General features: G+C 32.7%; 24 non-coding genes across 24 annotated transcripts; 14 read left to right on the forward strand and 10 right to left on the reverse strand.

Annotated features, from left to right (window-relative positions):
* The first annotated feature begins 12,368 nt into the window (after window positions 1-12,368).
* On the forward strand, window positions 12,369-12,487 carry LOC136072891 (5S ribosomal RNA). Its single transcript, XR_010636047.1, has one exon. It is a non-coding gene; the product is annotated as a 5S ribosomal RNA (ribosomal RNA).
* A 1,311-nt stretch (window positions 12,488-13,798) lies between these two features.
* Window positions 13,799-13,917, forward strand: LOC136075648 (5S ribosomal RNA). The gene has a single exon (XR_010636085.1). It is a non-coding gene; the product is annotated as a 5S ribosomal RNA (ribosomal RNA).
* A 1,309-nt stretch (window positions 13,918-15,226) lies between these two features.
* Window positions 15,227-15,345, forward strand: LOC136075658 (5S ribosomal RNA). The gene has a single exon (XR_010636096.1). It is a non-coding gene; the product is annotated as a 5S ribosomal RNA (ribosomal RNA).
* A 1,311-nt stretch (window positions 15,346-16,656) lies between these two features.
* On the forward strand, window positions 16,657-16,775 carry LOC136075665 (5S ribosomal RNA). Its single transcript, XR_010636103.1, has one exon. It is a non-coding gene; the product is annotated as a 5S ribosomal RNA (ribosomal RNA).
* Window positions 16,776-18,085: 1,310 nt separating this feature from the next.
* On the forward strand, window positions 18,086-18,208 carry LOC136075619 (5S ribosomal RNA). The gene has a single exon (XR_010636069.1). It is a non-coding gene; the product is annotated as a 5S ribosomal RNA (ribosomal RNA).
* A 1,310-nt stretch (window positions 18,209-19,518) lies between these two features.
* LOC136075677 (5S ribosomal RNA) lies at window positions 19,519-19,637 on the forward strand. Its single transcript, XR_010636114.1, has one exon. It is a non-coding gene; the product is annotated as a 5S ribosomal RNA (ribosomal RNA).
* A 1,302-nt stretch (window positions 19,638-20,939) lies between these two features.
* LOC136075604 (5S ribosomal RNA) lies at window positions 20,940-21,058 on the forward strand. Its single transcript, XR_010636053.1, has one exon. It is a non-coding gene; the product is annotated as a 5S ribosomal RNA (ribosomal RNA).
* A 1,309-nt stretch (window positions 21,059-22,367) lies between these two features.
* On the forward strand, window positions 22,368-22,486 carry LOC136075613 (5S ribosomal RNA). Its single transcript, XR_010636062.1, has one exon. It is a non-coding gene; the product is annotated as a 5S ribosomal RNA (ribosomal RNA).
* Window positions 22,487-23,795: 1,309 nt separating this feature from the next.
* LOC136075622 (5S ribosomal RNA) lies at window positions 23,796-23,914 on the forward strand. The gene has a single exon (XR_010636072.1). It is a non-coding gene; the product is annotated as a 5S ribosomal RNA (ribosomal RNA).
* A 1,305-nt stretch (window positions 23,915-25,219) lies between these two features.
* On the forward strand, window positions 25,220-25,338 carry LOC136075629 (5S ribosomal RNA). Its single transcript, XR_010636073.1, has one exon. It is a non-coding gene; the product is annotated as a 5S ribosomal RNA (ribosomal RNA).
* A 1,310-nt stretch (window positions 25,339-26,648) lies between these two features.
* Window positions 26,649-26,767, forward strand: LOC136075634 (5S ribosomal RNA). Its single transcript, XR_010636076.1, has one exon. It is a non-coding gene; the product is annotated as a 5S ribosomal RNA (ribosomal RNA).
* A 1,304-nt stretch (window positions 26,768-28,071) lies between these two features.
* Window positions 28,072-28,191, forward strand: LOC136075611 (5S ribosomal RNA). The gene has a single exon (XR_010636060.1). It is a non-coding gene; the product is annotated as a 5S ribosomal RNA (ribosomal RNA).
* A 1,313-nt stretch (window positions 28,192-29,504) lies between these two features.
* On the forward strand, window positions 29,505-29,623 carry LOC136075643 (5S ribosomal RNA). The gene has a single exon (XR_010636080.1). It is a non-coding gene; the product is annotated as a 5S ribosomal RNA (ribosomal RNA).
* Window positions 29,624-30,570: 947 nt separating this feature from the next.
* On the reverse strand, window positions 30,571-30,689 carry LOC136075644 (5S ribosomal RNA). The gene has a single exon (XR_010636081.1). It is a non-coding gene; the product is annotated as a 5S ribosomal RNA (ribosomal RNA).
* Window positions 30,690-32,004: 1,315 nt separating this feature from the next.
* LOC136075645 (5S ribosomal RNA) lies at window positions 32,005-32,123 on the reverse strand. The gene has a single exon (XR_010636082.1). It is a non-coding gene; the product is annotated as a 5S ribosomal RNA (ribosomal RNA).
* A 1,312-nt stretch (window positions 32,124-33,435) lies between these two features.
* LOC136075646 (5S ribosomal RNA) lies at window positions 33,436-33,554 on the reverse strand. The gene has a single exon (XR_010636083.1). It is a non-coding gene; the product is annotated as a 5S ribosomal RNA (ribosomal RNA).
* A 1,315-nt stretch (window positions 33,555-34,869) lies between these two features.
* On the reverse strand, window positions 34,870-34,988 carry LOC136075647 (5S ribosomal RNA). The gene has a single exon (XR_010636084.1). It is a non-coding gene; the product is annotated as a 5S ribosomal RNA (ribosomal RNA).
* A 1,297-nt stretch (window positions 34,989-36,285) lies between these two features.
* On the reverse strand, window positions 36,286-36,404 carry LOC136075649 (5S ribosomal RNA). The gene has a single exon (XR_010636086.1). It is a non-coding gene; the product is annotated as a 5S ribosomal RNA (ribosomal RNA).
* A 1,312-nt stretch (window positions 36,405-37,716) lies between these two features.
* Window positions 37,717-37,835, reverse strand: LOC136075650 (5S ribosomal RNA). The gene has a single exon (XR_010636087.1). It is a non-coding gene; the product is annotated as a 5S ribosomal RNA (ribosomal RNA).
* A 1,315-nt stretch (window positions 37,836-39,150) lies between these two features.
* LOC136075651 (5S ribosomal RNA) lies at window positions 39,151-39,269 on the reverse strand. Its single transcript, XR_010636088.1, has one exon. It is a non-coding gene; the product is annotated as a 5S ribosomal RNA (ribosomal RNA).
* A 1,315-nt stretch (window positions 39,270-40,584) lies between these two features.
* On the reverse strand, window positions 40,585-40,703 carry LOC136075652 (5S ribosomal RNA). The gene has a single exon (XR_010636089.1). It is a non-coding gene; the product is annotated as a 5S ribosomal RNA (ribosomal RNA).
* Window positions 40,704-42,021: 1,318 nt separating this feature from the next.
* On the reverse strand, window positions 42,022-42,140 carry LOC136075653 (5S ribosomal RNA). The gene has a single exon (XR_010636090.1). It is a non-coding gene; the product is annotated as a 5S ribosomal RNA (ribosomal RNA).
* A 1,312-nt stretch (window positions 42,141-43,452) lies between these two features.
* On the reverse strand, window positions 43,453-43,571 carry LOC136075654 (5S ribosomal RNA). Its single transcript, XR_010636091.1, has one exon. It is a non-coding gene; the product is annotated as a 5S ribosomal RNA (ribosomal RNA).
* A 26,760-nt stretch (window positions 43,572-70,331) lies between these two features.
* On the forward strand, window positions 70,332-70,450 carry LOC124810646 (5S ribosomal RNA). The gene has a single exon (XR_010636092.1). It is a non-coding gene; the product is annotated as a 5S ribosomal RNA (ribosomal RNA).
* Window positions 70,451-72,089: the final 1,639 nt, after the last annotated feature.

Below are 72,089 nucleotides of genomic sequence, written 5' to 3' on the forward strand. Positions count from 1 at the left end.
ATGAACCAAGGTAGAATAACAGATTTGTTTTATGTGATAAAATACAGTTTTTGTGATAAAATACAATCAAGACCTAAGAATAGACTTCTGTAAACTCTGTAAATTCAAATATAAAATCTGTATCACCCAACAAATGGGTGAATTCTTACGAATGTAAATGCCCAGGCCAAGCCTGTTTCAAGACATAAGAGTAGGCATTGGTGTTAGACTGTTGGTGTTAAACCTTTTTACAATGGTTTCTAACAGTAATAAACAGTCGTCTGTTTGTTACAGATTATACTGTTTGTTATTATTGGCTGATGGATAAAGAGAGAGGGCTTGAACAATTTGATCAAAAATAGCATCAAAAAGAGTGCAGTCTTGAGATAAATGAGAACAATATAGAACAAAGAAAAAGGCGATGGAGTGAAGTAGTGCTAAACAAAAGCACATAAAATAATTCTGTAACTCTGTAAATTCTGTAAACTTTGTAACTTCTGTAAACTCTGTAACTTCTGTAAACTCTGTAAATTCAAATATAAAATCTGTATCACCCAACAAATGGGTGAATTCTTACGAATGTAAATGCCTAGGCCAAGCCTGTGATTATTGGAGTCTTTACGAATTAAAGGAAGATAACTATCAACACTAAGATCACAAGATGAGACAACTGAACTCAAATTAGTCTCACAAAGAGCAAGTCTGGTGAACTTTGCAAGAGATAAAATTCAACAGAAGAAAAGTTACTTCGAAGACCACGAATATTAGTGAACTAGCAGTAAGTAACCCGTAATACGGGTTTGTAATAATTAAATAACAATTTAACTTGATATATTATCTGAAAAATATAAAATACAAATTTATCTATATATAGGGCTGCCATTGTCCCGGTTTTCTGCTAAAGAACGCTATGAAAGTTTTATTACTTTAACGTTGTGCTCTTCTCCGTAAATATCGGGACAATGGCATTTTGCATTTAGACAATGATAAATCTATATAATATAATCCTTTTGGTTTTGCTCGCTTTTATTGGTCTTGGCATTTAGTAAAGACTACGTAACCTAAGATATTATGTTCTTTTTAATAACAGCAAGCATCATAGAAGGAAAGCCAAGTACAACTTACCTATATCTAAAAAATAAAAAGTTCATTTCGAACTACAAAAGCATCATTCTACACATTTATTATAGTATTTTAGAATACGTAAGCTTATTAATAAAGGGGAGCATTATTTTACATATTATTGTGTTCCTGAATTAGTGATAATTAGTCATAATCAATTATGGTACCAAAAACTACATAAGAGCTTAGTAATAACAGAGTGTTCTAATAATACTCTCCCTTATTAATAAACTTTCGTTAAACAGAGAGGAGACAGACTGTGTTTCAAAGGCACTGTGTTAAAAAAGAGTTACAATAAATTATTATACTATTAACTGAAGTTATTGTTTTTAATGACAATGGCAAAAAATATATATATTAGTGCAAAATAGCTATAGCACATTTGACCATTAAAAAAGACTTTTTAATGTTACCTCAATTTAATGTTACCTTAGAATCCTGATTTTTTCATAACTGTGAATAATGATTAACACAGTAAATTTCATATCATATAAGTTTACTAAGTTAAAACCATATTTCAATAGCAAACTAATAAAGCAATGACAACTAAAAATAAAAAATCATTTCTATTTAGGTAATTATAATCAGTTATATGAAAGTTTAATAAAATTTGATTCGTAAAAAAATGATGTGACTTGTAATAGAACTAAAATATATTCAACATATCTGATAATAACCTAATTAATTACAGTCATAAAAACTAAGTTATTATAATAATCTTTACCTTATCTGAAAGTAATGAAAAAAAAAAAGTTGAGTATAATAAAAAGTAGATATAGGAATTTCAAATAATTGAATTTCAATTAAAATATAAATATTAGCACTTGCCTGATGGATCCAAGAAATTATATTTGGTAACTTTTTAGAAAAAAACAAAAACAAAAAAAAAAGCTTAACAAATTCTAGTATTTATATTTGGATACTGATTATAGTAAGATTCATATTTAGTCTTAGTTCTAAAATATCTTGATCTGGCCTAAGATTACCTACACAATGAAAAACTTGACCACATATTTTTTAACATGGCAACCTATTCATAGGTTAAACCACATTATTAGTAAATAAAGCAAAATAAAGATAGACATATTAAATTCTAATATATATTTAAAAAATTGATATTGGAATAATCCTAATTCTTAATATATATAAAGGGCAATGTGTGTTTGTGTGTGTGTTTGTTTGTTTGTTCTCTATAGAAATCCAAACCGTCGGTATATATAAAGGGCAATGTGTGTTTGTGTGTGTGTTTGTTTGTTTGTTCTCTATAGAAATCCAAACCGTCGGACCGATCTCGATGAAATTTGGCATAGGGGTAGTCCTCATGGGGGAGAAGGTTCTTAGCTGGGTTTTGACCCCGTACCCCGACCGTCGGGGTCAGGGGGTTTTTGTGTACAGACCGGGGTCATTTTTGTGTACAAGTTTAGCCAGTTTAAGCCAGGTAAGCCAGTTTAAATATTGGTCCGGGCAACGCCGGGTAACTCCAGCTAGTGATATATATAACTTCCTGTAAATCTTGTAAAGCTTGCAGAAATAGAAAATGGAAGCAAAACTACCTTACTATTATTGCAACATAAAAAATGTGCTTTGTAAAGAAATTTTTATAGCACACCACAGATCTGGTGCATTTTTCCTAAATAATTATAATCAATAATAGTATCACTTCTTGCTATACAATACATTCTTTTTGTCTAGCAGCATTTTGCACATTTTATAAAGTTATTTTCTACTATTTTAAGTAAACATAAGAATAAATTAAACAACTTTGATAAACCGCCATTGTTAAAAAATATATATACATAAATATCAAAATATTAATAGTCTAAACTTGTAAACATGATCTACAAAGCGGTAAACATATCGAGAGATAATAATGTTCAAGTAAAAATCAACAAAAACCTGCAATAATAACAAAGATATTACTTAATAATAAAAACAAAAACATAATAACCTGGAATCCTAATAACAAAGATATTACTTAATAATAAAAACAAAAACATAATGTTGAATCTTACTTGGTTTCTTATCTATAAAACAAATTTATTTAACTATTTAAAAGGAAAAAAAACAAAAAAATCAAAATGTAATGTAAAACAATATATTAAAAGAAAGTCAAATGCAATTACTTTAGAATATATAATATAGATCTCTACGATATATGATATAGACCTCTACAATTTAACTCATTAGTTTAATCACTGCTTTACCATTATATAATAAACACAAACTAAAATAATTTATTATTATCTAAAATAACAATTTTTAAAATAAAAACCTGTAACAATTTAATTTAGGATTTATCGAAGTCCATATTTTTTTGGCAATATCAGTATAATTGTATTTAAAGTAATAAAAAAGATGAAACCATTTAAGAACATATATAAAAATCTAAACATATATTCAGATACCTTAATAAGAAGCATAACACAACATTCTTTTGCTAACTTCCAACATTTTTACTTTCTACTACTTTTTTTTATTTTCTATTTTACTATTTTCTATACCTTTTTTTTTTTATCTGAAAGAAAATATAAATATAGATACAGAGAAATATAAAATAAACTAAAATACACGCAAATTTATGTAAATACACTTACATGTCCCCAAATAACAGTCTTATTTTTTTTTAAAGAAAAGGAAACAGGCTATAAAAATTAGAAAAATACAAACAACCAACAACAAACAAACAGTTATTTATAATTTTATAGTTAAGTTAAACAATAAACATCATCAATTCCTCTTGAAACTAAAAATTTGTTAGCTCTAATTAAGCTTGAAAGCGTGGAATACGTCCAGAAAAGCCTAGAGCTAAAAAGCCTAGTGCAGAAAAGCCTAAAGCTACTTTAAAAACGACATTACTGCTAATTTATTTTTAGATTTGTTAGTGAAAACATATGAAACCCAAAATTTTCTTTATAACATATATAGCAAATTTTATAAATAAACCTCTACAATTTCCTTGTACAACAACTTGATTATGATTATTAACAACTCTGTAAACATGAATTTTCTAATAATCTAAATCTTAATAAATTATAAACAATTAAACTTAAATAAAAATGTATGAAAATGATAAATGCTATATTAAATATAGAAAAACAAACATATAATAACACAATTATATCCTAAACCACAACTCATTATGCAAGAGAAATTATTATACATTTATTGAAAGAAACATTTTTTTCAAAGAGCAAAGGTTTTAACAATACTATAGATATATTTTATTTATAACTAAATGTTGTCATGGCTTTTATCCCAATTATTAAAAGCATGTGAAAGCATGAAACTACCAATAAATATCTTTTAATGCTGGACCCCACCTAAGAATTATAGTAATCTATATTTTCAATATTAATTTCTATAACACAAAGCTTTAAATTTAAAAGAACAATTTAAAAAAAGATTACATTAAATTAATTTGTAGTATATTTGTAACAACAGAACCATAACTAATATCGAACAATAGGCCTAACTATGCTCACTAATAATAATTATTTTCAGAATAGTTATATTGTAGGCTAGACAACACTTAGACTTAAAGCAGTTACACCGCTTGACTGGTAAGGTTGACGAATCTTGATCTAGATCTATATCTCAAATATATTGTGTTTTTTAGTTATACTAACTATAAAACGCAATATTTTTTTTAATGTTAAATAACATATAAAAACACCTCATTTAACAATCATGTACACATTAGATAAAGTACATTTCATACTATTATAAAAACACATTATAAAAACACATTTATAAAACAGCATTATAACACCTATGCATTATAACCCTTATGAAAACACATTTATAAAACATTTATATAACCTATGTCACCATATATAACGTATGTCACATACACGTATTTATCAAAAACTTTTAACTTTGAGCATAATGTAAACATATATGCAAACCTTTAACAACTATAAAACGACATTTATTAGCATCAACTATTTTTAATGTAACAAAGAATGCAGACTACAATTCACAACATTGTAATGAAAAAGATAAAACCAAGTAAGAACAAAATTAAAAATTTCTAACAAATACATATTCAGATACCTTAAAATGAAGCATAACACAACATTCTTTTGACAAATTCCAGAAGAACTTTCCTTTAATTTTTCTATTCCTCATTATTTTTCCTTAGAATATAAAATATACATATAGATATAAAATATAAAACAAATTGAAATAAACGCAAACTTATGTATATAAACTTCCATGACCACAAGCAACAGTCTTACTTTATTTAACTTTTCATATTAAATGCATAAATAAAATTTTATTCTCATTATTTTTTCTACAAAAAATAATCTTAATCTATAAATAAGAAAATGAACTGAACTTACCAAAAAAGCCATCAGCTCCTCTTAATTGCTCTAGAAAATAAAACAATACTTGCTTATAATGTTCCAAAAAGACTAACGACAAAACTGAAACAGTTAACTAAAAAAAGAAACATTGTACTAAAAAAACTATTTTACCAGTCATTTTAGTTCTAAATTCTTCTAAAAAATGAAAACAGGCTACATAGTGTATTTTACAAAATACAGAACCGTAATTAACAAAACGAACATTAGGCGTAACTATGCTCACTATTCATTAGCGTATTAATATTTAGATGATAGGTTTAGAGAAGGTCATGACGATGGTTTTTTGTGTTTTATAGTTTTTGGTACTTTATTCATTTTTAAATCTACTCAAAGTATAGATAGCACTTAGTACACTGTTTACTAGCCCTACTAGTAACTGTTTAATTGCCTCATTACTATTAATAAACCTTAAGTCGTATCGAAGGATTCCAAATGTGAGCTCGAGAACCTGACTACCAGCCGGTCTCAGAACCATAAAACTGAGTTAGGAGAACCATAAACCCTCATTAGGAGATGATAGAATGACTTTCCTAGTCATAAAAACAAAGACACAAGCAAAACCCATGCATTGAGTCAAGGAGATCCACCATCCTAACCTGGAATCAATGTATCAAAAATATATTTGCGTCAACCTAATAGATGAAGAAGGGGGTGCGAGGCTGGTCAACAGATAGAATCTGTTTACCTTACAAAGGGTTAAAACAATTCAACAGATTTGAATATTGCTAGTAATAACTATCATGGTTACTTTTAAAACTGATATAATTATGTTTGATGGGAAAGTAATGAGTTCATTGACTGATACAAATTCAGTTTAGTCTTGTATTGTTTCTGGTTGTAAGCCCAATGAATGACATTTGATTCAGTTTAAAAAAGTAATTGAGCTTTTAAGCGTTTATTTCAAATTTGCACTGTTGTATAAGAGTATGTTGTATAATACAGTATGTTGTATAATACATTTAGGTTATAAAATGGAAATCCAGAGCTCATTGAAGCCAGAGCTAAAAAATACTAGATTACAGTACCCTGCCGGCATACAACGTTGTATACGTGAAATATTTAAATTTTTATTTAAGAAGGAGACTACTATAACTGTGGTTATAACCCTCTCTCAACTCTTTTACTCCAAAACGAAACAAGTTGAGCGCGGTACCACTAGGAGTGTGGTGGGGATTGAGCTCGGATCTTCTTGCTTAGGCAAGCACCTTACCACTGTACTACAACCGCATTTAGTATAAAAATATTTTGATTGATTGAATTTGAATGGGGGAGGGGAGATGGCAGTTATTTAGTAAGTTAGAAGTTTTGTGGCGACTCGTACGGACTCGTACGAGTCGCCACAAAACTAAAGAATTACGATGGTAAGGCAAGGCAACTGTCAAAAACGGTCGCAATGTTTGCAATTGTGTAAAATTTATATGTAATGTAAATTGTGTAAAATTGATATATAATGTAAGAAATATAATAAAATAATGTAAGAAAATTTTGAAAAGTTTCCTAATAATTCCAAGCCGTAAATGAAACTAGAAACAAATAAGACTTCTTTATAAAACAAAACTGATTTGCATTGAAAAAAGCTTGAACAAAACTAAACAAAACTGTTTTTAATTGAAAAAAGCTTGAAAAAGCTTTTTTCAATAAAAAACAGTTTTGGCTTTTTTTGATAATCTTGCGTAGTGAAGGTATTAGCAAAGAAGTCTAGTTGCCAATAGGTCAACAAGGTCGGTTATCCGACTGACCCTTCGTTAGCTTATGTAGCAACCTAACTCAATGTTTTTACCTCAATCTTCAAGATTTGTCATACATCTTCGATGTACATTTAAACTTAAACTTTAATTATCTGTTCATTCGCATGACGCGAACAATCCACAATCCACTTCAGTTTTTATCAGTTAAATTTTTTTATGTTTTTGCACGTTTTGTTACGAATTTGCTAAATATAATTACATTTTTTTTTCTATTAATACATTTTCATATCTGTATTCAGAATTCAAAAAAATGTATGAAAATGAAAGGTTTGTTGATATTTTGTGTTTGATAACCATGTACCTAATATATTTTTTATTTACAAAATGACAAGAGATTATTAGATCATTTGTATCAAAGTTCTACACATTGGTAAACTACAAAGGTTTTTTGTAGGTAGAATTAATTCATTCAAATATATCTTAGTAATAAACCTAGGTTACTAGGTTATTAGATTTTGGTATTTTTTCTACTTTTTACCTACTACCTTTTGCGCAACAATTCTATTAACTCTCTTAAATGGGTTTTTCAATGGGACAAAGATAGGGTATTTGGCTAAGCCGTAGTCTAATTATAGTCTTGAAGTAAGTGAGTATGTCCTCTCACCTCTCAAATATTGCAACATAAGTAGGGTTGATGCGGACGTAGAGGTGGGTTTTACTTGCTTGTTTGAGAATGATACCCAGAAGGATTGAGCAATTAAAAAGCAATTAAAACTAGAATGAGCATTAAAACATTCGAAACGTGACACATCAGAGAATTAAATCCTTGTAAGGGTTAATACTAATAACGCGGCTAATACCAGACAAGAATTTAGTATTTACAACATAATTTATTTTTGACGTTGATATACTTTTAAACTGTTATACTCTGCGCGCACTTACCTTATTTAAAATGTGTTTATTGTCAATGTTTGTTATAGTGCTGTTGTTGTGTTTTATCTATAATAAGTTGAGTAATTATGATATTAACTGTAAATATGATATTAACTGGTTTATCTCGTTACCACAACGATGGCAATCATAATTGCTATTTTATTGCTATTCTATTGCTTATTATTTTATTTTTTTTGTTTTAAAATTTAAACAACTTATCGTTTTCCTAACATAGCCGGAATTCTTATTTTTTTTACCTTATCCATTTATTAATGCAAATTCGTACGCAAACTTTTACGCAAACACGTGAATAAGTTCTGTTTCTTTTTTGTAAGTGAAACGATCTGGGTTGAAAGAGTAAAACTACCTACTCTTCCCATGTATCAAAATTATTATGGGTCTTAAGCGTTCAAAATTAAACAAACTAATTTAAGACTAAAAGAACTGTAAAGATTAGTTAAAACAAAATAAAAGTTAAACAAAAAAAAAACAAATATTTTGACTTAGCCATATAAAGTAAATTAAATGTGAAACGAATAAACCACGTTAATTAAATTTAATTATAATATAATAATATAATAAAATATAAAACAAACAGCTGCGCCACACCATATAAACATAATTATAAACATAAATAAAATATAAACATAATAATAATAATAACATAAATATAAACATAAATATAAATAAAAGCTAAAACGAATAATTTCAATAAACCGTATATAATTAAAATAAATATGAACTAAAAACAAAACGAATAACATCACTAAACCGTATAACTGGAGAAAAATAAATTTAATATGAAACGAATATCTATAATATATCGTATTAATTTAAACTTTACTTAAATTAAATGCTAAAAGAATAACTCAATGATATATTAAAAATAACTAGCAAAAATCGGCCATTACGGGGGGCAAATTTAAAAAATAGTAAATCACGGTTGTTTGGATCAAATAATATTCAATATTTAATATTCAAAATTTATAAATCATGGTTAATTCTTGTGCTGCAGCTAGTTGCACAAATAGAGCAATGAAAAACGACAACAGAGCATTTTATAAATTTTCAATTAATAATAGGGAACTCTGTAAAAGGTGGATTGTTGCTATAAAACGTGAAACATTTATTCCTACTGAGCACAGCCGCATATGTAGTGATCACTTTTTACCTTCAGATTACAGTATACTTGATTTTAATAACAAGGCAAAATTAAAACCTTTTTCTGTGCCATCTGTTATTATTGATTCAAAACCAAAAGTCAAAAGAAAGTTTAGTTCTATATCTATATATAGTTCTATATCGCCACAAAAAAATAAAAAGAAACTCATTAAAAAAAGAGACTCATTAGAAAAATTTCAGAAAAAGGCAGTCACCATCACATCGATTTCCATTCCGATATAAGTGATAACAATAACGTTGCTGCTAATACGAACTTTATATTAATAGTGTTATTTTAAAAACAACAGAGAGTATTGATTGCCAGGTGGATATATATAGTAGCTTTAATATTATCGAAAGTAGTAACAAAATTATTAATGATGATACTATTATTTCTAAAAGTACATTATCGACAAATGCAAGTCCAACTAAAGCAAAATTAAAGGTAAAAATTAAAATTTTTAAACAAAAGTTGCGACGAAAAGAAGAAAAAAATTCATTAAAGGCTATGCTAAAAAATCTAAGCAAAAAAAAATTGTTTCTGAAGATGCTGCTAATATTCTTTGTAAAAACTTTAGTGGATTGACTTTTGATATTATAAAAAATCAGTTTAAAAACAATACCTCACTTCCAAAAGGGCATAGGTATACTGATGAAATTAAAAAATTTGCAATAACTCTGCATTTTTACTCACCTAAAGCATACAATTTTCTACTGACTCCATTTACCTGCTTCAAGCTCTCTAGCCAACTGGACTTCCTCTGTAGATTGTGAACCTGTTTTTTTTGAAGATGTTTAAATTATATTAATATAAAAGCAGAGACTGTCATTAATTATAAAGATTGTGCATTAATTATAGATTATAGAACTATAAGATTATAGAACTATAAGATTGTGCATTAATTATGGCATTCAAAACATCAATTCTAAACGATAAAGACAGGTCAATTCATTGGATTTACAGATTATGGAAAAGATATTATTGCAATTGAAATAGATACACCAGCTACATAAGCATTGGTATTTATGCTGGTAGGATTACGAGGTCATTGGAAAACACCTATTGGCTATATACTATATAAAAAAGCATTAACAGTTCTGATAAAAAAATTAATGTACGTAGCATTACATTTGATGGTGTAAATGTTAACTTTAATTCTGTTGCATCACTAGGATGTACATTTGGGAAAAGGCAAGAAAAAATTAATGTAAGATTTACTTTTGAAGGCTATAATCACTACTTGTATGTAATCCTTGACCCAAGTCATATGCCAAAATTAGCTAGAAATGCATTATGTGATTTAGAGGTACTTAAGGATTGTGATGGAAAATACACTAAGTTATATAAGCTTTATATGAAATACAGCAAGAAGAAGGATTAAAATATGCAAATAAAATCTCAGTAAAACATATTTATTTCCAGCGTCACAAAGTGAATGTTAAGCTGCACAAACACTTAGTAGTTCGGTTGCAATATGTATTCAATACTGTTAAGGTTTTTTTTCTTATTCAAAATAGGATTTTCTCCTTCTTCAAAATAGAATGTTTATAAGTTGACTTTCAACAGAAGGGTTTTTTAAAATAGACGTTTGTAAACGATTTGAGAAATCTTCAAAATCTTTTAAATGCGTCAACTAAATCATTTATTCAATTTTCTTTTTTAAATTTTTCTTTTCTTTTTTGAAGAGATAAGAATGTTAAGAATTTTCAAATTTGTTATGTTAGAAAAAAAAATTTTACTAAAATTAAAAATCAAAATCAAAAAATTTTTAATTATTTGATTTTATGTAAAATGAAATTTTTCTTGTAGGGGAGTGTGGGGAGAAGTGGGAAACGTAAGTTTTTTGTAAGAGTAATAGCGATTAATTATTTATTAAATAGAAACTAATAAAATCATAAAATGTTGAACCTGAAAATGTTCGAGAAATCGACATGAAAATGTTAGTTCATCAATCGAAATAAAGCAATGGGAATGGGAAGAAGCGGGGCAAAAATATTTCTTTTTTCTGTCCCGCTTCACCCCAGTGTAAACACCTTTATATGGTACATTTCAAGTTTAGTTTTATTTACTTCTAGCGCACGCAGGGAAATAAAGCAATTTCTGCTTTGAGAGAAATAGAGGAAGAAATTAAATTAAATATCAATTTAAATTAAAAACAGTATTTAGGCATAACTTCTAATCCTAATAAGAATGTCCCACCTATCCCGCGTCCCACTTCTATCCTACATAAAAACATATCGTTTATTTAAGTAACAAATATTATTTTAAAATAGTGCTTTTATATAACTTATGACTAAATGACTTATGCTGCTATTATTAGTGAAGAAAATAATTTTTACTGGCATATTTTAATTAAGTAAACCTACTTCAACAACTTTAACTGCAACAAGCATAAATGATTCAAATATGACCACATAACACGGCCGGCATTTAGCACCATTAGTGTCAAAACAATTGCTTATGGTTGAGAATGTACCTTCGTTTTACTATATAATATCTTTTAAAAAAAGTTAGTGACAAATTCCATTAATTTTAAAATTTGAGTTTAGGCATATTAAAGTCTCTAAACTGTGTAGATATTCTAGTTGCAAATAACATGTTCATAAACTGTGAACATAGCACTTCAATATTAAATGGAACCATAGCTCTTGAATTAACTAAACATAAATTGAATATATTAAAGACCAAAAAAATACATAATAACGATTTTACTTCAATATCTTTATTCATTCTTTAAATAACACAGAAAACAAAAAACCCGTATTTAATATATAATTATTCAAATGTTTTAATTATAAACATTTACTTTCTCAAATGATTTTATTTAGAAACATAAACTTTTAACGAAATAACCATACTCGAAAATATATATTATAATTACCTATAACTAAGTAATAAAACTAGAGTAAAATTCAAAACTACAAAAATTTTTCAATATATTAAATATATATTTCAATATAACAAAAACAAAACTAAATGAATCATTTATTTAAAACCCCCAATCAAAACAAAACTAACATTACATGGTCTCTCCTACATTATTAGTGACTTAGTGACTTGGTGAACGCAAGTGAACTCCAAGTTGGCTTTAAAAGCATTGCGAAGTCACAAGCTTTCGCCTACGACCATACCACGGTGAACACACCCGTTCTCGTCCGATCACGGAAGTTAAGCACCGTCGGGCCAGGGTAGTACTTGGATGGGGGACCGCCTGGGAACTCCTGGTGCCGTAGGCTTTTTCTTACTTTTCTCACTTTCAATACCTAAATACATCTTTGCTCCTTGTCGATTAGACACCTCTAAACATTGTCTCGGCCTAAAAGACGTCAAAATTGAAGTATTTTCATTTATTGCTTGAAGCTTCAATATTGTGCAAATATTCAGCTCTCTATATTTCATATATCCGGCAGTCAAGTGAACCTCATCCACGTTATTCCACAAAAATATCTAAAGTACAAAACAGTGCTACTCGAAAATTCAATAACTACACGAATCTCTCCTTCGAAGAAGTGCTTGCAAATCGACCAATATTCGATAACATAACTCACTTATACGCTACAAACGTAAAACCTTCGAGCCAACTTCTGAACGCTTTCTAAACATTCAAGTTTAGATAGTACTTAAAGTCTTGAATATGTTTCGAAAAACTCCATCACCATTCTTAACATATGTGAAAAAACGCTGAAATATTCTTTTATGCCAAGTAGATTGTCATTCAAGTATACAATAGGTTCTATAAGTAAGAACTGTATCTGTAACAGGTTCTAGTTGACTTGGAAAAAGAAAAACTTTCTTGTTTTAGTGTTGTGTTTATGCGAGAAAATGACAAGTTCTCATTGCTTCGTTTGTACAAGCAGCAGCAGCAGCAGCAGCAGCAGCAGCAGCAGCAGCAGCAGTAAAGCCTCGTTTAAAAAAATCAACAACAAGCAAGTAAATGTATTTTTATTAGATAAAGCCTTTATTTACACTGTTTGTCAAATATCAAATATACAGGTACCATTTGCATACAAATTACAACATTAAAAAAACGTGTACATTTAAAAATTTAATCCGTAAAAATAATCTTTAAAACTCTGTTTAAAAACTCAAAAATCGTTCTATGAAAACATGAATCTGCAAAAGAAAAGTCGTTTGCACTGGCACGTGAATGACGAATTGCAAGTACAGTGGAAGGTTGCTTTTGTTTGTTTTAGTTTACCCACTCCCGAAACCCCGAAAATTCGAAATTTTGCGTCAAAATTTTTTGATGCCTACCTTATTACACAGGGACTAAAAAGTTTCAGTATGTGTTTTTTTCCGTAGTGTCCTCGTTCTTAAAATGAGGGGGTTGTTCAACTGCCCATTTTTGTAATTGTGGCTCTAAAATTTGAAACGCAACTTATCTAGCACGAAATCCTTTACGTTTTTCATTACAGATGCCACAAAACGAATCGAAACTGTTCGATCAAGTTGATAGGTCTCTCCTACATTATTAGTGACTTAGTGACTTGGTGAACGCAAGTGAACTCCAAGTTGGCTTTAAAAGCATTGCGAAGTCACAAGCTTTCGCCTACGACCATACCACGGTGAACACACCCGTTCTCGTCCGATCACGGAAGTTAAGCACCGTCGGGCCAGGGTAGTACTTGGATGGGGGACCGCCTGGGAACTCCTGGTGCCGTAGGCTTTTTCTTACTTTTCTCACTTTCAATACCTAAATACATCTTTGCTCCTTGTCGATTAGACACCTCTAAACATTGTCTCGGCCTAAAAGACGTCAAAATTGAAGTATTTTCATTTATTGCTTGAAGCTTCAATATTGTGCAAATATTCAGCTCTCTATATTTCATATATCCGGCAGTCAAGTGAACCTCATCCACGTTATTCCACAAAATCTCTAAAGTACAAAACAGTGCTACTCGAAAATTCAATAACTACACGAATCTCACCTTCGAAGAAGTGCTTGCAAATCGAGACCAATATTCGATAACATAACTCACTTATACGCTACAAACGTAAAACCTCGAGCCAACTTCTGAACGCTTTCTAAACATTCAAGTTTAGATAGTCTTTAAAGTCTTGAATATGTTAAAAACTTCATCACCATTCTTAACATATGTGAAAAAACGCTGAAATATTCTTTTATGCCAAGTAGATTGTCATTCAAGTATACAATAGGTTCTATAAGTAAGAACTGTATCTGTAACAGGTTCTAGTTGACTTGGAAAAAGAAAAACTTTCTTGTTTTAGTGTTGTGTTTATGCGAGAAAATGACAAGTTCTCATTGCTTCGTTTGTACAAGCAGCAGCAGCAGCAGCAGCAGCAGCAGCAGCAGCAGCAGCAGTAAAGCCTCGTTTAAAAAGAAATCAACAACAAGCAAGTAAATGTATTTTTCTCAGATAAAGCCTTTATTTACACTGTTTGTCAAATATCAAATATACAGGTACCATTTGCATACAAATTACAACATTAAAAAAACGTGTACATTTAAAAATTTAATCCGTAAAAATAATCTTTAAAACTCTGTTTAAAAACTCAAAAATCGTTCTATGAAAACATGAATCTGCAAAAGAAAAGTCGTTTGCACTGGCACGTCAATAAGACGTGCAAGTACAGTGGAAGGTTGCTTTTGTTTGTTTTAGTTTACCCACTCCCGAAACCCCGAAAATTCGAAATTTTGCGTCAAAATTTTTTGATGCCTACCTTATTACACAGGGACTAAAAAGTTTCAGTATGTGTTTTTTTCCGTAGTGTCCTCGTTCTTAAAATGAGGGGGTTGTTCAACTGCCCATTTTTGTAATTGTGGCTCTAAAATTTGAAACGCAACTTATCTAGCACGAAATCCTTTACGTTTTTCATTACAGATGCCACAAAACGAATCGAAACTGTTCGATCAAGTTGATAGGTCTCTCCTACATTATTAGTGACTTAGTGACTTGGTGAACGCAAGTGAACTCCAAGTTGGCTTTAAAAGCATTGCGAAGTCACAAGCTTTCGCCTACGACCATACCACGGTGAACACACCCGTTCTCGTCCGATCACGGAAGTTAAGCACCGTCGGGCCAGGGTAGTACTTGGATGGGGGACCGCCTGGGAACTCCTGGTGCCGTAGGCTTTTTTACTTATTTTTCTCACTTTCAATACCTAAATACATCTTTGCTCCTTGTCGATTAGACACCTCTAAACATTGTCTCGGCCTAAAAGACGTCAAAATTGAAGTATTTTCATTTATTGCTTGAAGCTTCAATATTGTGCAAATATTCAGCTCTCTATATTTCATATATCCGGCAGTCAAGTGAACCTCATCCACGTTATTCCACAAAATCTCTAAAGTACAAAACAGTGCTACTCGAAAATTCAATAACTACACGAATCTCACCTTCGAAGAAGTGCTTGCAAATCGACCAATATTCGATAACATAACTCACTTATACGCTACAAACGTAAAACCTTGGAGCAGAGCTGAACGCTTTCTAAACATTCAAGTTTAGATAGTCTTTAAAGTCTTGAATATGTTTAAAAACTCCATCACCATTCTTAACATATGTGAAAAAACGCTGAAATATTCTTTTATGCCAAGTAGATTGTCATTCAAGTATACAATAGGTTCTATAAGTTAAGAACTGTATCTGTAACAGGTTCTAGTTGACTTGGAAAAAGAAAAACTTTCTTGTTTTAGTGTTGTGTTTATGCGAGAAAATGACAAGTTCTCATTGCTTCGTTTGTACAAGCAGCAGCAGCAGCAGCAGCAGCAGCAGCAGCAGCAGCAGCAGTAAAGCCTCGTTTAAAAAGAAATCAACAACAAGCAAGTAAATGTATTTTTATTAGATAAAGCCTTTATTTACACTGTTTGTCAAATATCAAATATACAGGTACCATTTGCATACAAATTACAACATTAAAAAAACGTGTACATTTAAAAATTTAATCCGTAAAAATAATCTTTAAAACTCTGTTTAAAAACTATCAAAAATCGTTCTATGAAAACATGAATCTGCAAAAGAAAAGTCGTTTGCACTGGCACGTCAATAAGACGTGCAAGTACAGTGGAAGGTTGCTTTTGTTTGTTTTAGTTTACCCACTCCCGAAACCCGAAAATTCGAAATTTTGCGTCAAAATTTTTTGATGCCTACCTTATTACACAGGGACTAAAAAGTTTCAGTATGTGTTTTTTTCCGTAGTGTCCTCGTTCTTAAAATGAGGGGGTTGTTCAACTGCCCATTTTTGTAATTGTGGCTCTAAAATTTGAAACGCAACTTATCTAGCACGAAATCCTTTACGTTTTTCATTACAGATGCCACAAAACGAATCGAAACTGTTCGATCAAGTTGATAGGTCTCTCCTACATTATTAGTGACTTAGTGACTTGGTGAACGCAAGTGAACTCCAAGTTGGCTTTAAAAGCATTGCGAAGTCACAAGCTTTCGCCTACGACCATACCACGGTGAACACACCCGTTCTCGTCCGATCACGGAAGTTAAGCACCGTCGGGCCAGGGTAGTACTTGGATGGGGGACCGCCTGGGAACTCCTGGTGCCGTAGGCTTTTTCTTACTTTTCTCACTTTCAATACCTAAATACATCTTTGCTCCTTGTCGATTAGACACCTCTAAACATTGTCTCGGCCTAAAAGACGTCAAAATTGAAGTATTTTCATTTATTGCTTGAAGCTTCAATATTGTGCAAATATTCAGCTCTCTATATTTCATATATCCGGCAGTCAAGTGAACCTCATCCACGTTATTCCACAAAATCTCTAAAGTACAAAACAGTGCTACTCGAAAATTCAATAACTACACGAATCTCACCTTCGAAGAAGTGCTTGCAAATCGACCAATATTCGATAACATAACTCACTTATACGCTACAAACGTAAAACCTTCGAGCCAACTTCTGAACGCTTTCTAAACATTCAAGTTTAGATAGTCTTTAAAGTCTTGAATATGTTTAAAAACTCCATCACCATTCTTAACATATGTGAAAAAACGCTGAAATATTCTTTTATGCCAAGTAGATTGTCATTCAAGTATACAATAGGTTCTATAAGTAAGAACTGTATCTGTAACAGGTTCTAGTTGACTTGGAAAAAGAAAAACTTTCTTGTTTTAGTGTTGTGTTTATGCGAGAAAATGACAAGTTCTCATTGCTTCGTTTGTACAAGCAGCAGCAGCAGCAGCAGCAGCAGCAGCAGCAGCAGCAGCAGTAAAGCCTCGTTTAAAAAGAAATCAACAACAAGCAAGTAAATGTATTTTTATTAGATAAAGCCTTTATTTACACTGTTTGTCAAATATCAAATATACAGGTACCATTTGCATACAAATTACAACATTAAAAAAACGTGTACATTTAAAAATTTAATCCGTAAAAATAATCTTTAAAACTCTGTTTAAAAACTCAAAAATCGTTCTATGAAAACATGAATCTGCAAAAGAAAAGTCGTTTGCACTGGCACGTCAATAAGACGTGCAAGTACAGTGGAAGGTTGCTTTTGTTTGTTTTAGTTTACCCACTCCCGAAACCCCGAAAATTCGAAATTTTGCGTCAAAATTTTTTGATGCCTACCTTATTACACAGGGACTAAAAAGTTTCAGTATGTGTTTTTTTCCGTAGTGTCCTCGTTGCTTAAAATGAGGGGGTTGTTCAACTGCCCATTTTTGTAATTGTGGCTCTAAAATTTGAAACGCAACTTATCTAGCACGAAATCCTTTACGTTTTTCATTACAGATGCCACAAAACGAATCGAAACTGTTCGATCAAGTTGATAGGTCTCTCCTACATTATTAGTGACTTAGTGACTTGGTGAACGCAAGTGAACTCCAAGTTGGCTTTAAAAGCATTGCGAAGTCACAAGCTTTCGCCTACGACCATACCACGGTGAACACACCCGTTCTCGTCCGATCACGGAAGTTAAGCACCGTCGGGCCAGGGTAGTACTTGGATGAGCGGGGGACCGCCTGGGAACTCCTGGTGCCGTAGGCTTTTTCTTTACTTTTCTCACTTTCAATACCTAAATACATCTTTGCTCCTTGTCGATTAGACACCTCTAAACATTGTCTCGGCCTAAAAGACGTCAAAATTGAAGTATTTTCATTTATTGCTTGAAGCTTCAATATTGTGCAAATATTCAGCTCTCTATATTTCATATATCCGGCAGTCAAGTGAACCTCATCCACGTTATTCCACAAAATCTCTAAAGTACAAAACAGTGCTACTCGAAAATTCAATAACTACACGAATCTCACCTTCGAAGAAGTGCTTGCAAATCGACCAATATTCGATAACATAACTCACTTATACGCTACAAACGTAAAACCTTCGAGCCAACTTCTGAACGCTTTCTAAACATTCAAGTTTAGATAGTCTTTAAAGTCTTGAATATGTTTAAAAACTCCATCACCATTCTTAACATATGTGAAAAAACGCTGAAATATTCTTTTATGCCAAGTAGATTGTCATTCAAGTATACAATAGGTTCTATAAGTAAGAACTGTATCTGTAACAGGTTCTAGTTGACTTGGAAAAAGAAAAACTTTCTTGTTTTAGTGTTGTGTTTATGCGAGAAAATGACAAGTTCTCATTGCTTCGTTTGTACAAGCAGCAGCAGCAGCAGCAGCAGCAGCAGCAGCAGCAGCAGCAGTAAAGCCTCGTTTAAAAAGAAATCAACAACAAGCAAGTAAATGTATTTTTATTAGATAAAGCCTTTATTTACACTGTTTGTCAAATATCAAATATACAGGTACCATTTGCATACAAATTACAACATTAAAAAAACGTGTACATTTAAAAATTTAATCCGTAAAAATAATCTTTAAAACTCTGTTTAAAAACTCAAAAATCGTTCTATGAAAACATGAATCTGCAAAAGAAAAGTCGTTTGCACTGGCACGTCAATAAGACGTGCAAGTACAGTGGAAGGTTGCTTTTGTTTGTTTTAGTTTACCCACTCCCGAAACCCCGAAAATTCGAAATTTTGCGTCAAAATTTTTTGATGCCTACCTTATTACACAGGGACTAAAAAGTTTCAGTATGTGTTTTTTTCCGTAGTGTCCTCGTTCTTAAAATGAGGGGGTTGTTCAACTGCCCATTTTTGTAATTGTGGCTCTAAAATTTGAAACGCAACTTATCTAGCACGAAATCCTTTACGTTTTTCATTACAGATGCCACAAAACGAATCGAAACTGTTCGATCAAGTTGATAGGTCTCTCCTACATTATTAGTGACTTAGTGACTTGGTGAACGCAAGTGAACTCCAAGTTGGCTTTAAAAGCATTGCGAAGTCACAAGCTTTCGCCTACGACCATACCACGGTGAACACACCCGTTCTCGTCCGATCACGGAAGTTAAGCACCGTCGGGCCAGGGTAGTACTTGGATGGGGGACCGCCTGGGAACTCCTGGTGCCGTAGGCTTCTTACTTTTCTCACTTTCAATACCTAAATACATCTTTGCTCCTTGTCGATTAGACACCTCTAAACATTGTCTCGGCCTAAAAGACGTCAAAATTGAAGTATTTTCATTTATTGCTTGAAGCTTCAATATTGTGCAAATATTCAGCTCTCTATATTTCATATATCCGGCAGTCAAGTGAACCTCATCCACGTTATTCCACAAAATCTCTAAACCCAACGGTCTATTTCAAAATTCAATAACTACACGAATCTCACCTTCGAAGAAGTGCTTGCAAATCGACCAATATTCGATAACATAACTCACTTATACGCTACAAACGTAAAACCTTCGAGCCAACTTCTGAACGCTTTCTAAACATTCAAGTTTAGATAGTCTTTAAAGTCTTGAATATGTTTAAAAACTCCATCACCATTCTTAACATATGTGAAAAAACGCTGAAATATTCTTTTATGCCAAGTAGATTGTCATTCAAGTATACAATAGGTTCTATAAGTAAGAACTGTATCTGTAACAGGTTCTAGTTGACTTGGAAAAAGAAAAACTTTCTTGTTTTAGTGTTGTGTTTATGCGAGAAAATGACAAGTTCTCATTGCTTCGTTTGTACAAGCAGCAGCAGCAGCAGCAGCAGCAGCAGCAGCAGCAGCAGCAGTAAAGCCTAGATTAAAAAGAAATCAACAACAAGCAAGTAAATGTATTTTTATTAGATAAAGCCTTTATTTACACTGTTTGTCAAATATCAAATATACAGGTACCATTTGCATACAAATTACAACATTAAAAAAACGTGTACATTTAAAAATTTAATCCGTAAAAATAATCTTTAAAACTCTGTTTAAAAACTCAAAAATCGTTCTATGAAAACATGAATCTGCAAAAGAAAAGTCGTTTGCACTGGCACGTCAATAAGACGTGCAAGTACAGTGGAAGGTTGCTTTTGTTTGTTTTAGTTTACCCACTCCCGAAACCCCGAAAATTCGAAATTTTGCGTCAAAATTTTTTGATGCCTACCTTATTACACAGGGACTAAAAAGTTTCAGTATGTGTTTTTTTCCGTAGTGTCCTCGTTCTTAAAATGAGGGGGTTGTTCAACTGCCCATTTTTGTAATTGTGGCTCTAAAATTTGAAACGCAACTTATCTAGCACGAAATCCTTTACGTTTTTCATTACAGATGCCACAAAACGAATCGAAACTGTTCGATCAAGTTGATAGGTCTCTCCTACATTATTAGTGACTTAGTGACTTGGTGAACGCAAGTGAACTCCAAGTTGGCTTTAAAAGCATTGCGAAGTCACAAGCTTTCGCCTACGACCATACCACGGTGAACACACCCGTTCTCGTCCGATCACGGAAGTTAAGCACCGTCGGGCCAGGGTAGTACTTGGATGGGGGACCGCCTGGGAACTCCTGGTGCCGTAGGCTTTTTCTTACTTTTCTCACTTTCAATACCTAAATACATCTTTGCTCCTTGTCGATTAGACACCTCTAAACATTGTCTCGGCCTAAAAGACGTCAAAATTGAAGTATTTTCATTTATTGCTTGAAGCTTCAATATTGTGCAAATATTCAGCTCTCTATATTTCATATATCCGGCAGTCAAGTGAACCTCATCCACGTTATTCCACAAAATCTCTAAAGTACAAAACAGTGCTACTCGAAAATTCAATAACTACACGAATCTCACCTTCGAAGAAGTGCTTGCAAATCGACCAATATTCGATAACATAACTCACTTATACGCTACAAACGTAAAACCTTCGAGCCAACTTCTGAACGCTTTCTAAACATTCAAGTTTAGATAGTCTTTAAAGTCTTGAATATGTTTAAAAACTCCATCACCATTCTTAACATATGTGAAAAAACGCTGAAATATTCTTTTATGCCAAGTAGATTGTCATTCAAGTATACAATAGGTTCTATCATGAGAACTGTATCTGTAACAGGTTCTAGTTGACTTGGAAAAAAGAAAAACTTTCTTGTTTTAGTGTTGTGTTTATGCGAGAAAATGACAAGTTCTCATTGCTTCGTTTGTACAAGCAGCAGCAGCAGCAGCAGCAGCAGCAGCAGCAGCAGCAGCAGTAAAGCCTCGTTTAAAAAGAAATCAACAACAAGCAAGTAAATGTATTTTTATTAGATAAAGCCTTTATTTACACTGTTTGTCAAATATCAAATATACAGGTACCATTTGCATACAAATTACAACATTAAAAAAACGTGTACATTTAAAAATTTAATCCGTAAAAATAATCTTTAAAACTCTGTTTAAAAACTCAAAAATCGTTCTATGAAAACATGAATCTGCAAAAGAAAAGTCGTTTGCACTGGCACGTCAATAAGACGTGCAAGTACAGTGGAAGGTTGCTTTTGTTTGTTTTAGTTTACCCACTCCCGAAACCCCGAAAATTCGAAATTTTGCGTCAAAATTTTTTGATGCCTACCTTATTACACAGGGACTAAAAAGTTTCAGTATGTGTTTTTTTCCGTAGTGTCCTCGTTCTTAAAATGAGGGGGTTGTTCAACTGCCCATTTTTGTAATTGTGGCTCTAAAATTTGAAACGCAACTTATCTAGCACGAAATCCTTTACGTTTTTCATTACAGATGCCACAAAACGAATCGAAACTGTTCGATCAAGTTGATAGGTCTCTCCTACATTATTAGTGACTTAGTGACTTGGTGAACGCAAGTGAACTCCAAGTTGGCTTTAAAAGCATTGCGAAGTCACAAGCTTTCGCCTACGACCATACCACGGTGAACACACCCGTTCTCGTCCGATCACGGAAGTTAAGCACCGTCGGGCCAGGGTAGTACTTGGATGGGGGACCGCCTGGGAACTCCTGGTGCCGTAGGCTTTTTCTTACTTTTCTCACTTTCAATACCTAAATACATCTTTGCTCCTTGTCGATTAGACACCTCTAAACATTGTCTCGGCCTAAAAGACGTCAAAATTGAAGTATTTTCATTTATTGCTTGAAGCTTCAATATTGTGCAAATATTCAGCTCTCTATATTTCATATATCCGGCAGTCAAGTGAACCTCATCCACGTTATTCCACAAAATCTCTAAAGTACAAAACAGTGCTACTCGAAAATTCAATAACTACACGAATCTCACCTTCGAAGAAGTGCTTGCAAATCGACCAATATTCGATAACATAACTCACTTATACGCTACAAACGTAAAACCTTCGAGCCAACTTCTGAACGCTTTCTAAACATTCAAGTTTAGATAGTCTTTAAAGTCTTGAATATGTTTAAAAACTCCATCACCATTCTTAACATATGTGAAAAAACGCTGAAATATTCTTTTATGCCAAGTAGATTGTCATTCAAGTATACAATAGGTTCTATAAGTAAGAACTGTATCTGTAACAGGTTCTAGTTGACTTGGAAAAAGAAAAACTTTCTTGTTTTAGTGTTGTGTTTATGCGAGAAAATGACAAGTTCTCATTGCTTCGTTTGTACAAGCAGCAGCAGCAGCAGCAGCAGCAGCAGCAGCAGCAGCAGCAGTAAAGCCTCGTTTAAAAAGAAATCAACAACAAGCAAGTAAATGTATTTTTATTAGATAAAGCCTTTATTTACACTGTTTGTCAAATATCAAATATACAGGTACCATTTGCATACAAATTACAACATTAAAAAAACGTGTACATTTAAAAATTTAATCCGTAAAAATAATCTTTAAAACTCTGTTTAAAAACTCAAAAATCGTTCTATGAAAACATGAATCTGCAAAAGAAAAGTCGTTTGCACTGGCACGTCAATAAGACGTGCAAGTACAGTGGAAGGTTGCTTTTGTTTGTTTTAGTTTACCCACTCCCGAAACCCCGAAAATTCGAAATTTTGCGTCAAAATTTTTTGATGCCTACCTTATTACACAGGGACTAAAAAGTTTCAGTATGTGTTTTTTTCCGTAGTGTCCTCGTTCTTAAAATGAGGGGGTTGTTCAACTGCCCATTTTTGTAATTGTGGCTCTAAAATTTGAAACGCAACTTATCTAGCACGAAATCCTTTACGTTTTTCATTACAGATGCCACAAAACGAATCGAAACTGTTCGATCAAGTTGATAGGTCTCTCCTACATTATTAGTGACTTAGTGACTGGGTGAACGCAAGTGAACTCCAAGTTGGCTTTAAAAGCATTGCGAAGTCACAAGCTTTCGCCTACGACCATACCACGGTGAACACACCCGTTCTCGTCCGATCACGGAAGTTAAGCACCGTCGGGCCAGGGTAGTACTTGGATGGGGGACCGCCTGGGAACTCCTGGTGCCGTAGGCTTTTTCTTACTTTTCTCACTTTCAATACCTAAATACATCTTTGCTCCTTGTCGATTAGACACCTCTAAACATTGTCTCGGCCTAAAAGACGTCAAAATTGAAGTATTTTCATTTATTGCTTGAAGCTTCAATATTGTGCAAATATTCAGCTCTCTATATTTCATATATCCGGCAGTCAAGTGAACCTCATCCACGTTATTCCACAAAATCTCTAAAGTACAAAACAGTGCTACTCGAAAATTCAATAACTACACGAATCTCACCTTCGAAGAAGTGCTTGCAAATCGACCAATATTCGATAACATAACTCACTTATACGCTACAAACGTAAAACCTTCGAGCCAACTTCTGAACGCTTTCTAAACATTCAAGTTTAGATAGTCTTTAAAGTCTTGAATATGTTTAAAAACTCCATCACCATTCTTAACATATGTGAAAAAACGCTGAAATATTCTTTTATGCCAAGTAGATTGTCATTCAAGTATACAATAGGTTCTATAAGTAAGAACTGTATCTGTAACAGGTTCTAGTTGACTTGGAAAAAGAAAAACTTTCTTGTTTTAGTGTTGTGTTTATGCGAGAAAATGACAAGTTCTCATTGCTTCGTTTGTACAAGCAGCAGCAGCAGCAGCAGCAGCAGCAGCAGCAGCAGCAGCAGTAAAGCCTCGTTTAAAAAGAAATCAACAACAAGCAAGTAAATGTATTTTTATTAGATAAAGCCTTTATTTACACTGTTTGTCAAATATCAAATATACAGGTACCATTTGCATACAAATTACAACATTAAAAAAACGTGTACATTTAAAAATTTAATCCGTAAAAATAATCTTTAAAACTCTGTTTAAAAACTCAAAAATCGTTCTATGAAAACATGAATCTGCAAAAGAAAAGTCGTTTGCACTGGCACGTCAATAAGACGTGCAAGTACAGTGGAAGGTTGCTTTTGTTTGTTTTAGTTTACCCACTCCCGAAACCCCGAAAATTCGAAATTTTGCGTCAAAATTTTTTGATGCCTACCTTATTACACAGGGACTAAAAAGTTTCAGTATGTGTTTTTTTCCGTAGTGTCCTCGTTCTTAAAATGAGGGGGTTGTTCAACTGCCCATTTTTGTAATTGTGGCTCTAAAATTTGAAACGCAACTTATCTAGCACGAAATCCTTTACGTTTTTCATTACAGATGCCACAAAACGAATCGAAACTGTTCGATCAAGTTGATGACTCTTACATTATTAGTGACTTAGTGACTTGGTGAACGCAAGTGAACTCCAAGTTGGCTTTAAAAGCATTGCGAAGTCACAAGCTTTCGCCTACGACCATACCACGGTGAACACACCCGTTCTCGTCCGATCACGGAAGTTAAGCACCGTCGGGCCAGGGTAGTACTTGGATGGGGGACCGCCTGGGAACTCCTGGTGCCGTAGGCTTTTTCTTACTTTTCTCACTTTCAATACCTAAATACATCTTTGCTCCTTGTCGATTAGACACCTCTAAACATTGTCTCGGCCTAAAAGACGTCAAAATTGAAGTATTTTCATTTTATTGCTTGAAGCTTCAATATTGTGCAAATATTCAGCTCTCTATATTTCATATATCCGGCAGTCAAGTGAACCTCATCCACGTTATTCCACAAAATCTCTAAAGTACAAAACAGTGCTACTCGAAAATTCAATAACTACACGAATCTCACCTTCGAAGAAGTGCTTGCAAATCGACCAATATTCGATAACATAACTCACTTATACGCTACAAACGTAAAACCTTCGAGCCAACTTCTGAACGCTTTCTAAACATTGAGACTTTAGATAGTCTTTAAAGTCTTGAATATGTTTAAAAACTCCATCACCATTCTTAACATATGTGAAAAAACGCTGAAATATTCTTTTATGCCAAGTAGATTGTCATTCAAGTATACAATAGGTTCTATAAGTAAGAACTGTATCTGTAACAGGTTCTAGTTGACTTGGAAAAAGAAAAACTTTCTTGTTTTAGTGTTGTGTTTATGCGAGAAAATGACAAGTTCTCATTGCTTCGTTTGTACAAGCAGCAGCAGCAGCAGCAGCAGCAGCAGCAGCAGCAGCAGCAGTAAAGCCTCGTTTAAAAAGAAATCAACAACAAGCAAGTAAATGTATTTTTATTAGATAAAGCCTTTATTTACACTGTTTGTCAAATATCAAATATACAGGTACCATTTGCATACAAATTACAACATTAAAAAAACGTGTACATTTAAAAATTTAATCCGTAAAAATAATCTTTAAAACTCTGTTTAAAAACTCAAAAATCGTTCTATGAAAACATGAATCTGCAAAAGAAAAGTCGTTTGCACTGGCACGTCAATAAGACGTGCAAGTACAGTGGAAGGTTGCTTTTGTTTGTTTTAGTTTACCCACTCCCGAAACCCCGAAAATTCGAAATTTTGCGTCAAAATTTTTTGATGCCTACCTTATTACACAGGGACTAAAAAGTTTCAGTATGTGTTTTTTCCGTAGTGTCCTCGTTCTTAAAATGAGGGGGTTGTTCAACTGCCCATTTTTGTAATTGTGGCTCTAAAATTTGAAACGCAACTTATCTAGCACGAAATCCTTTACGTTTTTCATTACAGATGCCACAAAACGAATCGAAACTGTTCGATCAAGTTGATAGGTCTCTCCTACATTATTAGTGACTTAGTGACTTGGTGAACGCAAGTGAACTCCAAGTTGGCTTTAAAAGCATTGCGAAGTCACAAGCTTTCGCCTACGACCATACCACGGTGAACACACCCGTTCTCGTCCGATCACGGAAGTTAAGCACCGTCGGGCCAGGGTAGTACTTGGATGGGGGACCGCCTGGGAACTCCTGGTGCCGTAGGCTTTTTCTTACTTTTCTCACTTTCAATACCTAAATACATCTTTGCTCCTTGTCGATTAGACACCTCTAAACATTGTCTCGGCCTAAAAGACGTCAAAATTGAAGTATTTTCATTTATTGCTTGAAGCTTCAATATTGTGCAAATATTCAGCTCTCTATATTTCATATATCCGGCAGTCAAGTGAACCTCATCCACGTTATTCCACAAAATCTCTAAAGTACAAAACAGTGCTACTCGAAAATTCAATAACTACACGAATCTCACCTTCGAAGAAGTGCTTGCAAATCGACCAATATTCGATAACATAACTCACTTATACGCTACAAACGTAAAACCTTCGAGCCAACTTCTGAACGCTTTCTAAACATTCAAGTTTAGATAGTCTTTAAAGTCTTGAATATGTTTAAAAACTCCATCACCATTCTTAACATATGTGAAAAAACGCTGAAATATTTTATGCCAGTCCATTGTCATTCAAGTATACAATAGGTTCTATAAGTAAGAACTGTATCTGTAACAGGTTCTAGTTGACTTGGAAAAAGAAAAACTTTCTTGTTTTAGTGTTGTGTTTATGCGAGAAAATGACAAGTTCTCATTGCTTCGTTTGTACAAGCAGCAGCAGCAGCAGCAGCAGCAGCAGCAGCAGCAGCAGCAGTAAAGCCTCGTTTAAAAAGAAATCAACAACAAGCAAGTAAATGTATTTTTATTAGATAAAGCCTTTATTTACACTGTTTGTCAAATATCAAATATACAGGTACCATTTGCATACAAATTACAACATTAAAAAAACGTGTACATTTAAAAATTTAATCCGTAAAAATAATCTTTAAAACTCTGTTTAAAAACTCAAAAATCGTTCTATGAAAACATGAATCTGCAAAAGAAAAGTCGTTTGCACTGGCACGTCAATAAGACGTGCAAGTACAGTGGAAGGTTGCTTTTGTTTGTTTAGTTTACCCACTCCCGAAACCCCGAAAATTCGAAATTTTGCGTCAAAATTTTTTGATGCCTACCTTATTACACAGGGACTAAAAAGTTTCAGTATGTGTTTTTTTCCGTAGTGTCCTCGTTCTTAAAATGAGGGGGTTGTTCAACTGCCCATTTTTGTAATTGTGGCTCTAAAATTTGAAACGCAACTTATCTAGCACGAAATCCTTTACGTTTTTCATTACAGATGCCACAAAACGAATCGAAACTGTTCGATCAAGTTGATAGGTCTCTCCTACATTATTAGTGACTTAGTGACTTGGTGAACGCAAGTGAACTCCAAGTTGGCTTTAAAAGCATTGCGAAGTCACAAGCTTTCGCCTACGACCATACCACGGTGAACACACCCGTTCTCGTCCGATCACGGAAGATTAAGCACCGTCGGGCCAGGGTAGTACTTGGATGGGGGACCGCCTGGGAACTCCTGGTGCCGTAGGCTTTTTCTTACTTTTCTCACTTTCAATACCTAAATACATCTTTGCTCCTTGTCGATTAGACACCTCAAGCTAAACATTGTCTCGGCCTAAAAGACGTCAAAATTGAAGTATTTTCATTTATTGCTTGAAGCTTCAATATTGTGCAAATATTCAGCTCTCTATATTTCATATATCCGGCAGTCAAGTGAACCTCATCCACGTTATTCCACAAAATCTCTAAAGTACAAAACAGTGCTACTCGAAAATTCAATAACTACACGAATCTCACCTTCGAAGAAGTGCTTGCAAATCGACCAATATTCGATAACATAACTCACTTATACGCTACAAACGTAAAACCTTCGAGCCAACTTCTGAACGCTTTCTAAACATTCAAGTTTAGATAGTCTTTAAAGTCTTGAATATGTTTAAAAACTCCATCACCATTCTTAACATATGTGAAAAAACGCTGAAATATTCTTTTATGCCAAGTAGATTGTCATTCAAGTATACAATAGGTTCTATAAGTAAGAACTGTATCTGTAACAGGTTCTAGTTGACTTGGAAAAAGAAAAACTTTCTTGTTTTAGTGTTGTGTTTATGCGAGAAAATGACAAGTTCTCATTGCTTCGTTTGTACAAGCAGCAGCAGCAGCAGCAGCAGCAGCAGCAGCAGCAGCAGCAGTAAAGCCTCGTTTAAAAAGAAATCAACAACAAGCAAGTAAATGTATTTTTATTAGATAAAGCCTTTATTTACACTGTTTGTCAAATATCAAATATACAGGTACCATTTGCATACAAATTACAACATTAAAAAAACGTGTACATTTAAAAATTTAATCCGTAAAAATAATCTTTAAAACTCTGTTTAAAAACTCAAAAATCGTTCTATGAAAACATGAATCTGCAAAAGAAAAGTCGTTTGCACTGGCACGTCAATAAGACGTGCAAGTACAGTGGAAGGTTGCTTTTGTTTGTTTTAGTTTACCCACTCCCGAAACCCCGAAAATTCGAAATTTTGCGTCAAAATTTTTTGATGCCTACCTTATTACACAGGGACTAAAAAGTTTCAGTATGTGTTTTTTTCCGTAGTGTCCTCGTTCTTAAAATGAGGGGGTTGTTCAACTGCCCATTTTTGTAATTGTGGCTCTAAAATTTGAAACGCAACTTATCTAGCACGAAATCCTTTACGTTTTTCATTACAGATGCCACAAAACGAATCGAAACTGTTCGATCAAGTTGATAGGTCTCTCCTACATTATTAGTGACTTAGTGACTTGGTGAACGCAAGTGAACTCCAAGTTGGCTTTAAAAGCATTGCGAAGTCACAAGCTTTCGCCTACGACCATACCACGGTGAACACACCCGTTCTCGTCCGATCACGGAAGTTAAGCACCGTCGGGCCAGGGTAGTACTTGGATGGGGGACCGCCTGGGAACTCCTGGTGCCGTAGGCTTTTTCTTACTTTTCTCACTTTCAATACCTAAATACATCTTTGCTCCTTGTCGATTAGACACCTCTAAACATTGTCTCGGCCTAAAAGACGTCAAAATTGAAGTATTTTCATTTATTGCTTGAAGCTTCAATATTGTGCAAATCTAGCTCTCTATATTTCATATATCCGGCAGTCAAGTGAACCTCATCCACGTTATTCCACAAAATCTCTAAAGTACAAAACAGTGCTACTCGAAAATTCAATAACTACACGAATCTCACCTTCGAAGAAGTGCTTGCAAATCGACCAATATTCGATAACATAACTCACCTATACGCTACAAACGTAAAACCTTCGAGCCAACTTCTGAACGCTTTCTAAACATTCAAGTTTAGATAGTCTTTAAAGTCTTGAATATGTTTTAAAAACTCCATCACCATTCTTAACAGATGTGAAAAAACGCTGAAATATTCTTTTATGCCAAGTAGATTGTCATTCAAGTATACATTAGGTTCTATAAGTAAGAACTGTATCTGTAACAGGTTCTAGTTGACTTGGAAAAAGAAAAACTTTCTTGTTTTAGTGTTGTGTTTATGCGAGAAAATGACAGGCGCGAAGGTTTTACGTTTGTAGCGTATCAGTGAGTTATGTTATCGAATATTGGTCGATTTGCAAGCACTTCTTCGATTAGGTGAGATTCGTGTAGTTAACGACAGTGTTCGAGTAGCACTGTTTTGTAGCTTTAGAGATTTTGTGGAATAACGTGGATGAGGTTCACTTGACTGCCGGAAAAATGAAACAATAGAGAGCTGAATATGTGCACAGAGATCTTGACGCGTTCAAGCACATAAATGAAAATACATCAATGAAGACGTCTTGTAGGCCGAGACAATGTTTCAGAGGTGACTAATCGACACAGGAGCAAAGAGGTTAAGATAGGTCTTGAAAGTGACGAAAAGCTAAGAAAAAGCCTACGGCACCAGGAGTTCCCAGGCGGTCCCCCATCCAAGTACTACCCTGGCCCGACGGTGCTTAACTTCCGTGATCGGACGAGAACGGGTGTGTTCACCGTGGTATGGTCGTAGGCGAAAGCTTGTGACTTCGCAATGCTTTTAAAGCCAACTTGGAGTTCACTTGCGTTCACCAAGTCACTAAGTCACTAATAATGTAGGAGAGACCTATCAACTTGATCGAACAGTTTCGATTCGTTTTGTGGCATCTGTAATGAAAAACGTAAAGGATTTCGTGCTAGATAAGTTGCGTTTCAAATTTTAGAGCCACAATTACAAAAATGGGCAGTTGAACAACCCCCTCATTTTAAGAACGAGGACACTACGGAAAAAAACACATACTGAAACTTTTTAGTCCCTGTGTAATAAGGTAGGCATCAAAAAATTTTGACGCAAAATTTCGAATTTTCGGGGTTTCGGGAGTGGGTAAACTAAAACAAACAAAAGCAACCTTCCACTGTACTTGCACGTCTTATTGACGTGCCAGTGCAAACGACTTTTCTTTTGCAGATTCATGTTTTCATAGAACGATTTTTGAGTTTTTAAACAGAGTTTTAAAGATTATTTTTACGGATTAAATTTTTAAATGTACACGTTTTTTTAATGTTGTAATTTGTATGCAAATGGTACCTGTATATTTGATATTTGACAAACAGTGTAAATAAAGGCTTTATCTAATAAAAATACATTTACTTGCTTGTTGTTGATTTCTTTTTAAACGAGGCTTTACTGCTGCTGCTGCTGCTGCTGCTGCTGCTGCTGCTGCTGCTGCTGCTGCTTGTACAAACGAAGCAATGAGAACTTGTCATTTTCTCGCATAAACACAACACTAAAACAAGAAAGTTTTTCTTTTTCCAAGTCAACTAGAACCTGTTACAGATACAGTTCTTACTTATAGAACCTATTGTATACTTGAATGACAATCTACTTGGCATAAAAGAATATTTCAGCGTTTTTTCACATATGTTAAGAATGGTGATGGAGTTTTTAAACATATTCAAGACTTTAAAGACTATCTAAACTTGAATGTTTAGAAAGCGTTCAGAAGTTGGCTCGAAGGTTTTACGTTTGTAGCGTATAAGTGAGTTATGTTATCGAATATTGGTCGATTTGCAAGCACTTCTTCGAAGGTGAGATTCGTGTAGTTATTGAATTTTCGAGTAGCACTGTTTTGTACTTTAGAGATTTTGTGGAATAACGTGGATGAGGTTCACTTGACTGCCGGATATATGAAATATAGAGAGCTGAATATTTGCACAATATTGAAGCTTCAAGCAATAAATGAAAATACTTCAATTTTGACGTCTTTTAGGCCGAGACAATGTTTAGAGGTGTCTAATCGACAAGGAGCAAAGATGTATTTAGGTATTGAAAGTGAGAAAAGTAAGAAAAAGCCTACGGCACCAGGAGTTCCCAGGCGGTCCCCCATCCAAGTACTACCCTGGCCCGACGGTGCTTAACTTCCGTGATCGGACGAGAACGGGTGTGTTCACCGTGGTATGGTCGTAGGCGAAAGCTTGTGACTTCGCAATGCTTTTAAAGCCAACTTGGAGTTCACTTGCGTTCACCAAGTCACTAAGTCACTAATAATGTAGGAGAGACCTATCAACTTGATCGAACAGTTTCGATTCGTTTTGTGGCATCTGTAATGAAAAACGTAAAGGATTTCGTGCTAGATAAGTTGCGTTTCAAATTTTAGAGCCACAATTACAAAAATGGGCAGTTGAACAACCCCCTCATTTTAAGAACGAGGACACTACGGAAAAAAACACATACTGAAACTTTTTAGTCCCTGTGTAATAAGGTAGGCATCAAAAAATTTTGACGCAAAATTTCGAATTTTCGGGGTTTCGGGAGTGGGTAAACTAAAACAAACAAAAGCAACCTTCCACTGTACTTGCACGTCTTATTGACGTGCCAGTGCAAACGACTTTTCTTTTGCAGATTCATGTTTTCATAGAACGATTTTTGAGTTTTTAAACAGAGTTTTAAAGATTATTTTTACGGATTAAATTTTTAAATGTACACGTTTTTTTAATGTTGTAATTTGTATGCAAATGGTACCTGTATATTTGATATTTGACAAACAGTGTAAATAAAGGCTTTATCTAATAAAAATACATTTACTTGCTTGTTGTTGATTTCTTTTTAAACGAGGCTTTACTGCTGCTGCTGCTGCTGCTGCTGCTGCTGCTGCTGCTGCTGCTGCTTGTACAAACGAAGCAATGAGAACTTGTCATTTTCTCGCATAAACACAACACTAAAACAAGAAAGTTTTTCTTTTTCCAAGTCAACTAGAACCTGTTACAGATACAGTTCTTACTTATAGAACCTATTGTATACTTGAATGACAATCTACTTGGCATAAAAGAATATTTCAGCGTTTTTTCACATATGTTAAGAATGGTGATGGAGTTTTTAAACATATTCAAGACTTTAAAGACTATCTAAACTTGAATGTTTAGAAAGCGTTCAGAAGTTGGCTCGAAGGTTTTACGTTTGTAGCGTATAAGTGAGTTATGTTATCGAATATTGGTCGATTTGCAAGCACTTCTTCGAAGGTGAGATTCGTGTAGTTATTGAATTTTCGAGTAGCACTGTTTTGTACTTTAGAGATTTTGTGGAATAACGTGGATGAGGTTCACTTGACTGCCGGATATATGAAATATAGAGAGCTGAATATTTGCACAATATTGAAGCTTCAAGCAATAAATGAAAATACTTCAATTTTGACGTCTTTTAGGCCGAGACAATGTTTAGAGGTGTCTAATCGACAAGGAGCAAAGATGTATTTAGGTATTGAAAGTGAGAAAAGTAAGAAAAAGCCTACGGCACCAGGAGTTCCCAGGCGGTCCCCCATCCAAGTACTACCCTGGCCCGACGGTGCTTAACTTCCGTGATCGGACGAGAACGGGTGTGTTCACCGTGGTATGGTCGTAGGCGAAAGCTTGTGACTTCGCAATGCTTTTAAAGCCAACTTGGAGTTCACTTGCGTTCACCAAGTCACTAAGTCACTAATAATGTAGGAGAGACCTATCAACTTGATCGAACAGTTTCGATTCGTTTTGTGGCATCTGTAATGAAAAACGTAAAGGATTTCGTGCTAGATAAGTTGCGTTTCAAATTTTAGAGCCACAATTACAAAAATGGGCAGTTGAACAACCCCCTCATTTTAAGAACGAGGACACTACGGAAAAAAACACATACTGAAACTTTTTAGTCCCTGTGTAATAAGGTAGGCATCAAAAAATTTTGACGCAAAATTTCGAATTTTCGGGGTTTCGGGAGTGGGTAAACTAAAACAAACAAAAGCAACCTTCCACTGTACTTGCACGTCTTATTGACGTGCCAGTGCAAACGACTTTTCTTTTGCAGATTCATGTTTTCATAGAACGATTTTTGAGTTTTTAAACAGAGTTTTAAAGATTATTTTTACGGATTAAATTTTTAAATGTACACGTTTTTTTAATGTTGTAATTTGTATGCAAATGGTACCTGTATATTTGATATTTGACAAACAGTGTAAATAAAGGCTTTATCTAATAAAAATACATTTACTTGCTTGTTGTTGATTTCTTTTTAAACGAGGCTTTACTGCTGCTGCTGCTGCTGCTGCTGCTGCTGCTGCTGCTGCTGCTGCTGCTTGTACAAACGAAGCAATGAGAACTTGTCATTTTCTCGCATAAACACAACACTAAAACAAGAAAGTTTTTCTTTTTCCAAGTCAACTAGAACCTGTTACAGATACAGTTCTTACTTATAGAACCTATTGTATACTTGAATGACAATCTACTTGGCATAAAAGAATATTTCAGCGTTTTTTCACATATGTTAAGAATGGTGATGGAGTTTTTAAACATATTCAAGACTTTAAAGACTATCTAAACTTGAATGTTTAGAAAGCGTTCAGAAGTTGGCTCGAAGGTTTTACGTTTGTAGCGTATAAGTGAGTTATGTTATCGAATATTGGTCGATTTGCAAGCACTTCTTCGAAGGTGAGATTCGTGTAGTTATTGAATTTTCGAGTAGCACTGTTTTGTACTTTAGAGATTTTGTGGAATAACGTGGATGAGGTTCACTTGACTGCCGGATATATGAAATATAGAGAGCTGAATATTTGCACAATATTGAAGCTTCAAGCAATAAATGAAAATACTTCAATTTTGACGTCTTTTAGGCCGAGACAATGTTTAGAGGTGTCTAATCGACAAGGAGCAAAGATGTATTTAGGTATTGAAAGTGAGAAAAGTAAGAAAAAGCCTACGGCACCAGGAGTTCCCAGGCGGTCCCCCATCCAAGTACTACCCTGGCCCGACGGTGCTTAACTTCCGTGATCGGACGAGAACGGGTGTGTTCACCGTGGTATGGTCGTAGGCGAAAGCTTGTGACTTCGCAATGCTTTTAAAGCCAACTTGGAGTTCACTTGCGTTCACCAAGTCACTAAGTCACTAATAATGTAGGAGAGACCTATCAACTTGATCGAACAGTTTCGATTCGTTTTGTGGCATCTGTAATGAAAAACGTAAAGGATTTCGTGCTAGATAAGTTGCGTTTCAAATTTTAGAGCCACAATTACAAAAATGGGCAGTTGAACAACCCCCTCATTTTAAGAACGAGGACACTACGGAAAAAAACACATACTGAAACTTTTTAGTCCCTGTGTAATAAGGTAGGCATCAAAAAATTTTGACGCAAAATTTCGAATTTTCGGGGTTTCGGGAGTGGGTAAACTAAAACAAACAAAAGCAACCTTCCACTGTACTTGCACGTCTTATTGACGTGCCAGTGCAAACGACTTTTCTTTTGCAGATTCATGTTTTCATAGAACGATTTTTGAGTTTTTAAACAGAGTTTTAAAGATTATTTTTACGGATTAAATTTTTAAATGTACACGTTTTTTTAATGTTGTAATTTGTATGCAAATGGTACCTGTATATTTGATATTTGACAAACAGTGTAAATAAAGGCTTTATCTAATAAAAATACATTTACTTGCTTGTTGTTGATTTCTTTTTAAACGAGGCTTTACTGCTGCTGCTGCTGCTGCTGCTGCTGCTGCTTGTACAAACGAAGCAATGAGAACTTGTCATTTTCTCGCATAAACACAACACTAAAACAAGAAAGTTTTTCTTTTTCCAAGTCAACTAGAACCTGTTACAGATACAGTTCTTACTTATAGAACCTATTGTATACTTGAATGACAATCTACTTGGCATAAAAGAATATTTCAGCGTTTTTTCACATATGTTAAGAATGGTGATGGAGTTTTTAAACATATTCAAGACTTTAAAGACTATCTAAACTTGAATGTTTAGAAAGCGTTCAGAAGTTGGCTCGAAGGTTTTACGTTTGTAGCGTATAAGTGAGTTATGTTATCGAATATTGGTCGATTTGCAAGCACTTCTTCGAAGGTGAGATTCGTGTAGTTATTGAATTTTCGAGTAGCACTGTTTTGTACTTTAGAGATTTTGTGGAATAACGTGGATGAGGTTCACTTGACTGCCGGATATATGAAATATAGAGAGCTGAATATTTGCACAATATTGAAGCTTCAAGCAATAAATGAAAATACTTCAATTTTGACGTCTTTTAGGCCGAGACAATGTTTAGAGGTGTCTAATCGACAAGGAGCAAAGATGTATTTAGGTATTGAAAGTGAGAAAAGTAAGAAAAAGCCTACGGCACCAGGAGTTCCCAGGCGGTCCCCCATCCAAGTACTACCCTGGCCCGACGGTGCTTAACTTCCGTGATCGGACGAGAACGGGTGTGTTCACCGTGGTATGGTCGTAGGCGAAAGCTTGTGACTTCGCAATGCTTTTAAAGCCAACTTGGAGTTCACTTGCGTTCACCAAGTCACTAAGTCACTAATAATGTAGGAGAGACCTATCAACTTGATCGAACAGTTTCGATTCGTTTTGTGGCATCTGTAATGAAAAACGTAAAGGATTTCGTGCTAGATAAGTTGCGTTTCAAATTTTAGAGCCACAATTACAAAAATGGGCAGTTGAACAACCCCCTCATTTTAAGAACGAGGACACTACGGAAAAAAACACATACTGAAACTTTTTAGTCCCTGTGTAATAAGGTAGGCATCAAAAAATTTTGACGCAAAATTTCGAATTTTCGGGGTTTCGGGAGTGGGTAAACTAAAACAAACAAAAGCAACCTTCCACTGTACTTGCACGTCTTATTGACGTGCCAGTGCAAACGACTTTTCTTTTGCAGATTCATGTTTTCATAGAACGATTTTTGAGTTTTTAAACAGAGTTTTAAAGATTATTTTTACGGATTAAATTTTTAAATGTACACGTTTTTTTAATGTTGTAATTTGTATGCAAATGGTACCTGTATATTTGATATTTGACAAACAGTGTAAATAAAGGCTTTATCTAATAAAAATACATTTACTTGCTTGTTGTTGATTTCTTTTTAAACGAGGCTTTACTGCTGCTGCTGCTGCTGCTGCTGCTGCTGCTGCTGCTGCTGCTGCTTGTACAAACGAAGCAATGAGAACTTGTCATTTTCTCGCATAAACACAACACTAAAACAAGAAAGTTTTTCTTTTTCCAAGTCAACTAGAACCTGTTACAGATACAGTTCTTACTTATAGAACCTATTGTATACTTGAATGACAATCTACTTGGCATAAAAGAATATTTCAGCGTTTTTTCACATATGTTAAGAATGGTGATGGAGTTTTTAAACATATTCAAGACTTTAAAGACTATCTAAACTTGAATGTTTAGAAAGCGTTCAGAAGTTGGCTCGAAGGTTTTACGTTTGTAGCGTATAAGTGAGTTATGTTATCGAATATTGGTCGATTTGCAAGCACTTCTTCGAAGGTGAGATTCGTGTAGTTATTGAATTTTCGAGTAGCACTGTTTTGTACTTTAGAGATTTTGTGGAATAACGTGGATGAGGTTCACTTGACTGCCGGATATATGAAATATAGAGAGCTGAATATTTGCACAATATTGAAGCTTCAAGCAATAAATGAAAATACTTCAATTTTGACGTCTTTTAGGCCGAGACAATGTTTAGAGGTGTCTAATCGACAAGGAGCAAAGATGTATTTAGGTATTGAAAGTGAGAAAAGTAAGAAAAAGCCTACGGCACCAGGAGTTCCCAGGCGGTCCCCCATCCAAGTACTACCCTGGCCCGACGGTGCTTAACTTCCGTGATCGGACGAGAACGGGTGTGTTCACCGTGGTATGGTCGTAGGCGAAAGCTTGTGACTTCGCAATGCTTTTAAAGCCAACTTGGAGTTCACTTGCGTTCACCAAGTCACTAAGTCACTAATAATGTAGGAGAGACCTATCAACTTGATCGAACAGTTTCGATTCGTTTTGTGGCATCTGTAATGAAAAACGTAAAGGATTTCGTGCTAGATAAGTTGCGTTTCAAATTTTAGAGCCACAATTACAAAAATGGGCAGTTGAACAACCCCCTCATTTTAAGAACGAGGACACTACGGAAAAAAACACATACTGAAACTTTTTAGTCCCTGTGTAATAAGGTAGGCATCAAAAAATTTTGACGCAAAATTTCGAATTTTCGGGGTTTCGGGAGTGGGTAAACTAAAACAAACAAAAGCAACCTTCCACTGTACTTGCACGTCTTATTGACGTGCCAGTGCAAACGACTTTTCTTTTGCAGATTCATGTTTTCATAGAACGATTTTTGAGTTTTTAAACAGAGTTTTAAAGATTATTTTTACGGATTAAATTTTTAAATGTACACGTTTTTTTAATGTTGTAATTTGTATGCAAATGGTACCTGTATATTTGATATTTGACAAACAGTGTAAATAAAGGCTTTATCTAATAAAAATACATTTACTTGCTTGTTGTTGATTTCTTTTTAAACGAGGCTTTACTGCTGCTGCTGCTGCTGCTGCTGCTGCTGCTGCTGCTGCTGCTGCTGCTTGTACAAACGAAGCAATGAGAACTTGTCATTTTCTCGCATAAACACAACACTAAAACAAGAAAGTTTTTCTTTTTCCAAGTCAACTAGAACCTGTTACAGATACAGTTCTTACTTATAGAACCTATTGTATACTTGAATGACAATCTACTTGGCATAAAAGAATATTTCAGCGTTTTTTCACATATGTTAAGAATGGTGATGGAGTTTTTAAACATATTCAAGACTTTAAAGACTATCTAAACTTGAATGTTTAGAAAGCGTTCAGAAGTTGGCTCGAAGGTTTTACGTTTGTAGCGTATAAGTGAGTTATGTTATCGAATATTGGTCGATTTGCAAGCACTTCTTCGAAGGTGAGATTCGTGTAGTTATTGAATTTTCGAGTAGCACTGTTTTGTACTTTAGAGATTTTGTGGAATAACGTGGATGAGGTTCACTTGACTGCCGGATATATGAAATATAGAGAGCTGAATATTTGCACAATATTGAAGCTTCAAGCAATAAATGAAAATACTTCAATTTTGACGTCTTTTAGGCCGAGACAATGTTTAGAGGTGTCTAATCGACAAGGAGCAAAGATGTATTTAGGTATTGAAAGTGAGAAAAGTAAGAAAAAGCCTACGGCACCAGGAGTTCCCAGGCGGTCCCCCATCCAAGTACTACCCTGGCCCGACGGTGCTTAACTTCCGTGATCGGACGAGAACGGGTGTGTTCACCGTGGTATGGTCGTAGGCGAAAGCTTGTGACTTCGCAATGCTTTTAAAGCCAACTTGGAGTTCACTTGCGTTCACCAAGTCACTAAGTCACTAATAATGTAGGAGAGACCTATCAACTTGATCGAACAGTTTCGATTCGTTTTGTGGCATCTGTAATGAAAAACGTAAAGGATTTCGTGCTAGATAAGTTGCGTTTCAAATTTTAGAGCCACAATTACAAAAATGGGCAGTTGAACAACCCCCTCATTTTAAGAACGAGGACACTACGGAAAAAAACACATACTGAAACTTTTTAGTCCCTGTGTAATAAGGTAGGCATCAAAAAATTTTGACGCAAAATTTCGAATTTTCGGGGTTTCGGGAGTGGGTAAACTAAAACAAACAAAAGCAACCTTCCACTGTACTTGCACGTCTTATTGACGTGCCAGTGCAAACGACTTTTCTTTTGCAGATTCATGTTTTCATAGAACGATTTTTGAGTTTTTAAACAGAGTTTTAAAGATTATTTTTACGGATTAAATTTTTAAATGTACACGTTTTTTTAATGTTGTAATTTGTATGCAAATGGTACCTGTATATTTGATATTTGACAAACAGTGTAAATAAAGGCTTTATCTAATAAAAATACATTTACTTGCTTGTTGTTGATTTCTTTTTAAACGAGGCTTTACTGCTGCTGCTGCTGCTGCTGCTGCTGCTGCTGCTGCTGCTGCTGCTGCTTGTACAAACGAAGCAATGAGAACTTGTCATTTTCTCGCATAAACACAACACTAAAACAAGAAAGTTTTTCTTTTTCCAAGTCAACTAGAACCTGTTACAGATACAGTTCTTACTTATAGAACCTATTGTATACTTGAATGACAATCTACTTGGCATAAAAGAATATTTCAGCGTTTTTTCACATATGTTAAGAATGGTGATGGAGTTTTTAAACATATTCAAGACTTTAAAGACTATCTAAACTTGAATGTTTAGAAAGCGTTCAGAAGTTGGCTCGAAGGTTTTACGTTTGTAGCGTATAAGTGAGTTATGTTATCGAATATTGGTCGATTTGCAAGCACTTCTTCGAAGGTGAGATTCGTGTAGTTATTGAATTTTCGAGTAGCACTGTTTTGTACTTTAGAGATTTTGTGGAATAACGTGGATGAGGTTCACTTGACTGCCGGATATATGAAATATAGAGAGCTGAATATTTGCACAATATTGAAGCTTCAAGCAATAAATGAAAATACTTCAATTTTGACGTCTTTTAGGCCGAGACAATGTTTAGAGGTGTCTAATCGACAAGGAGCAAAGATGTATTTAGGTATTGAAAGTGAGAAAAGTAAGAAAAAGCCTACGGCACCAGGAGTTCCCAGGCGGTCCCCCATCCAAGTACTACCCTGGCCCGACGGTGCTTAACTTCCGTGATCGGACGAGAACGGGTGTGTTCACCGTGGTATGGTCGTAGGCGAAAGCTTGTGACTTCGCAATGCTTTTAAAGCCAACTTGGAGTTCACTTGCGTTCACCAAGTCACTAAGTCACTAATAATGTAGGAGAGACCTATCAACTTGATCGAACAGTTTCGATTCGTTTTGTGGCATCTGTAATGAAAAACGTAAAGGATTTCGTGCTAGATAAGTTGCGTTTCAAATTTTAGAGCCACAATTACAAAAATGGGCAGTTGAACAACCCCCTCATTTTAAGAACGAGGACACTACGGAAAAAAACACATACTGAAACTTTTTAGTCCCTGTGTAATAAGGTAGGCATCAAAAAATTTTGACGCAAAATTTCGAATTTTCGGGGTTTCGGGAGTGGGTAAACTAAAACAAACAAAAGCAACCTTCCACTGTACTTGCACGTCTTATTGACGTGCCAGTGCAAACGACTTTTCTTTTGCAGATTCATGTTTTCATAGAACGATTTTTGAGTTTTTAAACAGAGTTTTAAAGATTATTTTTACGGATTAAATTTTTAAATGTACACGTTTTTTTAATGTTGTAATTTGTATGCAAATGGTACCTGTATATTTGATATTTGACAAACAGTGTAAATAAAGGCTTTATCTAATAAAAATACATTTACTTGCTTGTTGTTGATTTCTTTTTAAACGAGGCTTTACTGCTGCTGCTGCTGCTGCTGCTGCTGCTGCTGCTGCTGCTGCTGCTGCTGCTTGTACAAACGAAGCAATGAGAACTTGTCATTTTCTCGCATAAACACAACACTAAAACAAGAAAGTTTTTCTTTTTCCAAGTCAACTAGAACCTGTTACAGATACAGTTCTTACTTATAGAACCTATTGTATACTTGAATGACAATCTACTTGGCATAAAAGAATATTTCAGCGTTTTTTCACATATGTTAAGAATGGTGATGGAGTTTTTAAACATATTCAAGACTTTAAAGACTATCTAAACTTGAATGTTTAGAAAGCGTTCAGAAGTTGGCTCGAAGGTTTTACGTTTGTAGCGTATAAGTGAGTTATGTTATCGAATATTGGTCGATTTGCAAGCACTTCTTCGAAGGTGAGATTCGTGTAGTTATTGAATTTTCGAGTAGCACTGTTTTGTACTTTAGAGATTTTGTGGAATAACGTGGATGAGGTTCACTTGACTGCCGGATATATGAAATATAGAGAGCTGAATATTTGCACAATATTGAAGCTTCAAGCAATAAATGAAAATACTTCAATTTTGACGTCTTTTAGGCCGAGACAATGTTTAGAGGTGTCTAATCGACAAGGAGCAAAGATGTATTTAGGTATTGAAAGTGAGAAAAGTAAGAAAAAGCCTACGGCACCAGGAGTTCCCAGGCGGTCCCCCATCCAAGTACTACCCTGGCCCGACGGTGCTTAACTTCCGTGATCGGACGAGAACGGGTGTGTTCACCGTGGTATGGTCGTAGGCGAAAGCTTGTGACTTCGCAATGCTTTTAAAGCCAACTTGGAGTTCACTTGCGTTCACCAAGTCACTAAGTCACTAATAATGTAGGAGAGACCTATCAACTTGATCGAACAGTTTCGATTCGTTTTGTGGCATCTGTAATGAAAAACGTAAAGGATTTCGTGCTAGATAAGTTGCGTTTCAAATTTTAGAGCCACAATTACAAAAATGGGCAGTTGAACAACCCCCTCATTTTAAGAACGAGGACACTACGGAAAAAAACACATACTGAAACTTTTTAGTCCCTGTGTAATAAGGTAGGCATCAAAAAATTTTGACGCAAAATTTCGAATTTTCGGGGTTTCGGGAGTGGGTAAACTAAAACAAACAAAAGCAACCTTCCACTGTACTTGCACGTCTTATTGACGTGCCAGTGCAAACGACTTTTCTTTTGCAGATTCATGTTTTCATAGAACGATTTTTGAGTTTTTAAACAGAGTTTTAAAGATTATTTTTACGGATTAAATTTTTAAATGTACACGTTTTTTTAATGTTGTAATTTGTATGCAAATGGTACCTGTATATTTGATATTTGACAAACAGTGTAAATAAAGGCTTTATCTAATAAAAATACATTTACTTGCTTGTTGTTGATTTCTTTTTAAACGAGGCTTTACTGCTGCTGCTGCTGCTGCTGCTGCTGCTGCTGCTGCTGCTGCTGCTTGTACAAACGAAGCAATGAGAACTTGTCATTTTCTCGCATAAACACAACACTAAAACAAGAAAGTTTTTCTTTTTCCAAGTCAACTAGAACCTGTTACAGATACAGTTCTTACTTATAGAACCTATTGTATACTTGAATGACAATCTACTTGGCATAAAAGAATATTTCAGCGTTTTTTCACATATGTTAAGAATGGTGATGGAGTTTTTAAACATATTCAAGACTTTAAAGACTATCTAAACTTGAATGTTTAGAAAGCGTTCAGAAGTTGGCTCGAAGGTTTTACGTTTGTAGCGTATAAGTGAGTTATGTTATCGAATATTGGTCGATTTGCAAGCACTTCTTCGAAGGTGAGATTCGTGTAGTTATTGAATTTTCGAGTAGCACTGTTTTGTACTTTAGAGATTTTGTGGAATAACGTGGATGAGGTTCACTTGACTGCCGGATATATGAAATATAGAGAGCTGAATATTTGCACAATATTGAAGCTTCAAGCAATAAATGAAAATACTTCAATTTTGACGTCTTTTAGGCCGAGACAATGTTTAGAGGTGTCTAATCGACAAGGAGCAAAGATGTATTTAGGTATTGAAAGTGAGAAAAGTAAGAAAAAGCCTACGGCACCAGGAGTTCCCAGGCGGTCCCCCATCCAAGTACTACCCTGGCCCGACGGTGCTTAACTTCCGTGATCGGACGAGAACGGGTGTGTTCACCGTGGTATGGTCGTAGGCGAAAGCTTGTGACTTCGCAATGCTTTTAAAGCCAACTTGGAGTTCACTTGCGTTCACCAAGTCACTAAGTCACTAATAATGTAGGAGAGACCTATCAACTTGATCGAACAGTTTCGATTCGTTTTGTGGCATCTGTAATGAAAAACGTAAAGGATTTCGTGCTAGATAAGTTGCGTTTCAAATTTTAGAGCCACAATTACAAAAATGGGCAGTTGAACAACCCCCTCATTTTAAGAACGAGGACACTACGGAAAAAAACACATACTGAAACTTTTTAGTCCCTGTGTAATAAGGTAGGCATCAAAAAATTTTGACGCAAAATTTCGAATTTTCGGGGTTTCGGGAGTGGGTAAACTAAAACAAACAAAAGCAACCTTCCACTGTACTTGCACGTCTTATTGACGTGCCAGTGCAAACGACTTTTCTTTTGCAGATTCATGTTTTCATAGAACGATTTTTGAGTTTTTAAACAGAGTTTTAAAGATTATTTTTACGGATTAAATTTTTAAATGTACACGTTTTTTTAATGTTGTAATTTGTATGCAAATGGTACCTGTATATTTGATATTTGACAAACAGTGTAAATAAAGGCTTTATCTAATAAAAATACATTTACTTGCTTGTTGTTGATTTCTTTTTAAACGAGGCTTTACTGCTGCTGCTGCTGCTGCTGCTGCTGCTGCTGCTGCTGCTGCTGCTGCTGCTGCTTGTACAAACGAAGCAATGAGAACTTGTCATTTTCTCGCATAAACACAACACTAAAACAAGAAAGTTTTTCTTTTTCCAAGTCAACTAGAACCTGTTACAGATACAGTTCTTACTTATAGAACTTAACTTGATACTTAAAAGAAGCAAAATAATATACTGATTTTGAAAATAATATTTGTTTTTATTAAAAAATTAAAATTAAAAAAGTAGAGTTGTTTTTTTCATAAAAAACCCCCGTCCTCAACAAAAAGGGGGTTTTAATGTATATTTTTGCAAGTATTTTTTTAACTAAAATAATTTTTATAATAAAATTATTATTTATGAAACAAGCACTTTTTTTTCTGCTTTTTTTGAGTCCAAGGTTGATATGGTTTAAAAAAAAAAAATTCAAAAATATTAGGACCTGTCAAGAATTTAAATTCCAAAGAGGACCCTCAAGATCTCATCAAAATCAAAAAATATTTTTTTACTTTTATCTTATAATTAATAGACATTGATTCGTGTCTCAGCAATATTGGTTTTTAAACTCTTTTTTTTTTGCTATGAAAATCGCTCCACCCTGATACACATCTTTAATTGTAAATCGACTTTTTTTTGTTTGAAACGTATTTGTACTCAATTGCTTAGTTATTTATAATAAATTTATTTAGTTGCGTGCATTTATCGTTTTAAAGACAATTTCCTTTTTTAAAGAAACATGTATCAAGGGGATACCAAAAAATTAATAACTCATAAATAAATTACATCACTTCATATTAATCTTATTAATTAAAGTTCATGTTATAAAAAATATAACAAGAAATTAGCTTTAATCTTTCGTCAATTTAAGGCATGATGAAGTATTATTATTTTGTGTCAGTAACTTTAAACGTATTGTATTGAACTTAGTAATGTCTAGGAATATTGGTTCGGCCATACACTGATATGACCTATGTCAGTTGTAAATTACTCAAATAACGTTAAATAATTGGTAAATTAATTTATTTTAATTTTACAGATAGTTTAATTTTTTAATTTGAAGGAGTTTTTCTTACAGGGTATTAGTTAAGGTATCGCAACTTTAAATTGTGAAAAACAGCAACTATAAATTAACAGACCGACCGGAACCCGTATTACGGGTTGCTTTCTGTTAGTATGTTATAATAGTATTAATATATTATATATGTTTTAAAGTATTAATATATTATATATATATATATGTGATAAAAGTAATAATATATCATATATATGTTATAAAAGTATTAATATATTATATATATATATATATATATATATATATATATATATATATATATATATATATATATATATATATATGTTATAAAAGTATTAATATATTATATATATGTTATAAAAGTATTAATATATTAAATTAATATATATATATATATATATATATAAATATATATATATAAATATGTTATAAAAGTATTAGTATATTATATATATGTTATAAAAGTATTAATATATTATATATATGTTATAAAAATATTAATATACTATATATATGTTATAAAAGTAATAATATATTGTATATATGCAATAAAAGTAATAATATATATTATTTATATGTTACAAAAGTATTAATAAAAGTGATTTTACGATAAACGAAACAGTTTGTGTCACGCGAAGAAGTGGACGAAAGATTGATTTAAGTTAAAATAGTCAACACAAACAAATCGTAAGTTTCTTGAAATGTTTTTTATACATTTAACTTTAATTCTACTATTTACAAAATGGTTATTTAAGGATTACTTTAATTATTATATAAAAATCTGAAACAATACGCTTTTGTTATTATGTATTGATTTATTAATTTATAAATTAATAAATCCAAAACAAAATTACAAAAGCATATTCAGGCCTGTACCTGTTTCTTTTGCAACATTTTAATTTCCGAACCAGTATCTTCATGTTGACGCTTCATATTTGAATCCAAATCTTTATGTGCGTTTTTTAAATGACGAAGGAGCCCACTTGTCGAAAATCCTTTGCACATTATCTTTACATTGCACTTTTTGCAAATTGCAGATTCGCCAGATTTTTTTTTACAAAAATACTGCAATGCTTTCGATCCATTTACAATTGACATGGTATTACTAAGTTGAATCGTAAAACAACTAAAGGTAAAGTTATAAATATTTCTTACATATGTATGATATCTTACGAATAACTTTATATGTATTTGTTTGCCGTTTTTTAAATACAAAAATTATTAAATATTTCAATACAGAAAAAGTTTAACTTTTCAATAATTTAGAAGTTTAAAAATTAAACTTACTGTTTTCGTCACTAAAAATCTTTTTCATATTTTACCCATATTTTATAATACCGAGAAAAAAGAAAACATTCCTTGAATTAGGTAGTTTAAGATAGTTTCAATAACATTTCTTGTTGTGCTAGGTTTTAATATAAGATAAGAACACATAAAAATGCAACTAAATGCAATAATATTTTCTTATTTTTGGTCGAATTAGTTCAAACAGTTATCATATGTAAAATTATGTTCCGGGATATAACAGTGATCTCCCGGGAAATCCCGCTGCCACTTTTATCCCCGGGATTTCGGGAAAACGGGATCCCGTTTGAGAAACCCTAGGCCCAATATAGCCGTTGGAAAACTTTAGTGGGCCAATAATGAGCGACCATTCGGTGTTGTCTGGGAACGGTCTTGTCACAGAGCACTGCGGAAGTGCATTTAACCAGGAAGTTCACGCCTCTTTCCTTACCGTGACGCGTATATATGTCCAGAGCTCGTTTCGAACCTAGCTTATAAAGCAAGCGCTCTAACCACTGCGCCACGGCCGCATAATTGAGATAACTCTGCTTTTATGCGACTTTATTATCAGGCAGAACCCCAGGTGAATTTTGATACTTTAACTTGTAAAACATTTAGGTGTTGTTCTGTTTTGTTCTTAATATGGATTTTATCTTTTATGTTTAATTTAATGTTTGATTCTTTACATTAACGTGGTAAATTACTTTACATCGACTTTATACCAAATGGATTTGTTGTTAAGTTTAAAAACAACTGAAAAAGAACATCAGTTTTAGTAAGCATCAGAGGTAAATAAAAACATTTTTATATCACGTAAAAAATTATTGTAACATTGTTATTAATCGTATCTAAATGAAAGGCAGTAACGGATCCAGCATTTTTTGGTGTTTGAGATTTCCAGACGTGGAACAAACTCTAAACATGTGTATGTTTATTCTTATGTCAAATAATGATGCTTTACAAAAAAATGCGATGATTAGAGGCTGGGAACAAAAAAACCCTGGTATTTCATCTCTACCCCAAACGTAACGAACAAGTAAGTAAATAAGTTAATAAAATATTTTTTGTACTATTCTCAACTAGACTTATATTCATCGATAAGTTTTAAGTTTCATACTATTATCTCTCAGCTTTCAAAGTTCTTATCTTATTTATAAATGAATACATATAAATATATTAAAGTTAAATGTACGTAAAATATATAGTGACGAAGTAAATTAAAAAAAAGGGTTTGGTATTTCTTTAATTGAAAATAAAATACAAACTTTTACATCTAAACGATTTTTATTATTTAAAGCTTAGATAATAAAATCCGTTTCGACATAAAAGTTTGTACTTTATTTATTAATAAAAGAAAAACACAACTCTGATGAAAATATAACTTTTTATACAATTAGATTTTAAACGCATAAAATGTTCTTTTTATTAAACTTAAGAAAATTCGATTTACCTTGAAGAATAATGTAGAAGTTTGTATTATATTTGCTTTTTCGTTATAAAGAAAATACGGAACGTCGATGCTTATTTCTTAGAAAAACTTATTTAACATTTAACATATTTAATAGTAGAATACTTATAACAAATTCGATTATTAAAAGCTAAAAGAATCAATTTTTTATTAAAAAAACATTTTTCTGAGAAGAGTTATTAAAAAGACTTTTCAACTTATTTTAAAGCAAACCTAAAACTTTTTTTTTTACACTGATTTTCTTATACACTTTTAATAAAATTTTAAACATGTTTTAAAATGATCCTTTTTAAGCGAACTTTTAAACATGTTTTAGGTAAATGCACTTTAAGTTTACATTCAATCATGTTTTAAATAAAATTACTTTAAGCGGAGTCTTCAAGCGTGATTTCAATAAATCCACTTTAAGTGAAGTTTTCATACATATATTTAAATAAATCCACTTTAAGAGAAGTTTCAAACATCTCTTAAATAAATCCACTTTAAGCTAAGTTTTAATCATGTTTTAAAAGAGTCTACCTTAAGCAAATTTTTGAAAATAATTTAAATAAAATATACTTTAAACAAATTTTTAAACATGTAAAATTAAAACAAATGTGATGAATGAATGAACTTTTAAAAACATAAAATTAAAAAAAATCTCCTAAATAAATCTACTTCTAGCTAAGTTTCATATATGTTTAAAAAAAATTTAAATAAGGCGAATTCTCAATCATGTTTTTAATAAATCCACTTTAAGCAAACTTTCGCACATGTTTTATATAAATCCACTTTAAGCAAAGTTTCAAACACTTTTAAATAAATACACTTTAGGCGAAGTTTCAAACATCTCTTTAAGCAAATCCGCTTTATACTAAGTCGCAAACATGTTTTTAAAATATCTACTTTAGACGAGTTTCAAACATGTTTTTAATAAAGAAACTTTAGACGAAGTTTCAAAAAAGTTTTTAATAAATCCACTTTAGGCGAAGTTTTAAACATCTTTAAAATAAATCCACTTTTAGGCTAAATTTCATACATGTTTAAAAAAAATTTACTTTAAGCGAGTTTTAAACATGTTTTAAATAAACCCACTTTAGTCAAAGTTTCAGTTATGTTTTCAATAAATTTATTTTAATAGAATTTTCAAATATGCTTTTAAGAAATCCACTTTAAATGAAGTTTCATATATTAAAAAAAAATCCACTTTAGGCGAAGTTTCAAACATTTTGTCAATAAACCTTACTATAAACAAATTTTCGCACCCAGTCTCCTTTTCATACAATCATTAAAACTCCAACGTTAATTTATTTTAAAAATTTTGATGTATTTCACGTTCGAAAATTTATTACTATTCGATTATTATACAAAATATTAGGTAAATGTGGAATAGTCCACATTACGTTGATCTAACGTTATTATTTTCGTTAAGTGGAACCTTAATTGATAAAAAAACGCTATGTGGACTTTTTTTTTTTTTTTCAATTTTTTTGGCATACAATACTTTCGTTTGCTTAACATCCATTTCAGATTACTTTTCAACATGATTTCATTTAATAAAAGCACTTTTATTGAAAAATTTCGGAGGTTTTGTAAAATGCCACTTTCAGTAAAGTTTTTGACAAAAGGACACTTTAAGTCAATCTAGCGTTATATATATATATATATATATATATATATATATATATATATATATATATATATATATATATATATTACGAAAAATCCTACCTAAAAGATGTAAATATTGATCCCATATTTTATAGTCAGTATTATTATAATATATTCATTGTTATCTTTTTAAAAAAAAAAAAAAAAAAAAAATAATTTTTGACACAATTTTTCGACTTTTTAAGGTTTCGGGAGTGGGTAAAATAATCTAAACTAAAGTAACTTTCCACTGTACTTGCACGTCTTCTTAACGTGCGAATGAAACTCCTTGATCAAGTAGATAGGTTTTTTTTACTTTGTTAGTGACTTGGTGAACGCGGGTGAACAGCTCAAAGACTGTGTCTTGAAGTTTTTCTTTGTCTTCCTGGAAGACAAAGATGAAATAAGAAGTAATATAAAACCATCTACTAATGGTTTAGTTTCAGACTTGTTCATCAATGTTCATTCCTAAAATACTTTCGTAATTCCAGTTTTTTGTTTTTTTGATGATTTAGAAACTGCTAATCCATTGGGTTCACATAGAACTGTTCACAAAATTGGAGCTTTGTGTATAATTATAAATGTTTAAAACCAGTTCATAACTCAAAACTTGAGAATATTTTGTTAAGTACAATTATATATTTTTCTGGTCGCATTAAATATTTAATTAAAGATGCATGTTCTATATACATAGAAGAAATGACAGAATTAGAAACAAAAGGCTTTACTATAAAAATAGATAGTGATGAATTTAGTTCCTTTTGATGACAATGTTTGGGTTGTTTTTTTATTGTTAAGACAAATTGTACTTTACTCATTTAGTTTGCATTTTAGCAAATCTGATTTATTATATTTTGGTTCTCTTATCACTAAATTTTTACAAGAATACTGTTTTGTGTTTAAGTGTGGCTTAACTTTGAAGTTTCATAACCTTATTTATTATCCACGTATTATTAAAATGCTTGATCCGCTAAGCCATATGTGGGTAATGCTTTGTAAAGGTAAATTAAATGGTTTTAAGAGGACGGCTTCATCTGTGGGCAATATTAAAAATGTTTGTAAATCGGTAGCTATTAGATACCAAATGGATCAGTCAATTCGGTTCATGGCAAAACATCGCTTAAAAATAAAGAATTTTGTGTTACTAAAATGAGCCTATTTTACTATGCCATGTGATTGATGGACAAACTATATCAGAATTGATAGGTAATTATGGGTTGTACAGAGAACTTTTCCAAACGAAGAGTGTTTCTGTATCTGCGTTAACTTTAAAATTGGCGAAAATAACATCGCCAATTTTAAAGTTATTTATGCAGTTGCAGAATTATATCCTGCATTTTGTGTAATCAAACAAATTTTTGAATCTGACACTGATTTATTTTTTTCATTTGTCAAAAGTTGTTTAATATAAATGAATGCTATCACTTGCAATCTTTTGAGGTTGACATTGAAACAGAATTAATTGTTTTAAATGGCTCTTACTTTGATAACATCATCTCACCTTGGCAGTTGAAACTACGAAATTTAAATAAAAATAAATATGTTTCGTTAATGCACAAAATATAACTATTAACCTTGGTAGCATTTAAATTTTATTTTTAAATAAAAAATATTTGTATAATTATTTAATGTTCTTCAGGGCAAAATTAAAAAGTCATGTTGTTCAAATGACATTTGAAAACTAAATTGGATATTCAAAATAATTGAAAACTTTCAGATTTCAGCAAAAATACTTTACATACTACCTATAAATAATAATTATAGGTAAATATTTAAATTTGTAGAATTTCACATTTTTCGTTATAACGATTGAAACTTTTGTCACAGAAGGAACCTATTATTCTTTCCGTGAAACAAGTTTTTAATGCCTATAACTAAAAACTTAGAATTCAACAAACCATGTTTTTACTCCAAATTAATTAGATAATATATCTATTTAATTTGGAAAAGATATTGTTAGTAGCATTCTAAATTTTTAGTTATAGGCATTCTAAATTTGTGTCACAGAAGAAACTAAAGGTTTATTCAATGACACAAGTTTTAATGGTTATAACGAAAAATTTAAAATTCTTTAAACAATGTCTTTACTTGGAACTAATTAGGTATTTATAGGTAATATGTAAGGTGTTATTGCCATCTGAATCCATTAGAGCATTTTTTTAATTTCATTTCTTATTTAGTTTAAAAAGGTTATTTTTCTTTTGAAAAGCAAACTTTTCAATCCTTCATAAGAGAGAGGTTTAAAGTTCGATTACCACCACGCCCCTGGTAGCACCGTGCTCAACTTGTTTTTCTGCGCAGCGGCTTTGTTCGTCAAGGTTCGTGTTTCAGTGTTATAGAGTTGGGGCAGGGTTATAATCACAAGTAGTAGTTATTACCCTAGTTATACCCCTCCTCATCTGTAATGGCCTTATCAACCTTGGGAAGATGAATTACAAAAAAAAGGAAAAATTTTGAACAAATATATATTTTCTATATAAATGTATTTGGTATCATCTGTTTTTAGTGAACTGATTTTATGTATTTTTTCAAAATATTTTTTTTGTGTTATGTTAAACTATTGACTAGTTTTATTTACTATTTATTGGTGCATTTTGTACTATAATATATATAGCCCACAAAAGAATTATACTATAGATGAATATACTATAACGTATAAGTATACTATATACTATTATAGTATACTTTAAGTTTTACTATAACTTTTAAACTGACATTTTTTCATTACTTCATTTTTCGGTTACTTTAGTCATTTAGTGTTATTTTCTCTAAATAAATTTATTAAAAATTTAAGATAAAAAAAAAATCATTAAAAATGAAAGATAAAAAAGGAAGAAATAGAATGCAATGTCTCAAAGCAGGTTGTGAATGCGATGATTACACAAAAGAGAAAGATTTTGATTTATGTGCCTATTGTGGTCACGCACCAGTTTTACATAAAGGTATTTTGTTTAAGTATTTTTATATAATAATATTTATAAATCATTATGGAAATGTTACATATAACACAATTTTTTAAAACTTTAGTAGAAGATAATTTCAATCTTGTTAAAGATGTTGAGTTATTTATACTTATTTCTCTAAGACCAATTCAATACAGAACACATTATCAAGTACTTTTATTATTTTCATTACTTTTTGTCATGTGTTCCAAAATTCACATAGATACAATAAGTAGTGGAAGCAATCAAAAGCAAATCATTATATTGTCAAATTACTTGTTTTTATGTTTTTAATATTTCCTCATAAAGTTTTTCGCAAAAATTTACCTAATGTTTTAGAAATAATATTTAGCTTTTCACGGTATGTCTAGCGTGTTCTTTAAACCTCAAAACTGTACAAAAGAAAATAGAGATGCTACTTTTGTTTTACATATTTAAAAAAGAAAAAAAAATTTTCAGTGGCTATAACATTTTTAAATACTTAAAAAAAGTATACTTGAAATACTTAATTTTTTTAAGTAATGTTTCTCACTCTCACATTACTAGTATTGCTATTTGCAACCTATGTTAATAATAATATTACTTGATTATAGATTCAGCTATTTTGAGCCGAAGTGAAAAAGACTTCAGTTCATACATACAGTTCAGTTCATAACAAGGTAATGAGCCCATTGAAAAAACATTGCATACATCAATCTAATCCATTCCAAGATTCAACTGATAAAGTCGTTTCTGCATTAAAGACTGTACTTCATCATAAAAGCAATACTCTCTTTGAGGTTTGACGTATTTGTCTTTATAATGTTTAAGTATAACTATATAATGCCTGTGAAAGAAAATATCATAATACTTAATTAGCATTATTGATAACATATCATTTGTATCATAAGTATGATGATTTTAATTAAAAGTTATGTTTTGTTTAGTAATACTGAAATATTATTTATAAATTTAACAGAATGTCTTAGCCCCGATCCTAAATTCTTGCACAGATAGGATGATTGTGTTAAGTGCTTCAGATCTGACCTTTGCTTTACGCAGCAACTTGGCTGGCATAGTAGTCAACCATATTATTTAAAAGAAAGGTTTGCAGTAAGTAAAAAACGTTAGGTTTTCAAAATTATTTTTGTATATTATTGTCAATCTATTACTAAATATATAATATATATTTAGTAATAGATTGCTACAAATATATAAATATTTGTCATGGTAGTATAGAGTAATGCAGATACATGTGAAAATTTGATCAAATTATTTTGATACATAAATCGCTTTTAAATTGTTCTGTGGGTATCGCCCTGCTTATGATTTTTAATGAAATTGTTGTTAATGCTATTTATGTTTAATTTCTTCTTTGTTAGGAAACATGGTATACCGCTCCTACAAATAAAAAACTATAGCTGGTGGAAAATTGAAAAACTTCGCAACACATGGCAAAGTATTAAATTAGTGGGTATTTAAAAAAATTCTAATGACCAACAATTAGTTGAAGAACATGATATTAGTGATGGTATGCTTTATGTGATTTAGTTATTATAAGTAGTATATTGTGTGTTATTTTTAGTAAATTTTATATATATATAATTATATATATATAAAATTTACTTATAATATAACTTATCAAACAAAATTTCAATGATTAATTATAATTTATCATTGAAATTTTGTTTGATAAGTTATATTTTGATAAAATGTATATTAATCTTTGCACAATCTTGTATCATTTTATATTTTGATAAAATGTATTTTCATCTTTGCATTTCAGCTTAGATTGATACTGCTACACAAAGCCATAGCAATTCCTGTTCAGAAAAGATCACAATTATTTTTATGTGCAACTCTTCCCAGCCAGCACAAACACGTGTTTTTAGAATCAAAATTATTAACACCTTTAGACGTCTAAATTTAGATAACTATAAGACGCCTTATCGTATTTATTTTGGAGACGACTAAAAATAGCTGTCTCAAACCGATTAAAAGATGACTACTAATAGATGTGATATATTTATCTGAATTTAGACGTTTAAAAGTGTTAACATTTAAGATGCAAAGAAAAACGTCTAAAGAAAGACGTGTTTGTGCCGGCTGGGTATGCACCAACAACGGGGCATCATCTTTAATTAAACTATTTAAGAGTGAGTCATAAAACTGGACACACTTCTAATGTGAAACAACATCAAGACGCATGACTTAGAAACACCCAATATGATATTTTAACGTTAAACATTTGCATACAACTGTAACTTTCTGGAAAACCACCTGAATTAAAACAACTAAAAATACAAAAAAACCCAAATATTTTAAACTTATAAACCTATATATCGTTGAAAACTGATATAAAAACAAATTTGTGCTATATCAATTGTCAAGTGTCATCAAGACAGCCAGATAAGTATCTTTAAATATCTAAGGCCTTGTATTTAGACTTTTTTTAGTATTAGACTTTATTTAGTATTAGTATTATATTGTATTGGACTTTATACAAACTCTTAAGAAAACAATAAAAAATTTGAACTTCGACACCCCCTACAATGATACTATCATTACCAAATACCTTTTTTCAAAGCTTTATCGTTACCAGTTTAAACTCTGAACCTTTTTCTCGTAGATTGGTTTGTGGGAAAATAAGCAGACTATCAAATAATCTAATATTTTAGAGTTTTTTTTTAATAATATATTTTTTTCCAAGTCCAATAAGGTCTTGGGGAAGTTTGAGTACCTATGGGCCAGATTTTTTCGATGCCCAAATTTAAGACTGATACGATCACATCTCTATACTAATTACTTTATATTAGTATAAGTATATTAACTTATACTAATAGAATTCTATTAAGTAGAAGGGTTTAAAAATTAGTGGTACAATAAGATACAATAAGCTTTTTTTGAGCTGTACCTAGGGTCACTTTCTAAGAATTAGGTTTAAATCTATAATAAATTTACAGTTAATTTAGTCTTAGATTGTTTTTAATAAAGATTTCTAGTAGTACTTAATTGCAGCACTTATATATATAACAAAAGCGACTAATAGTTCTGAGCAAAATTGACAAATAAGTCAGAGCATGAAATGGAAGTCTCAAAACAACTGTGTGTTTTGAGATGCTGAGACATAGTACATATTAACTTCAGAAACATGCAATATTATAATGTTTACAATAATAACAAACTCTTAATTATGAATTACAATAAGTTTAACTTAAAGAGTGGGTTATATATAGGCCCACTGAGAGGGGGGTATAGGCGGTGCACTGCTCCAGGGCCCATTGAACAATTGGGCCCATTAACCAAAGCTTTTTGTTAAATATAATTACAATAATAATTTCAAAAACTTATTAGTGACATACTTAAAAAACACATTTTGCACATTTAAAAAAAGATATTCAAACACTAAAAAGATCGCCATTTTTGGTCCCACTGAAAAATTCTAAGGAGAATCTAACTAGAGCTAGACAGCTAGAAACTAACTAGTCGCTGTCTGCAGTAATCTAGCTCGAATCTAGGTTGAAATGTCTCCATACTTACCTCTATTTTTCTCGTTATTTTCCCATTATTAATTGCGACTTACAAATTCTATACAGAATTTTGAATTCTATTCTATTCTATTTGTATTTCTAGTTAGATTCTCTTTTTTACAATTTTTCAGTCGGGTCTTTTCTCTTTTTCAAATTTTCTTTCATGCAGACTTAATTGAAAGTACATTCCTATTGTTCCTATAGGTTCAATGTCCAGCTGATAAATTTTAGTCTTTTCTCCTCTTCAATTTAAAAGTTCAAGGTTTTGCTAATAATTATTTTCTTCCGATATTGTGTAGTGTTACTGCTTTTTGATATTGCTAACGGTAACGATTTTTATTTATAAAAATTAATCAAAACCTTGATTAAATTAGGTAATAATAATAATTGACTTAATTTACTGTTAATAAACAAACTGTGAAGTAATATTATAAAGTCTTATAATACATTGCATATTTTTGGAATACTCTATTCTTCTTTATATTTTGTATTTAAATAGCATGACATTTTTACAACTTTAATTTTAGAAATTATCATAAATAATGCTGCCTCTTCACAAGTCAGAATGTCAAAAAAGGAAAGAAAGACAAAAACATATTATGAATGAAGAAAAGGTATGCGGACGCTTTTTGACGTTGGAGTCACTGCATCAAATCTCAATGATAACACTGACCAACAAAAAAAAACTTTCGGAAAATATCTTGTAAACCAACACTTGTTTTAAGACAAGTAAGACATGCTGATAACAAATATCGAAACCGTTTGTCTCTATCACCCACCGTTGTTGAGATATTTGGCATAGACCATTTATATATGTTTAATATTGTATCAAAGCAAACAACTCGTAGGCAAGTTACAGTAGAGCATATATCGCTGAATAGAGTACTACTTAACATAAATACACATAGTTTAAGATTAAATACACTTGTAAAATACATAGGTATAATGTAAAATTCCTTAAATTAAAAGTTAGTTTGGTTTGAATTTCTTGGCTATAGACTTGCGTTTGTGCTGACAATTTGGCATGTTGCGCTGAAGCATCCAGCAATAGTCGACTATCATTGCTGCACTCCATCGGCCTTGATAGCGTGACTCCATCACCGAGATGTCCTGATGGAAACGTTCACCATGTTCAACACTAATAGAACCTAGGTTTTCTGGAAAGAAGTCGAGATGTGAGTCGAGGAGATGAATCTTGAGGGATACGTTACAACCCATTAACTTGTACGCACTAATGCACTTCTGCACAATATTTACATAGTCAGGAGATTTATTATTTCCAAGGAAAGTGGCTGCAACAGACTTAAATGCCAACCATGCTTTTTTTTCAGTTCTGCTGAGTAAATCTTCGAAGTGACTTTCTGCTATGATCTTCCTTATTTGTGGACCTATGAATACACCTTCTTTCACTTTCGCATAACTCAACTCTGGAAACTTGTTGCATAGGTACCGAAAAGCATCTAAGTTTTTGTCTAGTGCCTTCACGAAGTTTCTCATGAGCCCCAGCTTTATATGAAGTGGAGGCATAAGAACTTTTTCACGCTCAACCAATGGCACACGCAGGACGTTTTTACTACCTGGCTCCATTTTATCTCTAATGGGCTTATTCTTATTCATATAGTGGTGCTTCCTATCTCTACTGTCCCACTCGCAGATAAAGCAGCAGTACTTGGTGTACCCTGTCTGCATTCCCATGAGAATAGTGATCACTTTTAAATCACCACACATATTCCAATTGTAATCGTGATAGCAAATTTTTTCAAGAAGTAGCGACATGGTTTCGTACGTCTTTTTTAGATGAGTAGAATAACCAACCGGTACTGATGCATACATGTTTCCATTGTGTAATAATACAGCCTTCAAACTTGCCTTGGAGGAGTCAATAAATAGACGCCATGCTTCAGTCTTGTGTTCTACACCGAGGCTTGACATAAGACCTTGGATGTCAGTGCAGTAGCACATATTGTCACTCATTGCAAAGAGCTGCACAAGTTCTTTGTGTCTATGTCGAAATTGTGAAGTTCTTGTACCTGGTGATAGCAAATTAAACTCTTTCAGACGTGAACCTAGCAGTTGAGCTTGAACTTTTGTTAGTGCCAGGTCCCGTGCAAGGTCGCAAAGATCATCATTATTAATCAAATGAATTTCATCAGGATTGTAGTCAGAGTCTGCCATGTTGCTGGAAGACGAACTTTCTTCTTGTGTTGCATCATCGACTCTGTATTCTGTAGGTGATGTTGGTATTGGACAACTGACTGGATCATGTGGAATTGGTTTTGAAACCGAGGGAATATCTGGATACTTCACAGATGAACGAGTCTTGTATGAGAAACCTGTGACATTTGTCAAACAGAAATAACAGTCAGTGATGTGGTTGCTTGACTCACGCCATATCATAGGAACTCCGAATGCCAGATGGTTGTTATTTTTAGCCTTCCTTATCCAACCCCGTAAGTTGCATGCACATGTCAAACAAATGAACTGTGGTGTCCATGACTTGCCGCTGTCAACCTTTGAATCAAAGTATAGTTCAAAAGCTTTTCTCAGAAATCGTGTAAATGTCTTTCGGTGGCTTTTGTCTGTGAGATAGCCGCACACATAACAAAACAAGTCTGGTGAATTGATACAGCCTCTAGACGCCATTGTTTTCACTGAAAAAAAAATAGCAAATTAATAAGAACAGTATAACTCATAATAAACACACAACTCATTAATAAACATACAGTTGCAAATTAAGTACACTAAATTAAACAAGCAATTCGTTCATTTACATCAGTTTATAAACATCTAATACACAGTAAATCAGTCACTACCCCTAGACACTTGTCATTTATATACTTATTACATTTCCTCACAAGGGAGAATTCAATTCACATAAAAAGGAAAATATTAAAAATCACTAAATTAGCATTCGATAAAAAAAAAAAAATGAACTCAACAGGGTTCATTTCTGTAAAATGATATTAGTCTTCTTAAAAGACAGGTGAAACATTACTTTACTCGGTAGAAAACAAAACAAACTCGAAATAACTAATTTCGGTCTTGATTAAACCACTCAGGGGTTTTCACTTTTAATTACTATGTTTAAATCAAATACTTTATTCATTACTCCTTATCTATAAACTAAAATAGCACACACGGGATCTTTTTTAAGAAGCACAATATTCGAACATAACTTCACTTGATCACAACAAACAACGACTGCCCTGCACATCTTTTAGCGGACCTATTTTCAGAGCAGAATATATCATTTTAAAATATGAAAATAATATGTTTAGTGTTGCCATCTCTTATTAACTTAGTAAACTAAACTCTATTTTCTTATTCATTCGTAACAATAAGGGAATAAAAAATGTATGTTTGTGTTAATATCTTAAAAACCTGACGTGATAGAGAAAAACAGTTTTCAGATTTGTAATCAGCATGAAAAACTGCTTTAGAAAATGTAATCATCAAACAAGATATTTTTGGGTTGTTATTCAGTGTTATAATCTACTTGGTGTCTAATAATATTCCAGCCTTTTTTTCACATATGCTAACAATGGTTTTCGAACATATTCAAGACTTTAAAGACTTTCTAAACATGAGCGTTTAGAAAGTTTTCAGAAGTTGGCTTGAGGGTTTAGCGTTTGTAGCGTATAGGTGAGTTATGTTATCGAATATAGGTTGATTTGCAAGTACTTCTTTGATGGTGAGTTTTGAATGGTTATTGATTTTTTGAGTAGCATCTCTTGTGTTGTTTAGAGGAGAAAGTTTAGAGATTTTGTTGAATGCGTGTTGAATGCGGAGATTCCTTGGTTGCCGTTGTTATGGAATATATAGAGATGAATATTTGCACACTAAAAAAATGTTGAATCTTAGCTCTATTGGTACTTAAACCAATAAAAATACTTCAAATTATACATTGACACCGAGACAATGTTTAGAGCTTTTTAATCGACAAGGAGCAAAAATGTATTTAAATATTGAGGTTGAGAAACGTAAGAAAAAGCCTACGGCACTAAGAGTTTCCAGGTAATTCCCATCTAGATAATTCCTTGGCCCGACGTTGCCAACTTGCGTGGTCGGACGAGAACGGGTATGTTCACCGTGGTATGGTCGTAGACGAAAGCACTAGCGTTTGCAACGCTTATAAACACTCAAATGGGCTGCTTTACTCGCGTTCAACAGGTCACTTAGTCACTAATAATGTAGAACAGACCTATTAACTTGATCAAAGAGTTTTAATTCGTTCTGTCGCATCTGTAATGAAAAACGTAAAGGATTTTGTGCTAGATAAGTTGCGTTCGAAATTTTAGAGCCACAATTTTAAAATTTGCAGTCGAATATCACATCGAAAAATCACAGCCTAAAACTTTTTATTCCTGCTTGTGGTTATTTTGTTTATAAAGTGCGAGATTTTATATGGTGCCTGGTAAGCCGAATGGCGAAATTTTTTTTTTTAAACTGCAAAACAATTACCCAAACCAAGTAACGTTGTAGCGATTCAGAAAATAAAATCTGAAATACTTTTAGAAAAAATGCGCTCTTTGGCGACTGGGGCAGCAATAGTTGATTTCGAAATAAATTACAGTGAAGATGACCTGTCCGATGCCGACCTGTCCGAAACCTCAACAAAAAACAAAAACCTAAGCATTTGCAATAAATTTAAACCTCAACAAAAAATTTGATGAAAGACCACTGAACCAAACCCTACTATCAAAGTTGCAAACCAAAGCTTAAAAAAAATCTAACAAACAATATTAATAGCCTCAACAATCAGGCAAAAAAAAAAAAGGTGGCGAATTCTTTTCATAAATTAATTTACGACATTTTCTGCCTATAAGAAACTCATAGCACTCATAAAACTGCGAATGAGTGGGTCATTGGGTGGAAAAATATAACGAATGGCGCTTCTATATGGAATAGTGGAACAAGCCACGAATGCAGCGTTGCTATTCTGTTTAAAAAAACAACAAAAACTGAACACATTACACAATAAAAAAGCTAGAATTCTTGTTGCTAGAGCAATTTCAAAAAATAATAAAAATAAGGATAATAACTATATATGCACCCAATAAACTCCAATGTAAGAAACATGTTTTTGAGAAATTAAACAAACATACGCGACTTTATGACTTTCTTTTATTGTTGGACGACTTAAGCATCGTTGAAAATCCAAATTTAGATAGAGAAGGTGGAGATTTATACAACCGTAATAACCACGTGAATATAAAAAATATAAACCTTTTTAAAAAACAAAATAAAGTGAATAACGTTTTTAGAACGTTCGTCACGCAAAAACGAGTTTTCCTTTACAAATAAGAAGACCAATCCTTTAAAAGTAGAATGTACACGCCTCTTACGAACTAATAAATCACTGCAAGTAGTCTGTTTTAAAAAGCGGTTAAATCGACCTTAATGCAGTTCTATGCGACATCAAATACGAAAAATTTAACGAACGAGGGCCAGGCTACTGGCATCTCAACATTAAGTAATCAAGCTTAAAAAGTTTTATTTAAAGATTATTAAAGATATTATTCAAAGATTATTTAAAAATTATTTAAAGATTTTTAAAAAATAAAAAAATTAAAAATTTAAATACAAAAGTAATAATCAATGGTGGCATATAATAAAAACCCGCATTAGAGATGTCGCCATTTAAACAGCAAAAACAACAATAGGCGTTGTTAAAAAAACAAATAAAATTTCAAAGCAGTTAAACTAGCATAGATTATGAAAAAATTAGGTAACTCTAAAAGGAGAAAAAAGACCTCTGCATTGACAGAGGAATATTTGTGAGAACAAAGCAAATTATATGTGAAGAAGGCGAAAAACCAACAAAATCTCTTTTTCAAATAAATGAGATAATTAAAAGAGAAAAACTATTAAAAGTATTCAGAATGGGAATTGTCTGCATAAAGAGACAAAAAGCATTTTAAAAACAATAAGAATATTTTATAAACATTAATTCAAAAAACAAATTTGAATGAAAAAAAATAAACAATTTATTGAGATAAACTCCAGGCATCGACAGCATCCTAAATTAGTTTTGCCAAGAATACTGGGACATATACGGTGAGGAGCTGGCTGACCTCTTTAACAAGAACATGTTTAACTTGAGAAGTAACGAGTTATTTTGGACACAAAAAAACGGCCCTTATCTCCCATCTAACCAAAGATGGGAAGATGGGAACCCAATGCTAATACAAAACTGGAGACCAATCTCACTGCTATGAGCAGACTATAAAATAATTGCACAAGCGCTAGCATTGAGACTCTCAAAACTCCTGAATGTATTATTCGGACCAGCGCAAACGTGCTCATTACCCGAAAGAAACATCTTCTCAAATTTAATTCTTGTTAGAGATGTTATTCATTACACAAATAAAAAAAATATTGCTAGCTGCCTGATCTCTATTGATCAGGAAAAAGCATTTGACTAAATTTATTAAAACTTCCTTATTAAAAATCTCGAAAAACTTAATTTGGGTCAAAATTTTATAAACGCAATGAAAAAAACCATGAATAACGCTAAATCCATTATCATAAACAACGTGTATATGAGCAAACCGTTAAAATTGAGAAAGCTGTACGTCAAGGAGACCCAATATCACTCATGCTGTACTGCCTGGCAGTGAAAACGCTTGCACGCGAATTTCAGACTAATAGGTTTATAGATGGCATCCCGCTGCCAGCAACTAAACAAGCCTTAAAGTAATGTGTTACGCAGACGACACCATACTAATTGTGCAAAGCGACAACTCAATTAATTAAATATTTAATATACTCAAGGACTTTAAACAAGCCCCGGGATCAAACATAAACAAAAACATAACAAAATTGCTTGCTTTAGGCGGCTCTAATTACCTAGGCTACAAGAACAACATAAAAACACTCAATAAAAAACGTTTCAAAATATACTGATCGAACCTGGCAGGTTTTAAAATAATAATAATTACATTCCACGCACACCTTGCCTATACAGGCAGAATTAACTGGAACACTGCCTCAGAAAAATTCCAAAAAAATATTCAAAACTTTAAATACCAAAGTCTTTTGTTGAAATGCAATAGAATCTTTGTCAACACTCTTGCTCTGTCAAGGTGTGGCATGTGGCGAACGTATTTCCTATCTCAAAAGAAGACCTCAAATAGTTTAAAACTATCTCAACCTACCTTTGGCAGAGCATATAAGCTGAACCCATTAAAAGAGACATACTAAAATTACCCGATTTAAAGGGTGGTCTGAGCATTCTTGATGCTCAAAGCCAGTACTTTGAAATCAAAATGAAATATATACTCCAAATATAAAAAAACTAGGCAAGTGCTACCAAGGATTCTTTTTATAAAAATACTTTCTGGCATACGCTCTAACCAATATAGCAAAAACTAAATATCTTCAATGGTTATTTCTTACCGGAAACAGTAATCCAAAATCCATTCCCTTTTTACTATAAAGATGAAATTGAAAAGATGAAAGGCAATGTTGAGATCTTTAACAATACCCAAAAAACAAAAAAAAACATTTACACCCATATCTCTCAACAAAAAGAAACACGAGCATTGAACTAATTTGAGTTAAATAAGAGGCAAATTTCCGAAAACTAATCCCATGGAAGCAGATATGGGAAAGAAACTTCGATTTTCATGCTCAGGCAGCAAGCAAGAATACACACGCTAACTTTAGAAAAAATAAACTCATGAAAAATTAAACGGGGGCAATTCCATGGAAACTCTAAATGCAAAAATTGTACCTGAGTGGAAGACACCCTTTACCCCTCTATCTTCTGCAGCAATGCCATAGCTATGTGAAAAGAAACAAGAAACATTTATGGAAAACTCCTACCGTTAAAATAATTTAACTCGGTACACGCCCTCTTCTTGATAAACTAAATGACCTACCAAAAAAAATATACTGCAAAAATTATTCCAACCCTAACTTACATTACCACTAATGAATTATAAAGGTGTAGAAACTTTAAACTAAAACAAAATCATGATATTTCTGCCAAAAGAATTGCTAAAAAAATACTAAAAGAAATCCATTTGGAAACTCCAGTATAATAAATACTCCAGTATAATAAACTAGAGAAAATAATGTAAAAAAATTTTAGAAAATGTAATCAATAAACAGTGCAATAAACAGCTGCAACAATCAAGACTTAACATATACTATATAGATATAGTGAATTATAGGTCTGGATTACAAACACAATAATAAGAAACATAATACGGATCTTCAACCATAGTTGAATACGAGCACGAGCATGTTGAATACGAGCATAGTTGAATACAATACAACCATAGTTGAATACAATACAACCATAGTTGAATACGAGCACGAGCACCTAGCCGTCCAATGACAGCAAAGGTTGTGTGAATATATTTTAAGATCGTGGGTTAATTGTCACGATGTATATGTTATAAGCACGATCACGCGCATGTCCCTAATGACCTCGAGGTACGACGGACATGCTTTTATTTTTTAAATGCTTTTTTATTGTTACATAATAAATTTGATAACTACTGAAAATAATAACTTTTGTCAATAAAATCTTATTTTTTATTTTATTTTAAACCTTTAACAATCTATATCACGTCTAGTATGTTTGTAAATTTATGAAGAGTAAACCCCCCATCATATATGTAACCTACCCATTTTGTAAACTTGTTTATAACACCATTCAATTGTAACTGTCTCCTAACCCTTTATTATATATGCTATTTCTTCAAAACAAAACTTGTAAATATATTGCAGAGAACCACCCCGTTATTGTAAACTACCCTTTATGTAAATTCTTTTTAATAAAATATATATAAACTTGTTGTAAAAAAAGGTAGACATCAATAAATATTAAGGCAAATTATCGATTTTTCGGGGTTTCGGGAGTGGGCGAACTTAGGCAAACAAAAGCAACTTTTCACTGCACTTGCACATCTTATTGACGTCTTATCGACTCTTCTTTTGCAGATTCATTTTTTCATATAATGATTTTTGAGTTTTCAACACAGATTTACAAATTACTTAAAAAAAAAGTAGTCATCCGGACGGCATTTACCAGCGATTTAAAAGTAACAAAATGTTGGCGTTCAAAGAAAAGTTAAAAACAGTTTTGTCCAAAACTACGAGTTAAAATAAGATAGGAGATACCAAATCGAACGACAACAAAGTCTTAGAAGACGAGACATCTATTCTTCTTATAAAAATGAATGCTATCGCAAGTGCTGCAATGATTACTGTGTTTGATTGGGATTTAGGCGAGGATGATGAAATAGACAGCGATGTAGACATCAAAACAAAATAAAAGAATACTTCACCACATTAGAGTATAGCTATGCTCATATTGCACAGCAACAAACTAATAACAATAAAAATCCTTTCAATAGAACCCTTCCGAGTCCTGTTCAAACAAGAATGAACATTATTGATGTTCTTAAGGCACTCGAAAAACGAAACATAGACGAGGACTTAGAAGATTTACAGTTCATCTATCGAAACACTGCCCCCAATATTGTAATGAAGACGGAGGGAGCGAAAATGATACTTCTTAAAAGGGGACTTGATATTTTGGGTTTTTATCATGTTTTTTTAGAAATCATGTCCTTACCGTAAACCGCTTGTATATAGACCGACTCAGACGCATGCGTCGGCATTTGGCCTTCCACTAGAGGCGAAAAACGAACAAATCAGCAGAGTAATTGAGGAACGTGGGTTTGAAAACATGTTCTTACACGACCTGTGATTAGGAGAACTGCTAAAGGTAGAGAATTCTACAGCAGCATACTTATTGCAGTGCTAGAGGACATGCCAGCTCCGATTCCTAGATTTTTGAACGTCCTCGGGTACTATTTGCGAACATTGCGTACAGGACCAGTTATTGAAAATATAAGAGAGGTGGCAACAGTTAAACCTGTTGCGACAACAACTAATTTGGAAGTAGAACATTTTGCAAAAAACGAATTGCCAATGACAAACATAGAGGAGAAAACACCTCCTAAAAAAATACAAATAAACATTACCGAAGAAATAAAAATTGAAACGATTAGAACAGATGAAATCTGAAGAAATTGCAGGAAGACATAACCACAAAAGATATACCTAAGGAAAACTACAAAAAAAAAAAAGACGATACAAAAAGTAAGAAGCGAAAACAATACTCTTTCGATATCACAGGAAAAAAGAAAGCGGAAGGAAAAATCGACATCGATTTTATGAGGAATGAGGAGAGACAGACGGTGGAAGGATTAGTGAATTCTGAAGGCACGTTAGTAAATTTTCTAAATTTCTTACTTATGTTTTTATTTTAACGAGTATTTTTAAACGAGTATTTTTAACTTAATCGAAAGTTGTAAAATGCAAAAGTTTGAATTTAACGCCTCAGTGAAAACTCAAAAAAATTATAAATTTTATTAAATAAGAATTTCTTTTATTTTAAAGCGCGTGCGATTTAAAAATCTATTGTTCTTTTATTATAGCAGTAAAATGTCTTACAAAGAACATCAATGGCCTAAATAACGCGACCAAACGAAAAAGTACTATGAAATTTTTTTAAAATTTAAATTATTACATTTAGTGCGTCCAAGAAACCCACAGTACGATGAAACGGCTATTGAATGGGCTAAAGAATGGAAAAACAAACAAATAGAACATCAATATGGAATAGCAATAACAGTCACCAATGTGGTGTAGCTATTCTTTTTAAAAAATATATTATAATTGAAAATATTACCCAAAATTAACAAGGAAGAATTCTTGCTGTCACCATAACATTGAGAAAAAATAAACTAAGAATAATAAACATTTACGCAAAAGTGTTGTTTCTAACAAACGTGTTGCCCATTCCTGTTTGGGTTATAGAACGTTTGTGTAAAAAGTGTTATGATTTATTACGACTTTTTGTTATTATATTACCGGTTTATCTAGAATTCTTGATTTGTAGAATTCATAAATTTTTGTTACGGCTAGATTAAATTGTTAACACGAGGTTGTTAAGAAACTATCAACCCGAGATAAGATTCTTCTCATTTACTGTCTCAAAAAATAGTTTAAAACTAATTATTACATGGCGACCGATCCAAAAAAAAGATATTTGAGCGAAGAATATTGCCAGAAGAAAAACATTTATTTTTTATTGAATTTAGAAAAAGAATCTATTCGACTTATTAAAGTTTTGTTTATATTTGATTTGGTGTAGGATTCGAATAGTTTCAACAAGTGTTGGTAAGAAAAACATTAGAAGTAGTAGATTTGTTATTGTTGTTGATATATATTTCGTTGAGAGTATTGTGAAATAGAGTGAGCGAGAAATTTGGATAGAAAAATTAGTTATAGCTGCAATATTAGGTAGGAATGTAGCTAGAAGAAAGACATTAGGAAGTATCTTTCAAAACAATGTTGTAGAAATCAGTCAAACTTTAGAAGACCCTGAAATTTTACAGTCCAAGTTTATAGCCTTGAAAAATAGTTTTAGTGACTTTCAAACTAATTTAAGTAACATTGATGAAGAATCTGTTAATATATTTGATCATAATGAGGTTGAGGAGGATGTTTTAGCAAGTGTTGAAATAACTGCTCCATTTCACAATATACTGTAATGGCAAACATTCTGGGATCAGTTTAATATTTCCATACGTAACAATGGTGATCTAAATGATATTGTTCGCTTCAATTATTTTTAAAAATATTTAGGAGGTCAAGCATTGACCACTATTTGTGGCTTAACCTTATCGTCTGAAAATTATAGAGAAGCAGTTTCTTTATTGATTGAACGATATGGTAACCCACAAGTTCTAATCTCTGCACACATGGATTCATTATTAAAACTAGTAAAAGTGAAGAATAGTGATAATGTTAATAGGTCAAAGAAAATTTATAATGATATAGAGGCAAGTGTTTAAAATTTGAAATCATTAAAAGTTGTAACTAACACCTATGGAAGTCTTTTGATTCCTATTTTAAAGGATAATTTACCAGACGATTTAGTTCCGTTAATTTCAAGGAAATTTGGTGGGGAGGTTAGGACTATAGATTTATTACCAAAATATTTTCGAGAGGAATTAAATGCAAAAGAGTGTTGTTTAACTAATAATAAAAATATTGAATACAGAAAAGTAAATAGTAAGCCTTTCACAACTGCAAGATTATATTCACAGAAAATTAATCATAACTTCAAAAATAATTAAAAAAAAGCTAATGCAAATTCGTTTGAAAAAGATAATCAAATAAAAGAAAAATTTAATTATCCTTGTGTATAATGTTCTGTTTCGCCATTCTTTGGCCCATTCTACAGCCGAAGAATCGGTGCTATGGGTCTCTTGAATGCAATAAATGTCGCATGAAAGATTTTTTAAAAAGTTAAAAATATTTTTTCTCTTGGCCACATTATTAAGGCCATTGACGTTATTAGAAAGAATTTTCATAGCCATTAAAATTAATTATGCGGGAAAAAAAAATAAATAAAGAAACTAATTAAGTTAATGAAACAGACATTATTAAAACATTAAAAACAAATGACACATTTGAACTTAAGGAAACCAAAATTAAAGGCAGTTTATACTAATTAAAAAAAATGCGGAAGTTCTTGCGTAAGCTCCAAACACAATTATACGCAAACAACGTTTTTCAATAAAATATTAGAAAGTAAAATATCGTGATACCAAAATATTAATTAAATAAAGTAAAACCAAAATAATAAAAAATTCTTACGTAATCTCTCCCTTCTCTATTTCAATATCTCCCGAATCAACCATATCCTCATACCAGTTTTTTACGTCCGCTTTTTCTACGACCTCATTCTTTTCGTCATCGTTTCTCCTTTTGATTTCGCAACTATCGCCGATCGTTGGTCTTCTTTCCTCGCTTCGCTTCTTTCGTTTCTTTCTCGACTTTCCCACCTCCTTAAAATCTTCTTCCGACAGAGCAGTTTGGTCCACAACAATGTTTACATTTTCTTTTTCTTTACTTACCTCTTCAACTGGGGAAGCCATTCCACCATCTACAGTCAATGATGAAATATCTTCAACTACTTTTGGCTGTTCGTTTACAATCATCATCGCGACTACTTCATTATTACCAACTTCACTAGTTACAACATTATTACTTACATCATTTGATGAAACTATGTTAATTTTTGTATTATTTCGAATTCTTTCATTTAACAAAACTTGTCCGTTGTGTTTAGTTCTAACTCGATATCCCAATAAGTCGATAAAAACAGGAATCGATGAAACCAAATCCTCCATGACAGCTACTTGTATTCCACTGTAATATTCTCTACCCTCGTTCGGCGTTTTTCGCATAACGGGTTTAGTCAAAACGTGTTTACCATATCCTAACTGTTCCAAACATTTACCTACCTGAGAGTTTTTTGCCTCTAACGGCAGTCCAAAAATGGAAACATGAGTCCGTCTACTGGGTTGTCTGTTGGGATTTGATTTCTTAAAGACATGATGAAAACCATTTATACTCAGTCCTTTCTCTAAAAGAAAGTTTCGTGCACCTTCAGTTTTCATGACTATTTCAATAATTGAATTTCGGTTGATAAGTTGAATTCCCTCAAGATGTTCTGCCAAGTTCGCATTTTCAATTTCAACTATTACGTCCAAAATAGAAAGATTGGTTTGGACTCTTGAAACAAGAGTTCTTAGAAGTGGTCGACGATCAGTTTTTTTAACAATGTTTAACACGGAAGCATAACTTTTTGGTTTTGGAATGTTGTGGTATTGATCTTCGTCACTTAACAAATCATCGTCACTGTATTCAATTGCCACGTCTTCTATTAAATCTCCGTTCGACACTGCTTTCATTTTTTTCATCAGGTTTTCTGTCTCTTTGACCGTAATCGCCATCTCGTTACTTGAATTAGAAGGTTGTATTACTTCGAAAAGCTTTTCCACGCCAACCGGCTCACCAGCCGCCATCTTAATATTCGCACCTTAAAATCGTAAAAAACCCACAAGCAAGAAAACTAAAAAGTTTCAGTATGTGTTTTTTTCCGTAGTGTCCTCGTTCTTAAAATGAGGGGGTTGTTCAACTGCCCATTTTTGTAATTGTGGCTCTAAAATTTGAAACGCAACTTATCTAGCACGAAATCCTTTACGTTTTTCATTACAGATGCCACAAAACGAATCGAAACTCTTCGATCAAGTTGATAGGTCTCTCCTACATTATTAGTGACTTAGTGACTTGGTGAACGCAAGTGAACTCCAAGTTGGCTTTAAAAGCATTGCGAAGTCACAAGCTTTCGCCTACGACCATACCACGGTGAACACACCCGTTCTCGTCCGATCACGGAAGTTAAGCACCGTCGGGCCAGGGTAGTACTTGGATGGGGGACCGCCTGGGAACTCCTGGTGCCGTAGGCTTTTTCTTACTTTTCTCACTTTCAATACCTAAATACATCTTTGCTCCTTGTCGATTAGACACCTCTAAACATTGTCTCGGCCTAAAAGACGTCAAAATTGAAGTATTTTCATTTATTGCTTGAAGCTTCAATATTGTGCAAATATTCAGCTCTCTATATTTCATATATCCGGCAGTCAAGTGAACCTCATCCACGTTATTCCACAAAATCTCTAAAGTACAAAACAGTGCTACTCGAAAATTCAATAACTACACGAATCTCACCTTCGAAGAAGTGCTTGCAAATCGACCAATATTCGATAACATAACTCACTTATACGCTACAAACGTAAAACCTTCGAGCCAACTTCTGAACGCTTTCTAAACATTCAAGTTTAGATAGTCTTTAAAGTCTTGAATATGTTTAAAAACTCCATCACCATTCTTAACATATGTGAAAAAACGCTGAAATATTCTTTTATGCCAAGTAGATTGTCATTCAAGTATACAATAGGTTCTATAAGTAAGAACTGTATCTGTAACAGGTTCTAGTTGACTTGGAAAAAGAAAAACTTTCTTGTTTTAGTGTTGTGTTTATGCGAGAAAATGACAAGTTCTCATTGCTTCGTTTGTACAAGCAGCAGCAGCAGCAGCAGCAGCAGCAGCAGCAGCAGCAGTAAAGCCTCGTTTAAAAAGAAATCAACAACAAGCAAGTAAATGTATTTTTATTAGATAAAGCCTTTATTTACACTGTTTGTCAAATATCAAATATACAGGTACCATTTGCATACAAATTACAACATTAAAAAAACGTGTACATTTAAAAATTTAATCCGTAAAAATAATCTTTAAAACTCTGTTTAAAAACTCAAAAATCGTTCTATGAAAACATGAATCTGCAAAAGAAAAGTCGTTTGCACTGGCACGTCAATAAGACGTGCAAGTACAGTGGAAGGTTGCTTTTGTTTGTTTTAGTTTACCCACTCCCGAAACCCCGAAAATTCGAAATTTTGCGTCAAAATTTTTTGATGCCTACCTTATTTTTTTTTTTTTTTTTTTTTTTTTTTGACAAGATATATACATTTATTTCAGTTAAAACAAATTTACAGTTTGGGCTATTTACAATGAGGGGTTGTTTATCGTCATATATATAAAGTAACCAAAAATATAATTACAATGTCGATTTTATATAGTTTACAAGTAATGGGGTTTACAAGTATTTTTTATATATATATAATGCAAAAAAAAAACTGCAAAAAAAAGGATAGTTACAGCTTTAGCTTTTTGTTGGGTAATTGGCAATTTACATTTATTTATTTATTTTTTTTTGTTATAATAGTTGCTCATTTATAATATACTTATCTGTAGATATGCTTTATATCAAAAAGAAGGAGAACTAAAGTAAATATTAAATCTTGTTTATAAAATATAGTGCTGGCTATTAAACCTTGCATTTAAAAAATAAATGCATGTCCGTCGTACCTCAGGGTCACTAGGGACATGCGCGTGATCGTGCTTATAATATATACATCGTGGCGATTAACCCACGATCTTAAAATATATACACACAACCTTCGCTGTCACTGGACGGCTAGGGTCATGCACACATTCCTTTCTAACGCTGGTTGAAGATCCAATTGTTTTTATCTTATATATGTTATT

This window comes from Hydra vulgaris, chromosome 01, assembly GCF_038396675.1.
Source record: "Hydra vulgaris chromosome 01, alternate assembly HydraT2T_AEP".
In the NCBI taxonomy this organism is placed as follows: Eukaryota; Metazoa; Cnidaria; class Hydrozoa; order Anthoathecata; family Hydridae; genus Hydra; species Hydra vulgaris.